This window comes from Pelophylax lessonae, assembly GCF_965119305.1.
Source record: "Pelophylax lessonae genome assembly, chromosome: 7".
In the NCBI taxonomy this organism is placed as follows: Eukaryota; Metazoa; Chordata; class Amphibia; order Anura; family Ranidae; genus Pelophylax; species Pelophylax lessonae.
In genome coordinates, this window is record NC_138774.1 from 124,008,890 (window position 1) to 124,080,978 (window position 72,089).

The 72,089-nt window shown below is 43.7% G+C and overlaps 1 protein-coding gene across 1 annotated transcript; it reads left to right on the top strand.

Moving 5' to 3' along the window:
- The first annotated feature begins 4,690 nt into the window (after positions 1-4,690).
- Positions 4,691-53,831, top strand: HTATSF1 (HIV-1 Tat specific factor 1). Its single transcript, XM_082263558.1, has 9 exons — positions 4,691-4,951; positions 9,553-9,757; positions 16,278-16,325; positions 16,414-16,568; positions 21,653-21,816; positions 27,160-27,256; positions 45,423-45,512; positions 52,356-52,493; positions 53,328-53,831. The coding sequence occupies exons 1-9, from the start codon at positions 4,802-4,804 to the stop codon at positions 53,682-53,684; spliced, it is 1,404 nt and encodes a 467-aa protein (XP_082119684.1). The 5' UTR covers positions 4,691-4,801; the 3' UTR covers positions 53,685-53,831.
- The last annotated feature ends 18,258 nt before the right edge of the window (positions 53,832-72,089 follow it).

The following is a 72,089-nucleotide window of genomic DNA, read 5'->3' on the forward strand; positions in this document are numbered from 1 at the left end:
GACAGGAAATTGTGCTATGATTGCCCAAAGCATACAGGTCAGGTGCATGCTTTGGCCAATCATCAGCAATCAATGAACAGCAACAGCACATTGGGTTTCATGTGCTCTGCCTCCGTGTGCTCTCTCTCTGCACTCCTAGTTCTCTACAGTCCTCGTTCCATGTTTTGTCAGTACAAAATTCTGCGGAGGTTGGCAACACAGCGGTAAAGTAAAGTGAGCAGTCACTTCTAAAGTAAATATCTCAATATTTACCGTACCTACAGGTAAACCTTATTATATGCTTGCCTATAGATAAAAATCAACAATGGGAGTTTACTCCCACTTTAATGGTAGATACATACCTCCCAACTTTTTCAGATGGGATCGAGGGACACCTACTAGCAAAAGTATGTGGGCATAGGACACACTCCCTGATACGCCCCTTGAAGGAGAATTATACAAAAAAAAATTACTTAAAGCCACAAGTGCTTTTTTTTAACCACTATTATTTTTTATATTGGCTTTTGACATTTACAAATGCAGCAATTTAGGAAATGGATAAAAGGTTTAGCACTGGAAAACACTTTTGGAAAAATAAAAAGTGCATTTTCTATACAACTTTTCAAATGAGGAGGAAAGAAGGACAGAGGGACTTTGTTTCAAATCAGGGACATTTGGGAGCTACAGTATCTCACAAAAGTGAGAACACCCCTCACATTTTTGTAAATATTTTATTATATCTTTTCATGTGACAACACTGAGGAAATGACACTTTCCTAAAATGTAAAGTAGTGAGTGTACAGCTTGTATAACAGTTTAAATGTTCTGTCCCCTCAAAATAACTCAACACACAGCCATTAATGTCTAAACCATTGGCAACAAAAGTGAAAATGTCCAAATTGGGCCCAAAGTGTCAATATTTTATGCAGCCATCATTATTTGCCAGTACTGCCTTAACCTTCTTGGGCATGGAGTTCACCAGAGCTTCACAGGTTGCCACTGGAGTCCTCTTCCACTCCTCCATGATGACATCAGGGAGCTGGTGGATGTTAGCCAAGTTAAAACCAGTATTTCTTCCTAGAAAACTACTTAGAACCCCCAAACATTATATATATTTTTTTAGCAAAGACTCTGGAGAATAAAATGGCGGTCATTGCAATATTTTTTGTCACGCGGTATTTGCGCAGCGGTCTTTAAAACGCCATTTTTTGGGAAAAATTACATTTCACTGCATTTAAAAAATACTAAACAGTAAAGTTAGCCATTTTTTTGGTATATTGTGAAAGATGATGTCATGCCGAGTAAATAGATACCCAACATGTTACGGTTTAAAATTGCGCCCCCCCGTGGGATGGCGACAAACTACGGTCAATAGAGATCTCAATAGGCGACACTTTAAATTTATTTAACGGTTACCAGTTTAGAGTTAGAGTGTAGCTCCTTTTTTTAAATTATTGCTCACGCTCTGGCGATCGCGGCGATACCTCACATGTGTGGTTTGAACAGCGATTTCATTCGCGGCTCGACTTCCGTATACGTTTTTTTTTTTGTGCGCGAGCTAACGGTGATCGGGGCTGCTAAATTTATTTATTTTTTTTCCCATTTATTTTATTTATTTTTTTAACTTTATTACAGTTTTTAAAAAAAAAAAAATCTGATCACTTTTATTGCTGTCACAAGCAATGTAAACATCCCTTGTGACAGCAATATGCAGTGACAGGTACACTTTATGGAGGGATCGAGGGTCTAAAAGACCCTAGACCCCTCCACTACACTTCCCTGTATGCAAAACGCTGAAAACGGCGTTTTTGCATACAGCCGTTTTTCAAATTTGGCGCCGTTTTGCAGCACACTAACGTGACGTCATGGACGCCGCCTCCGGGTTAAGTCATCGGAGACCCGATCGATGCCGTTTCCGGCATTCATCGGGACTCCATCCAGCCGGTGGACGTGCCGGCTGGGTGCTCGGGGCTCCCGGTGGGACGGGAGCCCCGGTAAAAGCCGCGGAAGGCGGCGGGAGGGGGGGGGACGTCCCCTCCCGCCCCCCCGGGTAAGGATCGAGCGGCTCCCGAGCCGCATCGATCAGTACCGACGGAAAGCCGACCGCCGGCTTCAAACAACGGTACCGGGATGATGCCTCTAGCTAGAGGCATCATCCCGGTATACCCCCGCAAAGTTTGGACGTCATATGACGTCCACCTAGGGGGAAGTGGTTAGAGACCTTGCGCTTCTGCACCTTCTGTTTGAAGATGCCCCACAGATGCTCAATAGGGTTTAGGTCTGGAGACATGCTTGGCCAGTCCATCACCTTTACCCTCAGCTTCTTAAAGCGGTAGTAAACTCAGTCATTGCATATCTGAAAATGCAATCAATACTAGTAACATGTAATGTTCAATAAAATATAATAAAAGCAATCAATTATAAGTTTTCCTTATCTGATTAATTTCATTTGTTCTGGTCGGTGTTTTGTGATGTTGAGCGCCGCCATCCTTGCTGTGATTTCCGTCTGCTTATCTGTGCGGTATTTCCGCCCACAGTTTGTGTATTCTTCGCAAATTCCACACATGCGCAGTAGACGCCGAAACCAAGCCTCGTTTTGGTTTCAGTAACCATTTGGACAGCCAATAGGAGGCTGTCAACTAACTATCGCCCTCCACACGTCTTCTTCTCTCTCCACTACTCCACTAGCACTCCCCTGTGACGTAGCAAGTCACATGGGGTAGTGGAGAATTTTTTTCATGGGGGAAGGTCAAAGTCTCGCGTGAGCATGGGGCTGACGTCTAGCAGAGGAAATGACTCACCCCGCAAGTAGTGCATTTTATATATAACCGTATTGATCAGACCAAAATGAGGGACAAATGAGAAGTAAAGGGGGACAGAGGGACTTTTTTCCAAATCAGGAACAGTCCCTCAAAATCAAGGAAAGTTGGGAGCTATGTAGGTGGGATACTGAACACGCCTGAGCCCATCTCTATAGATCAGACCAAAATGAGGGACAATTTAGGAGGAAAGAGGGACAGAGGTACTTTGTTCTGAATCAGGGACAGTCCCTCAAAATCAGGGACAGTTGGGAGCTATGGCATCGGGTAGGTGGGATCCTGAACACGCCTGAGCCCATCTCTATAGATCAGACCAAAATGAGGGACAATTTAGGAGGAAAGAGGGACAGAGGTATTTTGTTCTGAATCAGGGACAGTCCCTCAAAATCAGGGACAGTTGGGAGCTATGGCATCGGGTAGCATACTTGCCAACTGTCCCTTTTTTCCTGGGACAGTCCCTGCAAATAGGAGCCTGTCCCAGGTAATTTATATTGTCCCTGGAAGCGCCTGTTAATCAGCCTGCCCGTAAATATTAAGCAGAAGTAGTGCAGCAGAATGGGAGACTTATTCCAACTCTGCTACTGTGGCCTTAAATTTGAAATTCCCTTTTTAATTTCCTGTAATTCTCTCTATATTGAGTAGACTCTATAATCTGATAAGTAGGCGAGATTAATTATGCAGAGTGGGCAGAGCTTCAGGGAAGTGGGTGTGGTAATTGATAGCTGTGCTGCAAAGTGTCCCTGGAATTTTTTTTTAAATGTTGGCAACTATGGGGTAGGTGGGATCCCAAATGGGAACCACGCCCCTGACGACGTCATTCTGACGAAACCGGTCGGGAGGTTCCGGACACCACGTTCGTCACGCCCCCTAGACACCGGCTCATCTTGTTACCGCGGGACGCCGCGAATTTTAAATGTCTGCCTGTGTTTGATCCACACAATGTAAGTAGAACCTTAATAAACTTGTACATACATGTTATACTGGATTACGCTATGGTCTCCTTCCTTCTCTGCATACCGCTACTTATACTGGAGCCATCCACCTATCTGTGACCGGGTGTGACATACTGGGAGATTCAAGGAGTATATGGAGGTGATCCCGTTCTACTAATGTAGAGGAGAGAGTCCGTCCTAAAGGGTTGTTAACTTATGCCTGAGTGGCCTATCCATTAAGTTGGGGGCCCATTTTTTGTGGTAAGCAGCATAATTCATCTGCACGGGTGTTTTTTTCTTCCTGCTCACCGTATCTTGGGATTTCTTCCCTGATTTGGACTTTCTGGTATCTCTCCACATCTGATCCATTATTCAAGATTTTAATGGACTTATGCTTTACCTCTTCTGGTCTAGTTTTTAATTGCACTGCACCAATGTTCTTTTTAAGTTCCTTCTGTGACTCAGTAATTATATGTCCCTAGCGCTGCACTATTTTGATGTATATAGGGATCCCAAATACGCCCGAGCCCATCTATATTAGACCAAAATGAGGGACAAATTAGGGGGAAAAGGGGACAGAGGTACTTTGTTCTGAATCAGGGACAGTCCCTATAAATCAGGGACATTTGGGAGCTATGTAGAAGCCTATGTGAAACATAGGCTTTATTTTTCAAACAGCAAAAAATAATTTGCAGTTAATTCCTCTAATTAACTCTTTCCCAGACGGTTCTGTCTACTTGCACTTCAGTGATATTTCCAAACTTCTATTTCGCGCTACAAGTTAGCAGAAAACCTTTTAAGTCTACAACAAAATGGCCGCTCCGCCGAGCTGTATTATATCTTTCAGACGTCTTTTTTGGTCACAAGGGGTGTGCGTGAGCATTCGAAAACGTAGGGAAATAATGCACATGCGCACTACGGCTCGAGTAGGTCCGCGCTGACTGATTACGTACAGGGGGGGATTTGCGTGCTGCGCATGCGCAGTGTCCATCTGTGCCCTGTGCGGGTGAAGGGGCGGTGTGAAGCTGGGCTTCTGTGACTTGGAGTGTTCCTTTAGGTGATAAGAAGAACATGGATAGCAATGAAGCCTTCTACGAGCAGCTGCGGCTTCAGGAGCTGTATGGGAACCGGGAGGACGGGCAGGATCCGTATACGTTTAAAGACCCCAGTGATGGCACTGAGTATGAATGGGACCATGACAAGAAAGCCTGGTTCCCTAAGGTGAGATCTTTATATGTGCACTCTTCTTTAGTCCCTGTGGGGGTCCTTCCAGGACAATAGCACTGAGGCTGACCTGCTTCTCAACGTTTTCCCTTCAGTTATGCTTTAACCCCTTCCAACCCAGCCCCACTGTCCCTTTAACTGGGCTATTACACCCAGGGGTGGGAAGATCGCCCTGATCATGTGACTGCGGTGAAAGGGGGCAAATTATTTACGTTTTCTGAAGTTTGGCTTTGAAGGATAAGTGCGCTTTAATTGCATTTATCTTTTTTGCCCTCACCTAAATGAGCCCACCTCCACAAACGCATGACGGACGCAGCCTCCGGGGATTGTTTACATCCTGACTACACCATAGACTTCTGTGCTGCTGCCTTCCATTGTCTCCGGCCTTCAGAGAAATCTATTGGGCTGTAATGCATAGGTGCCATCGACTCTCTGTACATGTCCCCTGTCACACTCGCCTGTTACCGCCTCTCCTTTCCTCACCCTGTGACAGCGTGTAAGGTAAAGAATGCTGGTAAACTGCAAGTGTGTGATTGGACACGGCTGATGACATGGTAAAGGTCCACTGTGATTGGCTCTTTATCACGATCTGTGATCACACGGGGGGCGCGGGTGAACTGTGCTGTAACCATCTTTTGGCTATTGCTCGGTTCTGAAGTGGTTAAAGTGTACCTAAATCCAAAACCTTGTTGTTTTTGTAGAAGGATGAGCACCCTTGTCAGGTTTTTATTACTGTCCCCACTGAGGATACATCCACCCTCTCTTTTTGTCCTAAAACCATTGTCACCAGGACTGTAAATCAGAGAATCAAAAGCTCTTAAAGCGGAGTTCCACCCTAAAATGATACTTACCTCCACCTTCATGCCCGGGGTCACCTGAAAAACAAATGGATAATTGAATTTTTTTTTTTTTTTTACTTACCTGGTTTAGAAGAAAATATACTTACCTAACTTCCTCTTCCTCCCCTCGGCGGCCACGGCGATTCGTCACTTCCTGGCTTTGCAATGATTCCTGGGAGCTGAACGTCATCGCTCCCAGGAATCAATGCGCCTGCACTGGCCCCCGACGTCAGTTCTGGTGCAGGCGCCGTCATACCTTGCTAAACAGCTTCTGGGCATGCCCAGAAGCTGTGCAGGGATGACGCTGCGGAACCGGAAGTGACGGCGGGGCCGGTGCAGTGCATCGCGGGACCGAAGAGGACGCAGAAGAGGATCGCGCTGGCTTCAAGCTGCCCACACCTGAGATGGCAGCGCTGGACAATACTTTTTCAAGGTAAGTATTTCTTCTAAAAGGTAAGTGCAACCTGGGACACATCAGAGGCTAGCCATTGTGGAATGTACTAGCCCTGACTGTCCCGGGGGTATTTTTATTAAAAAAATTATTCCCGCTTTAAGTTGTCACTAAAGTCCTGTTTAAAAAAAAAAAAAAAAAAAATGGCCGACATTTGGCCCATGTGTGTATGACACCCTGTCCCATAGTAGTCAAAGCTTCTGTCGGACACGCATGCTGGGAAACCAGCAACTGACTGACTCCTGATCAGTGCTCTCAGCCAATGGCATCCCCCTGTCAAACCCCAAAGATCAGTGAGGGAGACTGCTGTACTAACATCTCATCGTTAGTACAGCAGTTCTGACCGGAGCTGACAGTTTGTTTGAATGGAACAAAAACGAATAGTGTCACAGATGGCAGAGGGATTCCCCACCCCAATAGCTGCATATACATCCCCTGTGCTAAAAAAACAGAAGTATATGGACAGATTCCTCCATTCACACAAACCAGGTGGATGGAGGAATCCTCACCCCTTTCCTACTGGGACACTGTTTCCTGACAGTCACCTGCCACTGTCAGTGGTTGCAGCTGATTAACTGCAGCCTTTATTCAAGAAAAACCTTTCAAAATGCCCGTTTAACACATTATGATCAAACAACTTTAAGAAAGGCAGAATATCATCTTTAACTTTTTTATTGACTTTTATATTTCTGCAAAACAGTGCCTGGGCATTGACAAAGTTGGCAGGTGGCATGAATGAACATATTTTGCTTCCTCTCATGATGGGAAAATGGCAAAAGTGATTAGCTCATGCCTTTCTACACTGGAGTTCCAGGAATGAAATAGTTGGATCTGGCTAGCTGCTTGCCTTATCCCCTGTATTACATTTCCTTGGCTGCAGATTGGTCATACAGAACAGGTCAGGTTGGATCACGGTTGCAGTCTTTGTGACAGCTGTGTGCCTCAGTCATTTGCCGGATCATAATTATATATTCGGTCAGGCCTGCTCTTATTCCTGATTTAGCCAGGGTTACAAAAGTTTTATTTTGGAGAGGATGTTTTACTTTTCTCCAATATGAGGAATAAAGAAACCCAGCTTTAATGATAATTGTCAAAGTCAAATATATTTTTGTAAGCGTAAAGTTAAAAAGTCTTAATGTGGTGCTCCGTGTAAGGTAAAAATATCCTTTTTAGGCCAAGTATATACGGTGTGTACTACACTGCAGATTAAGAGCCCATTCACATTGAGGCGACACGACTTCGGGGGGCGACCTGTGAAGTCGCGTGCACCGCGACTTCGGCGCGACTTGCAGAGACTTCACATAATGGAAGTCTATGCAAATCGCTCCGAGGTCGCCCCAAAGTAGTACAGGACCCTTTTTCTAAGTCAGAGCGACTTGTGTCGCTCCTATTAGAGCGGGTCCTGTACTACTCAAAGGACCGCGACATACCGCGACTTGTCAGCTGACAAGTCGCGCTAATGTGAATGGGCTTTCATGCTTCTGTTTTTAGATACTGAGACCAACCATTGCATTGAACTCCTCAGAAAGTATGCTAAGTGAGAGGTCTGCCTGCTGTAATCACATGACCATCATTGAAAATTGGAGCTGCACCATTTTTTATTTTTTTCTTCAACATGGCACACCACAGTACACGGTAGCATGTTGCCTTGTGTTGTGGTGACCTGCATCACAAGTGTGTTCTTTTAGTGCAGTGGTCTCCAAACTGCGGCTATTTTCCTTTATTCGGCATGTAGGGCACCATCCCTCCCACTGATGCAAGACACTGTTCTGCCAATCAACAATGGGCCACCATTTCTCCCAATAATACCTAATACCAACTGTGATGTTTACGCCCACTGATGCCAGGAACATTTCCACTCCCGCTGGCCACAATTCAGCCCCGCTAAAGTCTGAAGGACATAAAACTGTCCCTTTGTTTTGGAAAGATGACCCCTGTTTTAGGGCATTAGGTTCTACTAGAAATCTGTGTAGGGATTTCTCCCAATGGGACACGCACATAGAATAACCAAGGATCTTAACCCTTCACTACCCCCACCTAAACCTAATCTAAAAAGTTTTGACTTGCATACAATTTAAGATTTCAGTTTTAAATGTAATCTATTGCGCAGTCTGATTGTGTGATGAGAACTGTAGACTGCTGTTCAAATATATTAAGTCTTGGTAATGTTCTGTACATCCCTTCTACTGGAATTAATTACCACCCTTCCTTTTTGTGATGTAAGTTCACTCTAGTATTATTAACCATTCAAGAAAAGTTCCAGTAAGGGCAGTAACCCTTAGGATCCAGTTAGTTTTCAGCCTGCTAGCATTGTAGATTCTGGTTATGGGTTACTGTTGGGGATTTTTTTCTTCAGTGGGAATGCGGGGGAATGTAGTTCCGGCACCTGCAGTGCTGAATGTATGTAATGGCAAGGGGTTCTGGGGTGTCCCGGAAGGTCCATTAATGCTGGCTACTGGATCTATTGTTCCTGGAGGAGATTTAGTTTTGCATGGTGGTCTATTATTGCTGGGGAGGTCTATTACTGTTGCTGGTGGGGGATCTATTGTTGCTGGGAAGGGGCAGGGTTATGTTGCTGAAAGGGATCTACTGTTGAGGGAGGGGGGTTCTATTGTGAGATACCCCCCTCAACAGTAGATCTCTTCCAACAACAATTGACACTCCCCAGCAACATAAGCCCCTCCCCTCTTCCCAGCAACACTGTTGCTGAAGGGGGGAGGCAATTGTTACTGGAAGGGACATACTGTTGAGGGAGGGTTCTATTGTTGCTGGCTACTAGAGAGTCTATTATGCTGGGCTGGCTGCTGGGAAATCCTTTGTTTGCTGGCGGGATCTATTGCTGGTGGGATCTACCTTACTGCTTTTCTTGTTGTTAACACATTCTGCACAAATCACTTATTCCCACACAATGATACTTGGTTCTGTATTCTCTAAAAGGGTGGTACTGGGAGGTGGGTAGGGGGTGGAACCATGGGATGGTGCTCGAAGGTGGGTAGAAGGTAGAGACAAGAAGTGACAGAAAGGAGGGAGTTCCTGCGCCTTTTCTTTGTAGAAAAAAAAAACATAGTTACTGTTCACATCATTGCATTGTGCTGTCTTATTGTTCATCGTCATCTTTCCTTAGCAGGAAGAAGAACATTTAAAAATGTTTTCCCTTTTCCAATTTACCCTGTAAAAGCAAAGGATGCACATCCCTTTTTTGGGAGGAAGAGTCAAATAAAAATGATCGCTCTTTGGGTTTTTGGTAGTGTGCAAATTTTTTTTACCCCCAAAAGGTAACCCTTTATTGTATTCTGTTGTTTTGATAGATAACTGAAGACTTCTTGGCAATGTATCACGCAAACTATGGGTTTTCAGAAGAGAACAAAGATGGTTCTACTCCTTCCGAACCTTCACAAGCTGCTCCAGCTCCCAAGGAAGTGAAAAATAATAAAAAAGCAAAAGAAGAATCTAAACCTCAATCAGAACCAACAGAACCAAAAGGGAAGGGAGAAAAAAGAAAAGCGGACCCAGGTAAGTGTACAGTGCAAAAAAAAAAAAAAAATATATATATATATATATATTATAATATTTCTATTGTTGGCTCCTGTTTAAAGGCTGACGGCACCATGAGTGCAGATCTTTTTAGCTGTGTTAATTTTATAGACTAAATTAACACGATTTTAGTAGACACTAAAACTAAACAATTCAGATGACTAAAATACAACTAAAACGGCATTTTAGTCAAAAGACTATGACTAAAACTAAATTGGCATTAAAATTAACACTACTCTGCTGGCCATTTCTAAATCGGCAACACCATTCTATCCAGAGCCTGTAATAATACCACATTAAAGTTTAAACCTGTATTGCACTACCGCATAAGTAAGGGGCATCTACTGAAGTGCTGAAATGGATAAAATTAAAAAAAAGGCTTTTCTTAAATTTTTAATATTTATTGTTGGTAATCTATTCAGTTAATATGTGCAATGACATTACAGCCAATAGAGTTTACAGTTTTTGGTGTTTTTTGCAATTTTAATAGCACGCATGATCGGAGCGCCGTCCACTTGGGAATCTTTGATATTCTATTCTACCTAAGTACTTGGACAAATTTTCTGTACAAGTGGACAAGGGCGTTTATATTTTTCCATCGAGTGTGGGTCTATTCATTACTACAGAGAGCAGGGACCCAGTGCTGGCCTCCTTCTTGGATCCTTGTGGGATCAAACCAACGCAACCTATATGGGGTACTATCATCAACACCAAAGAAAAAGCACACATATATTTATACTCTCTTGCTCCCCGTCTTTCCCGGTATCTCTTCATGTTCTGATGCATGATTAGTGACGTTTTTTTTTTTCTCACGCCTCTTGGTCAATAGAAAGTGACCTTTGTGATATGAATCAAGCTATTCCACCAGACCACTGAAGAAGAGTTTGCTTGAAATGCATTGGGTCTCTTCGGAATACATGTATTCACGTAGTCACCTTACGTTTTGACCTATTTCTGCTTGTCGTGACCATTTTAACCATGTAATGTCTATTGTATGTATATGTCCTGAAATTACATTGTTTTAATATTTTTTCAAAATAAAACTATATTTTTTTATACTATGTTGTACTGTTATTTAGATGCTCCGGTCGCCCTTATAATCCCACAAACTTAGGTCCGGTTCACACTTATGCGATGCGGGAAGGCTGCGAATTCGCAGCCTGTTCCCGCATCACACACGCACCCCCGGCAGTTCACACTGCCATATGCGATACGCTGGGGGTGTCAATGTAATCTTAACGACACCCCCAGTTTGATCGCATATCGCAGTGCGATCTTGCAGTTCGCACAGGATCGGATCGCACAAGTGTGAACCACTGTGCGATCCGATCCTGATGCGGCTGCAAAAAAGGGTCCTGTGCGAGTTTGCTGCGGGTGCGGTGCGAATTTAGCCATACAAAGTGTATGGCTAAACTCGCACCGCACAGCTGATCGCATGTAATGAAGGAGCAGTGCGCTCCGACATTACATGCGAACCCGGCACTCGCATCAGTGTGAACCGGGGCTTAGGGGGATTTTTCTTGGTATCTAATTCGGGATGATGGCCAACTGCATCTAGACATTCACAGTCAGATCATTTAAAGTTACACTTATGTTTGTCAAAAATAAATATTTTTGTTTATGAAACTTTGGTTTTATTTATAAAGACGTTATATATCACAATGGCTAAGAGCCGGTTCACACTAAGGAGACACGACTCCTTACTACTTCGGGGGCGACTTGTGCATTCCCATGCACCACGACTTCGGAGCGACTTGCAGGGACTTCACATAATGGAAGTCTATGCAAGTCGCTCCGAGGTCGCCCCAAAATAGTACAGGACCCTTTTTCTAAGTCGGAGCGACTTATGTCGCTCCTATTAGAACGGGTTCTGTAGCTGTCAATGGACAAGTCGCGCTAATGTGAACCGCCTCTAAATCTGTGTCTGTCTGTAGTGCATGTTCAAACCTTAATACCATAAATAATAACACATGATTAGATTTTTACTCCAGGAGTCGATAATTAGTTTGGTAATTCTAGGGAAATGTTTAAATAATGCATTACGATTTACCTAAACCCATTTGATTTGTAGTTAACTAAAATGTACGAGATTTTAGTTGACTAAAATATGACTTAAACTAAAACAATTCAGATTACTAAAATACGACTAAAACTAAAATAGCATTTTAGTCAAAATGCTAAGACTAAAACGAAATCGAAATTTGCTTCCAAAATTAACACTGTCCTTTTAGCTATCAGTGTACTCAAAGCTTGTGCCAAGCTTATACAGCTTAACACACACAGCACTGTGTATGGCGGAGCATTGGAGAGATCCGCCCTCTGTGTCCACCCCATCCCCTATGCTTCGCCATATATATATATATATATATATATATATATATATATATATATATATATATATATATATATATATATATATAATGTGTGTGTGTGTGTGTGTATGTATATATATATATATATATATATATGCTCTTTTTTTTAACCACTCACTGCAAAGTAACGTAGATCTAAGTCGGCAAACTTTGCGGTAGTATACCGGGATGATGCCTCTAGCTAGACGGTCGGCTTTCCGTCAGTGACGACCGATGCTCGATCGTTACCCGGGTGAGCGGGAGGGGACGTCCCCCCCCCCCCCCCCCCCCTCCCGCCGCCTTCCGTGACTTTGCTCGGGGCTCCCGTCCCATCGGGAGCCCCGAGCACCCAGCCGGCGCGTCCGCCGGCTGGATGGGAGTCCCGATCTAAGCCGGAAACGGCTTTGATCGGGTCTCTGATGACGTAACCCGGAAGCGGCGTCCATGACGTCACTTCCGGGTTAGTGTGCTGCAAAAGGCGGCAAATTTAAAAAACGGCTGTATGCAAAAACGCAGTTTTCGGCGTTTTGCATACATGGAAGTGTAGTGGAGGGGTCTAGGGTCTTTTAGACCCTCGATCCCTCCATAAAGAGTACCTGTCACTGCATATTGGTGTCACAAGGGATGTTTGCTTGTGACAGCAATAAAAGTGATCAGATTTTATTTATTTATTTTTTTAAAAACCTGTAATAAAATTAAAAAAATAAATAAAATAGGAAAAAATAAATGTAGCCGTCACCGTTAGCTCGCGCCCAAAAAAAACGTATACGGAAGTCGAGCCGCGAATGAAATCGCTGTTCAAACCACACATGTGAGGTATTGCCGCGATCGCCAGAGCATGAGCAATAATTAAAAAAAAGGGCTACACTCTGCCTCTAAACTGGTAACTGTTGCCTATTGAGATCTTTATTGACCGTAGTTTGTCGCCATCCCACGAAGGGGCACAATTTTAAACCGTAACATGTTGGGTATCTATTTACTCGGCGTGACATCATCTTTCCTAATATACAAAAAAAATTGGCTAACTTTACTGTTTAGTATTTTTTAAATGCAGTGAAATGTGATTTTTTCCAAAAAAATGGCGTTTTAAAGACCCCTGCGCAAATACCGCGTGACAAAAAATATTGCAATGACCGACATTTTATTCTCCAGAGTCATTGCTAAAAAAATATATAATGTTTGGGGGTTCTAAGTAGTTTTCTAGGAAAAAATACTGGTTTTAACTTGTAAACAAAAAGTGTCCGAAATAGGGCTGGGGCTTAAGTGGTTAACTGCGGTGGTGAAATCACCTCCTACAGCGCTGCCATGATTGATTTACATATATGCTGAGAGAAAACGCTGTTGCTGTCAGAATAAACAAATCAGTGCGGCAGCTCATGGGCGTACCTGCAAAGCAAACAAGGGTTAACCATAAAACACAGTAACAATAAAACATTACATTATAATAACAGTATAGTAGACTGGTGGTATCTGAAAAGCAAAATATGGTTAACAATGAAAAACAGTAACAATAAAACATTACAGTATAACTATATTATAAAGTACAGTAAAAGTAGAAAAAGAAGAAAAGTAGAGTAAGAACAGAAAATTAACTCAATAAAATGACAACTATATTTGGCTTTTTTATTTTTTTTATAACTTTTTTGTAACTAAAACGTTCCAGGTTCGGGTTTCTCAAAATGCGATCGCCATCTAACATCTTTCGAGACCCTGTGTAAAAGTGTGCCCTAGACTGTGCCCTGCTATACCCTATACCAGGGGTAATGAATTAAAATTTATGAAGGTCCAGTAGGTAAAATTTTCTTCCAACCGAGGTCCGAATTATATGTTTGGCTCTCAATGGCACCTCTGCACAATGCGCAAACATGGCGGGTCTTTACGAGTGCCACATCACATGGTGCCACAGTACCATGCAGTTTGGTACGGGGCAATTAAAAAGAAAGAAAGAAAAAAAAAAAAGGGTCAGGGACTTATTTTTCTACATTTCTGCTTACAAGGCAGCCCACTGAAATAAATGGGCCGCCTACACGCGTTAATCAATAATGTGAACCTAGTCTATGATCCTTCCCATCACAATGCTTTTTATTACATCAGTGTTCTCAGTCCCCCTGCACATCATCCCCCCTTCACATTACAGTCCTCACCCCTTCACAGTTTTGTCTACGGCCCCCCTTTATATCACCCCCTACTTAAAATTGCATTTCTAAGCCCCTTTCATATCACCCACCCTTCACATTCCTGTTCTCGTCCCCTTTATAGTACCCCTCCTTCACATTGCAGTCCCCAGCCCCCCTTCACATAGTTACATAGTAGGTGAGGTTGAATAAAGACAATAGTCCATCCTGTGTAGGTGTGTGTGACTCTGTAATCATCTAACATAGCCCTTAATCTCCTGATCCTTGAGACGTAAGTCTAAGAGTCTTTTGAAAGTCACCGTACTACCCGCAGAAACCACCTCTTGTGGTAGACAATTCCACAATCTTGTAGCCCTAACAGTAAAGAACCCTCCTCGTTGCCTGAGGTTAAAACGCTTCTCCTCTAATCGCATTGTATGTCCTCGAGTCCTCATGCAATTCCTTCGAATGAACAGCTTTTTTTCTAAGCTGAGATCCCCATTAAGATATTTATAAATTGCTATCATGTCCCCTCTCAGACGTCTCTTCTCCAGGGAAAATAAATCAAGCGATTGCAGCCGCTCTTCATAGTTAAGGTCCTCCAACCCCCTAATCAGTTTAGTTGCCCTTCTCTGGACTTTCTCCTGCTCCAACACATCCCTCCTGAGGACTGGCGACCAGAACTGGACAGAATACTCCAGATGCGGTCGGACCAGAGTTTTATAAAGTGGAAGGATTATAGTCTTATCTCTGGAATACATCCCTTTCTTTATGCATGCTAATATTCTGTTGGCTTTGGAAGCTGCCGCTTGACATTGCATGCTGTTGCCTAATCTATCATCAACCAAGACTTCCAGATCTTTCTCCATTTTTGATTCCCCCAAGGGTTCCCCTCCTAACGTGTATTGTGTTTTTATGTTTTTAGTCCCCAAGTGCAGAACCTTACACTTCTCCACGTTAAACCTCATTTGCCATGTCGTTGCCCACTCCGTAATTTTGTCCAGGTCATTCTGTAGGATATCTGCTTCATGCTGTGCAGTTATTGCCCTGGCCAATTTTGTGTCATCTGCAAAAACTGATAACGAACTACTGATCCCGTCCTCAATGCTGTTTATGAATAAATTGAACAAGGTTGGTCCCAGGACTGAGCCCTGGGGCACCCCGCTTACTACCTCAGACCAGTCTGAGTATGCGCTGTTTATTACCACCCTTTGGGCACGTCCTTTTAGCCAGTTCCGTATCCAAGAACAAACCCTGCTGTCGATACCTGCAGACCTTATTTTTATAAACTAAGCGCTTGTGGGGAACTGTATCAAACGCCTTAGCGAAATCCAAGTACACCACATCCACTGGTCTGCCCCTATCTAGCTCACAGCTCACCTCCTCGTAGAATGCTAAGAGATTGGTTTGACAAGAACGCCCATTTGTAAACCCGTGCTGGTTACTGCTGATGATGTTGTTGTCTTTAGCATACTCTCCAGTGATAGATGCTGTGTGCAAGAGAGAACAGACAATGGCTGGGAAATGCTTGGGAAGTGACAACACTATGGGGAGTTACTGTGGGGCTTCCATTGTTGGCTGCCTCTCCTGCACGCTTCCAAACTCTAAAGCTGCCGCTGACAGCTCAGCGTGGGACCGGAGCGGCTGCAGAACAGGTAAGTATAGCGATTTCTCCCCCCCCCCCCCCATCTTTTTAGTGCTAGATATTTTTGTTTTAGAATGTGGCTGCGAGTAGGTTTAGATGAACTTCTACTTTAATAATTTTAGGTTTGGACTGGAGCTCTTAAGAGAGAACGGTCAGTATAGAAATACAGGATCTCCGATGACTTTAAAGGTGCATGCTCCGGGTAGGGTTTTTATCCTTGCTGTGGCAATGATCTTTTTTGGTTATGCACATGTGCATTCCTGGTCAGGGACCTATGCTTGGTGCTCTCATAAAAGCTACATTTAAATATTTAAAAAAATATTTGATTTCTTGAGTGATTTTTTTTTTTTTTTGCTGAATAGCTAAGTTTCTTTGTGGTGTTTTAACAGGCTGGTTCAACGTGGATGATGAAAGAAACACAAACGTATATGTTTCAGGTTAGTGCAAATTACATTTAAAGAAGTTTTCCATTTATCACTTTTTTTTGGGCATAAATGTATCATTCTTTTTATGTTATCTTGGCAGGGCTTCCTTTGGATATGACATATGACGAATTTATCGAAACCATGTCAAAGTGTGGTATCATTATGCGGGATCTGCATACAGAGGACTTTAAAGTAAAACTGTACAAAGACAAGGAAGGGAACCTGAAAGGTGATGGCTTGTGTTGCTATCTCAAGGTTAGTTTAGTTTTGGGTAGCTGTAAGACATTTTGAAGTTGCTGCAGGAGGCTGTGTTAAGATATAACTACTTCACTAGGGGTTACCCTCTTTCCCAACCAGCCCTTCTGTTTTCATTGACTGTGCCCATGCCTACAGATAAGGTTAACCTCTTGCTGGCAACCTATTGCATTTAAAAAGCAGATGGGCTTACAAGCCAAACCTATTCCTCCATAAACGGCTGAGGTTTCTGTGTGCTTCCAGCACTTTGAATGAGCTGTCAGACTCTAGTACTGATGCCATGCAGATCCATGATCAGGAAGTCTTTCTTGACCCCCGCCCAGGAGGGAATCCATATTCCAAAAATAAGTAGACTTTCTGTTTACCAGTACACACTTACACTCTCGCACACACACTTGCAGTTTGCACAGGGATTTCTCCTGACCAAACGACTTGCTGTATGCAGCAAACACTTTTTAGGGAAGGTTTTCAGTTTGTATATCTTTACTAGAGCACTTTTATGATAATTAAGTAATACAAAGTTAGTTTACCTTTACCAACAAACTGCCTAATGCAGATAAAGGGTGACTGAAGATAAAAACAAACTGTGCAGCTCTGAATAAAGTTAAAGCGGTTGTATGTTAAAAAAAAAAAACAAGCGGTGTCAGCTGCTGCATGCAGGGCGAATATCTCCTAAACCGTGCAGGTTTAGGAGATATTAATTTTACCTACAGGTAAGCCTTATTATAGGCTTACCTGTAGGTAAAAGTTAAAAAGCGGAGTATACTACCGCTTTTAAGTAATAAATTCCCCTTGCTATAGGTGCTGGCCATTTAAATACCTTCCAAAGCCTGACTGCAATACTCCCAGGATATTGCTAAATGAGGACTATTTACTGCTCAATTTCTCCATCACAGGAGTGAGCTCAGAGCTAATACTTTGGGGAGGAGAGAGCAGGTGAGGGGGTTTGAATGAGAGAAAAAGTCCACTGCTGTAATGGTGGGGGTGAGCAGTAACAACTAGGCCTCACTTAGCAATGTTCTTAGCAACGATGTAGGAATATTCCAGTCAAGCTTTGGGAGGTATGTAAATGTACTACACCTACAGCAAAGGCATTATTCAGCTTTAGCCATTATTCAACTTTTTTTTAGTATTATGGTATAAAGCATTTTCTGGGTGCAAAGCATTTTCTGGCTGGGTGAGGAGGTGGTGAGGTGTGGGGAGATATGATGTCCATCTTGTCCAGTCAGAGAACACATTGCCTGTGCCGAGCGAGCAAACTCCTCTGTTTAGTAGGCAGTAGGGAAGCTGCTTGACACAGGATCTGGAAGCTACTGCAGTGATTTCTATCTTCCATGGGGTTCCCACAGGTATGGTACATAAATACACGTACCTTGGTACAAGCTGGACCAATGTAACTACATAAAAAGTTGCCACACCTTAACTTAAGCTGTAAAGTTGAACTCTGGGCATGAACATTTTCAAATAAATATACAGTATTTCTCAATTTATAAATAATAATCATTTATAATAAAATATATATCCACATTCTCTGTACCAAATACCTTTGCCAGCCCAGTCATTACCTTGTAAAAGGAGCAGTGTGACCTCATCACTGGCATGCACATAGCCCATGCTCTGCAAAGAGCAGAGCTGTGTGAGTAATCCAGCAGGCCCCACCCACTACAGGCTGTGTGCAGAAAACTACAGGAGGAGGATACAAGACTAGTAACCCTGCGCAAGGAGAGAGAAGCAGTGACTCGTCTTTTACACGAAGCTCCTGCACACCGGATTGCTTCATGGATCTGTAAGAAATACACAAAGCACACCAAGATTACCCCTTGGAGCTGGCGCCTCCTGGCCCTTTATGGGGTTTAGGATGCTGGGAGGTGGGGCGGGGTTTATGATTGTGTGACTGCTGTGATTGGCTGTCACAGCGGTCACATGATCGGAAAGCTTCCTATCACAAGTAGCAATTGTGAACTTTCCGTCATTCGCCGGTAATTGTTTCGGGAGCGTGCAGGGCACGCGCTCTCGACACAGCTGTATTTGCCCTAATTAGCGCAAATATGCGGCTGCTCGCCGCCAAGTCGCACCCACCGAGAGGCCGCATATTTGCTTTTTGTATTTCAGAAATATTTCCTTATCCCAGCTTTCAGGCTCTAGACAGTATAGCGGCACAATGAATAAAATGTGATGGTGTATATTATTCATTAGATCTACATTGTGTAGTACTGAGGTAATAGAAATGGGTTAATAATCAAAATTATTTGAACACTGGCAGGTTTTAGTGAGGTACTTGGATGGGAGAAGGGAATGAGTGGGATACCCCAACTTGTATAACTATACTATGCACAATAGGCTGGGATGACTGAATATTGCTGAGTGCGGCTAGGCCGCTGCTTTACCATGCCATTAGCAGCAAAGTAGTAGTAAATGAACTGTCTGAAATAAACTGTACTGTACTGCAGAACAATCTTTAGGTCCCTTCCTGGCACCCCCTTTGTTTCTGTTCTTCAGGGTTCTCTACACAGCACCCCCTTTACTGTAACACTCCCTGTGTGAGCTAGCTCCTTGATTCCCTGACTTCATTGGAGTAGCCTCCTTTCCTAGGCAGACCCTTTGGCAAATCTCCTTTGGCAAATCTCCTGCTACTCACGGACACTGTTTTTCCCGAGAGACTCCCCCAGCAACTCCACTGTCAGCACTGTGGATCCTCTGCAGCTCAGATCCACACCTGGTTCACTAGGCCGACTGCCTGAACCACCTTCCTCACACCTGCAGGAGGAATGACAGCCGTCTACCTCCTCCTGAGACCTGGCTGCCTGCCCAAAGACGCCCTGTCACATGTCCCCTCAGTATTTATGGTCAATCCCAGGATGCATTTGTGAGAATGTCCTCCCACTGGGACTGCCATAAAACATGATGTCACTGGCTAGGTTTCCTTCACTGTCCAACAAGCTCCCTCATTGGATGCAGCAGGGACACTCCCTCAGACCCAGTGAATCACTCCTGGAAACACATGACAGGCAAACTAATAGATTAAACTCCCATGATAAGCAGCAAGAGCAATACATGCTTTTTCCTAGCACCTACCTAGGAGGGTGCTACACCTATAACATAGCAAATCTTTTACCTCCTGGTCCACTTTAAGATCTCTATCAAGTAGTATGCAAAATACTGACCTTGAAAAAAACAATTGCTAATATACATTAAGTATTCTTGTCGTGTGTCTTTGTCTGTACTAGTGGACAGTTGTGTTGTTAATGGCTTATGTCCAACATGCCTCGGCCTGCTGTGGTGTTATTATTTCTTTGTAAGCTAGTTAGTGGATCCCTTTGATATATTAGCCCAGCCCACAAAATGGCCACCGCTGTTACATTTATATAACAAGTACGCTTCAAAGGGTTAGTCCAGACAAAACTGATATTTCAAGTTTTTGTTAGATGCTGCAGGGTTAATGATTGCCTTGTTGAACCAACACTGTGTCTTCCTTCTCGCTTAAAGTGTTTGTAAATGTACAAGGTTTTTTATTTACCTTCATGCATGCAATGCATGAAGGTAAAAAACCACCTGTGTGCAGGAGCCTCTCTAATACTTACCTGAGCCCCCTCTCGATCCAGTGATGTCCACAAGAGCCTTGCCTCTGCGGGCACTGGCACTCCTGATTAGCTCACTGGCTGTGATTGGCAAAAAGCCAATCAGGAGACCGAGGGGACAGGACCAAACCAATGCTCATTGAGTGAATAGACACACAGAGCCGCGGGTCGGGAGCGCGCCTGCTTAGGTGCCCCCAGAGAAGCTGTTTGCTGTGAGGGCACCGAGCAGGAGGGAGGAGCCAGGAGTGCCCGCGTGGGACCTGAGAAAAGGAGGTTCCTGGGCTGCGCTGTGCAAAACCACTACACAGAGCACGCAAGTATAACATATTTGTTATTTAAAAAAACAAAGACTTGATTATATATTTAAAAGTACATTTTAAAAGATTGCTAGCAAGAAGGTTCTCATGGCAGAAGAGGCTCTGATGCTGATTTACCAAGAGGAGTTGAGAATCTTCACACAATAAATGATGTCAATATTCATTTCAATTATCCAGTCATATGAAAAGCAAATGCCTTTCTACTTTTATGTGCACACAACTGGGTATTCTCCTTCAGAAAATCCGCTCATGTAGAACTGAGATTATTAAGCCTGGTCAAAGTGTCTCCCATGTGGCTGGAGATAGAAGACTGAACCAGGAAAAAAAATGGCTGCGGCAGTAACAAAGTGACAAGAGGGAGCATGGACCTCGCATTTCTGCTCTGGGGGCCCCCATTAAGTTCTGCTTCAAATTAGGAACATGGGAGAACAGAAGGAAATTCTTATTTACATTAAAGGTGGCCATACACCAACTGAAGTTCCCTACAGAACTGGTCACATTTTAATCAGAATGTGGCTTCTCGATCAAATTAAGGGCTCTTTCACACGGTCCGCCTCCGTAGGCGGATCCGTGCTGCTCAGCGGGGATCGATCCGCGATCCCCGCTGAGCCGGCGGATGACAGCTCCGTCTCCGCTTGCAGTGCGGAGAGGGAGGTGTCACAGCCCCCGCTTCTCTCTATGGGGAATCGGATGAGAGCGGACCGCCTGTCCGCTCTCATCCGATCCGATCCCCAGGACGGATGGAAAATAGGGTTTCCATCCGTCCGGATTTCACGGACAGGATCGGATGCAGATGGCAGCGGGTGTCAGCTGACATGTCACCGCTGACATCCGCTGCTCCATAGGGCTGAATGGGGCATCCGATCAGATCCGCCTAAAAAACTGACAGGCGGATCTGATCAGACCGCCCGCGTGAAAGAGCCCTTAGTCGATTAACTTACTCGATGACTTCTGTCAAAGTGGCGTGTTGGAAAATGTTTCTTCATCTGGTCAGAATACAGGGTCCTTTTTAGGGAATGGATGATGGCTTCCTCGTTTGTGTGGATAAAGGAAACTGTTATTTTTTATTTTTTTCCATTCAGCCTCCTGTTTAAACCGCTTTAGCTTAACTGAATTTTAGCACTATGATTAAGTATGTTTGCTGGTTATGATGCGACTTGATGTAAAACACTTCTGTCTTTCATTTTAGAGAGAATCTGTCGAGCTGGCTTTAAAAATTCTTGATGATTATGAAATCAGAGGATACAGACTTCATGTTGAAAGTGCAAAGTTCCAGCTCAAAGGGGAATATGATGCATCAAAAAAGAAGAAGAAAGCAAAGGACTACAGGAAGAAATTGTCACAGCAGCAAAAGTATGCAGAATCTTGTGTATGGTTACAACATTTCGGTACTTATAGCAACACTAACTTGTACACTTTATATGCGCTTTAAAGCTTTGCAGAGAACCCCAGAATATATTACAAATTATTACCCATTGCTATAGGGGAACCTTACAGAAATATGTTGGTCTTCAATCCAAAATGTTAAATTGCAGACCTGCAGGAAGCATACAGCAAGTGTAGAAAATCTAAAGACCGATATAACAATGTGACAAGTGTTAATGTTTCCCCCTGATGGGTATCTTTTTTGATGAAGATTTGGCTCTGTTAGCATTGATTCTGTTAAAATATATTTACAGTATGTATATTTCAGCTCATATTCCTAGAAACATGGCAGTGCAATACATATGCACTGATCTATTTCCTTGCCTGTAGGACTCCATTCATATACTATTACAACCGTGTGTTTGCATGTAGTCAAAAGTTTAATAATGATAAAGTAAGTTGACAAAAAAGGCTATTAAAGTGATTCTAAAGGCTCAATTATCCTTTTTTTTTTTTTTTTCAACACAGAGAAGGCTTAAAGTGGAGTTCCACCCTATTTTTATACTTACCTCCATCTTCTCGCTCCGGGTCACCTGAAAAAGAAATGGATAATCGCATATTTTTTTTTTTTTTACTTACCTCGTAGCGAAGAAAATATACTTACCTTACTTCCTTCTTCCTCCTTCCTCGGCCGCGGCCCGTCGTCACTTCCTGGCTCTGCAATGATTCCTGGGAGCTGGACGTCATAGCTCCCAGGAATCATTGCGCCTGCACCGGCCCCGACGTCAGTTCCGGGTCGCGCGCGTCATCCCCTTCTAAACAGCTTCTGGGCATGCCCAGAAGCTGTGGAGGGGTGACGCGCGCGACCCGGAAGTGACGTCGGGGCCGGCGCAGAGCATCGTGGGACCACAGAAGGCGGAAGAAGACGCCGAAGAGGACGCGCTGGCTTCAAGCTGCCCACATCTGAGATGGCAGCGCTGGACAAGACGTTTGCAAGGTAAGTATTTCGTCTTGCAGGTAAGTGCAACCCGGGACAGATCAGAGGCTAGCCATTGTGGAATGCACTAGCCCTGACTGTCCCGGGGGTATTAAAAAAAAAAAAAAACAAATCCAGGGTGGAACTCCGCTTTAATTAATCATGACCGTCTGGGTTATGCTCCGGTGTTCTAAAATTTAGTCGGACCCATGAAAATTCCGGACCCTCGTCACTTCCGGTTACGCTACGTCATAACCCAGCTGATGCGAGCCCAGGTGCAAGGCATTTTCAAGGTCCGATAAAATTCTAAGACTTACAAACAGCTGACTGAGAGGAGGAGGGGCTGAGGTGGGACGCACACACCGCCGCGTCATCGAGCAAGAAACATGTTGCAGAGCTGACATAGAGGAGGCGGGAAGGAAGTGAATACTCATACTAAATAGTAATGATAAAAAAAAAATACTAAACATTTTTTATGATTACTATTTAGTATGAGTATTCACTTCCTTCCCGCCTCCTCTACGTCCGCTCTGCAACATGTTTCTTGCTCGATGACGCGGCGGTGTTGTAACATTTTCCCGCGGCGGTGTGTGCATCCCACCTCAGCCCCTCCTCCTCTCAGTCAGCTGTTCATAAGTCTTAGAATTTCATCGGACCTTCAAAATGCCTTGTGCGCATGCGCACCGGGGCTTGCAGCCTGGCTAGCAGCAGCTGGTGGTGACGGAGCGTCCCCGGAAGTGACGAGGGTCTGGAATTTTCATGGGTCCGACTAAATTTTAGAACACCACCTTCAGATGAATGGACACTGGCAATCAGAGAGGAAGTCCTTCTCTATATAACTCCACCCCTCCAGGGAAGCCTTTTTTTTTTTGTCTGTGTCAAAGAAGAAAGACTTTACAGGTTGTGATGACTTGCCTCCAGCTCTTTGTTTTGAAGTTGACGTTTTGAAAGCTTCTATTCACCAGATCTCACGCATGGGGCTTCTTGCTATTCACGTGCGTTTTTGGCACCAGAGCAGGTCAGAGGAATTGCCTTGCAAACAGTTGTTAAGCTTTCCATTCTACTGTGAACACTTGTTTAGGACACAATTAGACTCTTATATTCAGAAGATTTCTGGAGGAAAGAGTTCCCTTATTCCCTTGAGGAAGAAATGTAACTATCCAGCTTGTAGGGCATCGACGGCTCAGTTCTCAGAAGCTTCACAGGGGTTTTGTCGATCGCAGGGCTCATCCTCTGAGGTAGGGATAGGTAAACTTTTTGGGCCTCCAGCTTGTAGCAGAACTACAAGTCTTATGAGCCATTGCAGGACTTTGACAGCCACAAGCATGACTCCTGAGGCATAGACACGATGGGGCGTGTAGTTTTGCAACAGCTGAAGGGCCACAGTTTGCCAACCCCTGCTCTAGGGGCAAGCGCAGGGCAAATTTCACAAACCAAATGGAACCCCTAAACCGACTAAGTCAGATTCCAAGTCTACTTCCTTATGAGGAGGTGCCCCTGCTTGTTCGGGTGAGGGGATGTATGCTGGAGTTTGCAGAGGCATGGCTGTGGGAAATATCAGGTAGTTTCTCAGGGTTACAAGTTGTAATTCCAGGAATTCCCACCTCCGTGTTTCATGTGTTCAAATGTCTCTACAAATCCGCAGAAAATACCCCTGATTTTTCAGGCTCTACATCAGTTTCGATTGATGGGGGTAAACAGGCTTGTTCCCGAGGGTGCAAAATTTCGAAGATTTTGTTCAAATCTTTTCACAGTTCCCAAGCCAGATGGCAGTATACGTCCAATTCTGGACTTGAAGGGGCTAAATACGTTTCTTTGCGTGAAGACTTTTAGAATGGAGTCGGTGCAAACAGCGGCTGCCGTTCTACAGTCAGGAGATTTTCTAGCAACCATGGGCATAAAGAATGCCTATCTGTATATCTCGATATTTCCTTATTAGAAATTTCTCAGATTGTTTATAGAAGACTGGCATTATCAGTCTGTGGCACTGCCGTTCGGTCTGGCCACTGCCCTGTGAGTCTTTACAAAGGTTCTGGCTCTTGTCTTGGGTCTTAAGGATCCAGGGCATGCCCATTCTCGATTACTTGGACGACCTGCTGCTCAAAGAACAGTCTGCAACACCATATGGATTTCACAGTTCAGACATTGGGGAGGTTTGTTTGGATTCTCAACCGCGGAAGTTAGTGTTGCTTCCAACCCAGAGAGTGGAATATTTTGACCTGATCTGGGATACAGTTAAGGCAAGGGTTTTTCTTTCCCCAGAAAGATCGGTGTCCTTGAGAGGGCAGAGATAGCCTCACTCAGGAAAATGAGGAATCCCTCAATTCCTTTTTGTTTGATGGCTCTGGGGAAGATGGTGGCCTCATTCAAGGCAGTGCCTTTTGCTCAATTTCACTCCAGACCTCTGCAGCTGAATTTGCTGTTGGCTTGGGACAGGAGATTGCAGTCCTTGGACTTATAAATGTGTCTGCGTCCCAGTGTCCTGCGGTCACTGCATTGGGGACTGTTGCTGTGGACGTTGGAGGCAAGAAAATAATTTCTTTCCATTTCTTGGAAAATAGTGTCGACAGATGCTAGCCTGTCAGGATGGGAAGGTGTGTGAGATTATCTTACAAGGGACTTGGTCCCAACAGGAAAGGTTGTTGTCCATCAATGTACTGGAGCTAATATGGGCTATTTGCTTTGTTCTTCTGCATTGGTAAGATCCATTACATACAGGGTCTTCCAGTGAGAATACAGCTCGACAATGCTACAGTCATGGCTTATGTCAATCATGAAGGAGGCACCAGGAGCTGGAACAGCCATGCAAGGCTGCTACCTGGTCATTTTTCACACATTTACAATTTTTTACATGGCAGCTGTAACTGCTGCAGAAGATGCTGAATTTGGTTGCCGCGTTTTGCGTAACTTTGGGCCTTGCGGTGGTGGCTGTGGTTCCCTCCCCTTGGGAACAGTGCTTTGGGACATCCCTGGTGGTCATGATTAATTAAGCCTGCTCTGCATCCCATGATATACGAAAAAGAAAACTGGATTTTGGTCTTTCCTGTAAAATCCATTTCTTGGATAACATTATGGGACACACAGGTCCCATCCCTTTATTTTTTAGGGGTATTGCTTGCTACAAAACTGAGTCTTCCATGCGGGGGTGGGATTATATAGAGTAGGACTTCCTGTCTTTGATTGCTAGTGTCCATTCATCTGAAGGTGGCACATAACCCAGGTAGTCATGAATAGTTAAGCCTGCTCTGTGTCCCGTGATGTACTCCAAGGAATGGATTTTACAGGTAAGACAAAAATCCATTTATTTTTTTATAACATAAGCATGTTCTACTCACCTGCTCTGTGCAATGGTTTTGCACAGAGCAGCTCTGAGCCTACTCTTCTGGGATCCCCCGCTGGTGCTTCACCGCTAAATGCCCCCATAGTAAGCTATTTGTTCTGGTGGCACTCGTGTGCTCGCTCCCTGGCCGGCTCTGTGTGTCCATAAGACGCACAGAGCCTGGCTTGTTCCCTCTCCCTCCCCACTGGCTGTGTTTGACAGCAGCACGAGTCAATGGCTCCCTCTGCTGTATCTGAGCCAATGAGGAAAGAGAGAGGCTCTTCTCCTGTGCACATCACTGGATCAAAATTGAGCTCAGGTAAGTATTTGAGAAGGGGGGGGGGGGCGTGAAGCTGCTTGCATTAGGTTCTTTACCTTAATGCATAGAATACTTAGTACAGTTGGTGGCTGTTAAGCTCTCACTTACATTTCAGGTCCTCACTATTCATCGGGAACCAATCAGCATGGTTCTCTTTCATGTGATACCTATGGCAGCAATGACGTGATCACATTCAAGCTGAAAAGAACACAAAGCTTTTAGCTTGCAGATGAAACACTGCCCCCTTCAGAATGACAAGTGGCTCACCTACCTGTTTTTACTACCCCCCCCCCCCCCCCAACCATAAGGATCAACTAAGCCTTAATGTGTTAGTAATGCAAGCAAATTGGGCAAGAAATCTTATTTCTACTTATCAGATTACAATGGGCCAACCCGTGAAATACTGCTCTTTGGCTCGCTTGACTCCACTGAGCACTGTACCACAATTTATCTTTTGTTATATTTCAGGCTTTGGGTTTTGAAGACATGATTTGTATTAGCGTACCTAACAATAGCAGTCAACTGTCCTGCCTGGACACATCACCCCACCTCCCTCTGAACCTGAAAAACTTGTTCCTGTTTAGAGTCCCCAGTTTTTGAACAAAATTTTGACCATTTGGGGCCAGTAAAGAAACCTATATTGAAATTGTACCCGCCTATGACTCCTGTTATTTTGCTTTTTTGAGAGTGTCACTTTTGTTTTTCTGTCCCACATAGACAATTAGATTGGAGGCCTGAAAAGAAACTTGATACCAGAAAACGACATGAAAGAGTTATAATTATTAGGAATATGTTTCATCCTAAAGATTTTGAGGTGAGAACAAATCATTTGTCTTCTCTTATCTTGTATTTTGGCTTAACTGCTCTTATCTTGTGTATGTGGTTTTAGCCCTCTAAAAACAGGTGTTCCAGGTATGTGTAAATGGTAGAAAACCGAATGCTAGGAATAATGTCACATAACAGACTTAAGCTGGTCATACATAACTCTTTTTAATAATAAAAAAAACTGATCTGATTTCTCCATCCACACATTTGAGGTGGATGGGGAAATCCCCCCCGCTGTTTTATTTTATTCTGACAGCAGGACCCCCCCTGCCGTTGGAATACACTGATCAGCATAGCAAGTGCTTATTGAGTGGAAATTTTCCAACACGCCCGTTCATGAAAAGTGAATGATAGATCGAATTCTTATGAATGGGAACAGACCTACATGGATCGAAATTTAGCTGGTTAATGTTGAGCCGGATGAATTTCCATTCATGTATAGGCCATCTTTACTGTAGACTGGCTTAGTAAAATCTGATTTTATGCAATTACTGTATGGCTGCTGGAGATGCCACAATCTACTGTAGTGGCATTCGCTACTTGTCTTCTTCCAGAGGGGTAGGGAGTGGCTTCTCTCTGTTGCCAGAAATATGAGAGTTAGGCACTCCTTTACCCCTGCCACCCGGTAACTGCCTATTTTTGTCAATGCACACTGTACGGGCTCTAAATAGGGTCCTTTAATATTATTGCTTTTTCCTGTGGGCTTGGACCAAGAGAAGGGCTTATGTTTCCCATCTTTCCTTGGTTGCTCCTAATCATTTTGTGTACTCTGCCCCATACTAGCCGCCTATTTCATGTTATCTCTGAGGTAGCTGCAACTTTTTTGCTTTTCCGATCTGTACACAATTGCAAGAGAGCCTATTTGTGCCCATCAGCCTTTCATTGAAAAGAAGGATGCAAATTAAATTATGTATTTTTGTTTTGTAAAAAAAAAATGTTGCCATGTTTTGTAGAGTACAAACAACTGCTTTACACAATGCTGGCCAGTAGAGGTTGCTGCTGCTTTTTAAGTTAAAAAGAGCCTTACAAAACAAAGGATTTTGTCATATGTTAGAGTCTGAATTCCTAAATCTATGCTGCTACTGGCCACTAGTGTACTACTGTACTAGTAAAAAGATAGTAAACATAAAAATTGAATTTGATTTGTGACTACATCAATTTTAATTTTCCATTTAGTCTATGGCTAATTATAGCTTAGCAGTGAAGAGGCATTTATGATTTGCATCCTGTGAGTGCTTACCACTTCATGTGTTTTCCTGGGCACAGCAGTGGCCTTTTTCCATAATGCAGCACAGATAACATGCTGATGTACACAGTGCAGTGAACCATAGCAATCCAAATTATGTTTCTTCCTCTGAAAAATGTAAAAAAATTGCTCCTTGTGATCGAAGACTGCGGAAACGTATCTGCAGGCAGCGAGTCCAAACTCCCCAGTCTTCCAGCACTTCAACCTCCGCAGAGTCTTCAACGTTCAACAGTTTGTCAAACGGTTGTGTCCCCCCACCACGCTCCTTAGTCTGATTCCTATATCAGTACAAATTTGGTCCCCTATGTGATAAAAATATAGGTTAGTGGAAAAAATATGGAAAAATGTATAAAAACAAACATGATACGCCCAAGCACTTTAACCCACCACTTCCCGCCGGAGAAACTTTCAGCTCCCTTGCGCACACGTATGTAAACATGCGTTGGCAAACTTGCCTACAAAAAATGATTGCGCTACGTGTTGCATATCGCCATGTATGCCAGCGTGAAAGCAATAATACTAGGGACATTATTTACGATCAACCTTAAACAGATGACCTGTAGGAGCTTTTAGGGCCCATTCACACCAGATACAGTGGGATGCATTTTTGATTGTGCTCCAGCTTCATAGATCATCCAAAATCCAGGTTATCTTATGAGCAAAGTTCACAATATTGTGGTGCAGTGCAGGAAGTACAGCATGCTGCATTTTTCTGCACTGCAAAGCACAGAATTGTACACAAATGCATTTAAACGTACAAAAAATGCCCAAAGAAGACAGACGCGACCTCAAAGTAATTGCAAGCTTAGAAATTCCTGCAAATGTGCACAAAAAAATGTACGTCAAATGTACGCCGCATGCAATAACGTGCAGTAAATGATCAGTTTTTGCTGTGAATGGGCCCTTGAAGCGTCACCTATGAAAACTTTAGGGAATGGAATTTTGACACTTTTTCACAGGCTCACACAGTTTTAAGGCTTAATATGGATGGGATCTCTTTACTAGGCATATTTTTTATTTTACCAATCTATAAAGGAAACTTTACACTTGGTATGGTAATATTAGAGCTGCTGCACCTTAACAAACCTGAATATCCGCTCCAAAATGTCTAACAAATAAATGAGTGTGCTGTGTCCTTAACCAGTTCTGGATAGGAAGGATTTGCCCCCTTTAATGGCCAGGCCATTTTTTTGCCATTCGGCACTGCGTTACTTTAATGGAAAATTGCACGGTCGTACGACGCTATACCCAAATAAAATTGATGTCTTTTTTTTTTTTTCTTTTACCACAAATAGAGCTTTCTTTTGGCGGTATTTGATCACCTGTGAGATTTTTATTTTTTGCGCTATAAACAAAAAGAGCGACAATTCTGAAAAAAAAAACAAAAAACAATATTTTTCACATTTTGCTATATAACATTCCCAAAAAAATTTAAATATCATTTTTTTTCATCCTTGTAGGCCAATTTGTATTCTGCTACATATTTTTGGTGAAAAAATTGCAATGAGCGTATTTTAAATGGTTTGCGCATAAGTTATCGCGTCTACAAACTATGGGAAAGATTCATGTAATTTTTATTTATTTTTTTACTAGTAATGGCGGTGATCTGCGATTTTTAGTGGGACTGTGACATTGCTGCAGACAGATCGCACCCCTAACTGACCTTTTTGACACTTTTGGGGGGACCAGGACATTACTACAGTAATCTGTGCTAAAAATATGCACTGTTACTGTAATAATGGCATTGGCAGGGAAGGGGTTAACCTAGTTGGTAAACAAGGGGTTAAATGTAAGCCTAGGGGCGTGTTTACTAACTGTGGGGGGTTGGGCTTTTGAAATGACCATAGAGACCTGTGATCCTATATAGAAGGATCACAGGCGCTCTGTGATCATTTTAGAGAGAAGAACGGTCAGTTATGTTTACAACAGCTGATCGTTCTCCTCTCTCAGCAGGGAGCGATCGCGGGTGGCCGGCGGCATTCGCAGCATCCCCGCTGCCTAGTGGGGGGCGGGAGCGGGTCGCTGGCGGCGCATGCTCTCCTTCAGCATCAGGCGCGCGACCGACGTAACCCTACACCGGTTCACGCAGGAGGGGCTGCCTGCCGCAGTATAACTTCGGTGGGCGATCCATAACTGGTTAAATAACAAATTTATATGGTGAAGAGACACACATTTTTCCATAATAAAAAAACTGATATGGGAAAAACAAATCAATGAAAAACACAATTCATTAATAACATATCCAAAATGTGAAACTATATAAATTAGGGATAGACCGATTATCGGCAAGGCCGATATGCGCTTTCCCCGATATATCGGTATCGGCTCTGGAACTGGCCGATATTGCCGATATTTTTGTGATGTCATTCTGCTTTCTTAGGCCGCCTAACTCACCTTGGACAGCCTTGTCTGGAGTCGGGATTAGTCTCGCGGGAGTGTATCACAGCCATACATCCACCCACCCACAGCAGTCCGGTGCGAGCCAGCCACTCACAGGCCCTGTACCAGCCAGCCACAGGCACTGTACCAGTGAGCCAGCCACCCACAGCCCCTGTGCCAGCCATCCACCACAGGGTACCAGACAACCAGTCACCCACAGACAGGGTGCCAGCCGCTCACAGGCCCTGTACCAGCACGCCACCCACCACAGGGTGCCAGCCAGCCACCCACCCACCACAGGGTGCCAGCCAGCCACCCACCCACCACAGGGTGCCAGCCAGCCACCCACCCACCACAGGGTGCCAGCCAGCCAGCCACCCACCACAGGGTGCCAGCCAGCCACCCACCACAGGGTGCCAGCCAGCCACCCACCACAGGGTGTCAGCCAACCAGCCACCCACCACAGGGTGCCAGCCAGCCATTAAGCATTAAACAAAAATGAACATGTTCAGTACCAGATTTGTGTCAAAAATTGTCTATTTTTCAAAATACAAAATGTACAAAATATCAGCCGATACCAATACGTTGTGACCAAAATAGCGGTATTGGTATCGGCCCTGAAAAAAACATATTGGTCTATCCCTAATATAAATACATAACTCTAAAAAAAAAAAGCATGAATCACTCATTGTCAAAAGCCAATAATCTTATAAAGTCCATCCACGTAGAAAACAAAGTTCTCTGTGCTCCAATCTAAAAAGTGCTGCAGTGCTCAGGGTGCTTGTAAGACAATGAGACCTCTCAGACTGCAATGATCTCAATTTATAGAGAACATTTGTGCTTAATCTGTGTAGCTTAGAGGAGCCAACGCTCTTACCCTCTGGTCTCCACACAGCTCCGTGACCCCAACTTCAGGAATTGGCATTGAAATCCCCAGCATATATTTAAAACCGCAGACTGCACTCCATTAACCACCTAAGGACAAGGCCTATTTCTGACACTTGCTGTTTGCAAGTTAAAATCAGTATTTTTGCTAGTAACTTATAATATATATATATATATATATATATATATATATATATATATATATATATATATATATATATATATATATATATATATATATATATATATATATATATATATTATATATTTTTTTTTTTTTTTTTTTTTTTTAGCACAGGCCCTAGAGAATGGAGATTGTTGCAATCCTTTGTCACACCGTATTTGTGCAGCGGTCTTTAAAACGCAATTTTTATGGAAAAAATACACTTTTTTAAAATAAGAAAACAGTAAAGTTAGACCAATTTTTTTTCTATAATGTAAAAGAGAATGTTGCGTCAAGTAAATTGATACCTAACGTTTCATGCTTCAAAATTGTGCACGCTGGTGGAATGGCGACAAACATTGATACTTGGTACAAAGCTTTAAAATACATGTTACAGGTTTAGAGTTAGAGACTATCCAGGACTAGAATTATTGCTCCCGTTTTAACGATTGCGGTGATGCCTCACATGTGTGGTTTGAACACTGTTTACATATGTGGGTGCGACTTGCGTATGCGTTCACTTCTGCACGCGAGCTCGGAGTGATTTGGCGCATTACATTTTTTTTTTTTTTTTTTTTATGATTTATTTTACCTTTTATTTTTACTCTGTCCATTTTAAACACATTTTTGATCACTTTTATTCCTATTATAAGGAATGTAAACATCCCTTGTAATAAAAATAAGCAGGACGGTCCTCTTTAAAGTGAGATCTGGGGTCAAAAAGACCTCAGATTAAACAACTACACTTAAAAATAAAACAAACAAAGTTTTTTTCTCCAAGAAAAAAACGGGCCCTTTAACACCGTTAGGAGGAAGCGATGTATGACGTTGCTCCGGTCCTCCAAGGCCATACAGTTGAGTGGAAGCTATCTTGCCCTTACTCGACTTCCTGCCTAGGACCTGAAAAGACTGGATTGTTTTCCCTGCTAAAGAGGGGAAAACGTCTAGGAAGCGGGAGGGCGGTGGGCTCCTCTCCCTCCGCCCATAAAAGTTATTCCGCGGCGAATCCACCGCTGGAACCACTTTTATGTGAAAGAGGACCGCCGGCCGTGCTATCAAATATACATCAATATATATTTAAATGTACATCAAATATAGAAAGGGAGAAGTCTCATAGCGCAGCACAGTTCTGTGACGTCATCGCGCAAAGGCTTGCTGGATGATACTGTGGCCGAGCTGTAGAAGCTTTAGTAAAACACCTGTTTCTGAATCTGTGTAAGTGCAATATTTTATAGAATATACTGAGTATTTTAAAAGTGTTGCGCTATAAGCGCCCATTCAGACTGGCGCGACACGACTTGCTGGGGCGACCATATCATTGAAGTCAATGCAAGTCGCCTCCAGGTCGCCCCAAAGTAGTACAGGACCCTTTTTCTAAGTCGGAGCGACTTGTGTCGCTCCTATTAGATCGGGTCCTGTGCTAATCAATGGCAGGCGATCAACCGCGACTTGTCAGGTGACCAAGTCGCCTGACAAGTCGCGCTAGTGTGAATGGACTCTGAGACTTCTCCCTGTTTATATTTGATGTACACGCATGTCGGAGCTTGTCAATGGGAGTGCAGGCTGAGGTTTTCATTATATGCTGGGGACTTTGCTGCTAATTCTAGTACTTAAGATCGTTGCGGTGTGGTAAGAGGCCTCATTGTCTGACAAGCACCTTGAGCACTGGGGCACTTTTTAGATTGGAGCACACCGCACTTTGTTTTGCATGTGGATGGACTTCATAAGATTATTGACTTTTGGCTATGAGCCATTCATTCGTTTTTAGTTATTTATCAAGTAATACACTGCTCAAAAAAATTAAAGGAACACTTTTTAATCAGAGTATAGCATCAAGTCAGTTAAACTCCTGGGATATTGATCAAGTCAGTTAAGTAGGAGAGGGGGTTGTAAATCAGTTTCATATGCTTTGGTGTTAATTAAATTAACAAGTGCACTCAATAGTGAGACGACCTCCAAAATGGGAATGGTTTTACAGGTGGAGGCCCCTGACCTTTTTTTTCCTACTCTTTTCTGACTGTTTTTCACAAGTTTTGCATTTGACTAGGGTCAGTGTCACTACTGGTAGCATGAGGAGATGCCTGGACCCTGTAGAGGTTGCACAGGCAATCCAACTCCTCTAGGATGGTACATCAATATGTGCCATTGCCAAAAGGTTTGCTGTGTCTCCCAGCACAGTCAAGAGCATGGAGGAGATTCCAGGAGACAGCCAGTTACTCTAGGAGTGCTGGACAGGGCCGTAGAAGGTCCTAAACCCATCAGCAGGACAAGTATCTGTTCCTTTGTGAAAGGAGGAATATGATAAGCACTGCCAGAGCCCTACAAAATTACCTTCAGCACGCCACTGGTGTGAATTTTCCTGACCAAGCAATCCGAAACAGACTTCATGAGGGTGGCCCGAGGGTCTGATGTCCTCTAGTGGTTCCTGTTGTCACTACCTGGCATTGTGGAGCTCGATTGGCATTTGCCATTGAACACCAGAATTGGCAGGTCCGCCACTGGCACCCTGTGTGCTTTTCACAGGTGAGAGCAGGTTCACCCTGAGCACATGTTAGTCGTGAAAGGGTCTGGAGAAGCTGTGGAGAACGTTATGCTGCCTGTAACATCGTTTATTGTGACCAGTTTGGTGGTAGGTCAGTGAGAGTCTGGGGAAGGAATATCCATGGAGGGACACGCAGACCTCTACAGGCTAGACAATGGCACCCTGACTGCCATTCGGTATCGAGATGAAACTCTTGGACCCATTGTCAGACCCTATGCTGGTGCAGTGGGTCCTGGGTTCCTCCTGGTTCACGACAATGCCCGGCCTTATGTGAGGAGAGTATGCAGCCAGTTTCTGGAGGATGAAGGAATTGATACCTTTGAATGGCCCACACGCTCGCCTGACCTAAATCCAATAGAACACCTCTGGGACATTAAGTTCCGGTTTATCCGACCCCGCCAGGTTGCATCTCAGTCTGTTCGGTGTGAAGTGATGCCTTGGTTCGGATCTAGGAGGAAATACCCCAGGACAACATCTGTCATCTCATTAGGAGCATGCCCCGACATTGTCAGGCATGCATACAAGCATGTGGGGCCATACAAACTACTGAGTACATTTTGAGTTGCTGCCATGAACTTTCTGCAAAATGGACTAGCCTGCTGCATAATTTTTTCACTTTGAGTTTTGGGGTGTCTTTGAATTCTGCCCTCTGTAGGTTGATAATTTTAATTTCCATCAAACTATGTGGCATCCTTTCGTCCCTAACGCATTACCCAGTCCATATCAGTATAGATATCCAGCATGATATTTTTCCCCATTCAGATCTGATGTGTTTTCAAAGTGTTCCTTTAATTTTTTTTGAGCAGTGTATATTTTCACATTTTGGATATAATATTAATGAATTGTATTTTTTATTTATTTTTTCATTTTGCCCAATTTGCACAGTTTTGGTGAGCTTTTTTTATTATGAAATAGTGTCTCTTCACCTGCACATGTTTGGGAGCCCATCATATGTATTTCATGTTACTTATGGAGACAGCGCACTCTTTTATTTGGTAGACAATATTTAAAATTTTACAGTTTTTGGGTAACATAAAGCGCTAATCTCATGTGGCATAAAACATTGGAACTGCCAACATTTTATTCCCCAGAGTCTCAGAAAATATATATTTGGTTTTTTAGTAATGTTTGTGTGACTCCGACTTTGCGGTGCTGCACCGAAAGGTTTCTGTACTATTTCTTGCGATTTCAGGTGCGACTTGCATAGACATTTGTGCATGAAGTAGTACAGAATTGAGGCAAGTCGCACCAAAAATCACACTGACCTGTAGCTTTGAAATTGTGCTACATCAAGTTAAGCAGCATGATTTTAACCACTTCCTGCCCAGATTTTGAGTGGGGATATCTGAATGATGCCTGCAGCTACAGGCATCATTCAGATATCTTTTCAGCAGGCAATTCCCTACACTGTAAAAACAATCATAGTGGCTTGATTTGTTTTTAACAGGCAGAGGAAAGGGCACCTCCCGCGAGCCGGAAAAGCAATCCATCGGCTGCCGAAGTTCACATTGAGAGTACCGCAGATCAGATTGTCCCCGGCAGTCTCTTTGACCTTCGGAGGCCGGGCGCAACATTATGACGTCACGTCAGGCCTCGGCAGTTGTAAACAGACCGTTGCGTTAGCTGCAAAGATGAGATCCCATTTTTATTTTAGGCTTTCCAGCCTAGAGGTGAGATCTGGGAACTTATAGACCCCAGATCTCGCTGTAAAGAACGTTTACATTCCTTGTAATAGGAATAAAAGTGATCCAATAAAAAAGGAAAGTGTCAAAATACACTGAACAAAATTATGAATGCAATACTTTCGTTTTTGCCCCCATTTTTCATGAGCTGAACTCAAAGTTCAAAGACTTTTTTTCTATGTACACAAAAGGCCTATTTCTCTTAAACATTGTTCACAAATCTGTCTAAATCTGTGTTAGTGAGCACTTCTCCTTTGCAGAGATAATCCATCCACCTCACAGGTGTGGCATATCAAGATGCTGATTAGACGGTATGATTATTGCACAGGTGTGCCTTAGGCTGGCCACAATAAAAGGCCACTCTAAAATGTGCAGTTTTTATCACAGAGCACAACGCCACAGATGTCGCAAGTTTTGAGGGAGCGTGCAATTGGCATGCTGACTGCAGGAATGTCCACCAGAGCTGTTGCCCTTGAATTGAATGTTCATTTCTCTACCATAAGCCGTCTCCAAAGGTGTTTCAGAGAATGTGGCAGTACATCCAACTGGCCTCACAACCGCAGACCACGTGTAACCGCACCAGTCCAGGACCCCCACATCCAGCATCTTCACCTCCAAGATCGTCTGAGACCAGCCGCCCAGACTGCTGCTGCAACAATCGGTTTGCATAACCAAAGAATTTCTGCACAAACTGTCAGAAACCGTCTCAGGGAAGCTCATCTGCATGCTCATCACCCTCATCGGGGGTCTTAACCTGACTGCAGTTCGTCATCATAACCGTCTTGAGTGGGCAAATGCTCGCATTCGATGGCGTCTGGCACTTTGGAGAGGTGTTCTTTTCACAGATGAATCACGGTTTTCACTGTACAGGGCAGATGGCAGACAGCGTGTATGGCGTCGTGTGGATGAGCGATTTGTTGATGTCAACATTGTGGATTGAGTGGCACATGGTGGGGTTATGGTATAGGCAAGTGTATTTTATGGACAGCGAAAATAAGTGCATTTTATTGATGGCATTTTGAATGCATAGAGATACCGTGATGAGACCCTGAGGCCCATTGTTGTGCTATTCATCCACGACCATCACCTCATGTTGCAGCATGATGATGCATGGCCCCATGTTGCAATAATCTGTACACAATTCCTGGAAGCTGAAACATCCCAGTTCTTGCATGGCCAGCATACTTACTGGACATGTCACCCATTGAGGATTTTTGGAATTTAACCACTTGCCGACCGCTCACATTGGTGCTACTGCGGCAAAGTGGTTCAATTCCGTCCAGCGGCGTAGACCTACGTCGCTGGACTCCTCCCCTTGTGGGCGGCGCGCGCGTGCCGCCAGAGGCTCGCTCCCGCTGTGTTCAGTTACAGCTGGAGTCGGGCCAGGGGAGGAGCGGCGGTGATCACCGCTGCTCTTCCCCGATCATCGGGGGTCGAGTGTGGAGATCCGCCCGCTTGTGTAAACAAAGTGGGCGGATCTCCTAAGTGACAGGCAGGGTCAGATTGCAGGATTCAGCATAGCTGAACCTGCGATCTGTCCCTGTGTCACTCAGTCACCTCCTCCCACACACGTCAGTAAGCACCAGGCATACATTAACCCCTTGATCACCAATAAAAATTAACCCCTTCCCTGCCAGTGTCATTTTTACAGTAACCATGCATATGTATAGCACTGATTACTGTAGTAATGTCACTGGTACCCCCAAAAGTGTCAAAAATGTCAGTCAAGGGTCCGATCTGTCCGCTGCAATGTTGCAGTCCCGCAAAAAAAATCGCAGATCGCCGCCATTACTAGTTAAAAAAAACGAAACAATAAAAATTACATAAATTTCCTGTAGTTAGTAGCTGCGATAACTTTAGCGCAAACCAATCAAAATAGCTTATTGCGATTTTTTTTTTTTGTTTTTGTTTTTTTTTTTACCAAAAATATGTAGCAGAAAACAAATCGGCAAAAAAAGTTAAAAAATTTTGATTTTTACATTTTTTTTGGGGGGGGGGGGGGGGGAGGGAATTTCATATAAAATATTGTTATTTTTTCAAAGTTGTCACTTTTTTTTGTATATAGCGCAAAAAGTAAAAATCGCACAGGTGATCAAATACCACCAAAAGAAAGCTCTATTTGTGGGGGAAAAAGGGACATAAATGTAATTTAGGTACAGCATCGCACGACCGCGCAATTGTCCGTTAAAATAACGCAGTGCCGAATCGCAAAATATGGCCTGGTCAGGAAGGGGGTAAAATCTTCCGGTCTGCAAAGCGGTTAAAAATACGCTCATTGACAATTTTTTTGTCAAAGACATGTAGCTAAATACATTTTGGCCTAAATATGACAAAAATTGAATATATTGGATATTTTTTAACTGTCAAAGTAGAAAAATATTATTTTTTCAAAATTTTCGCATTTTTTTTATTATTATCGCAAAAAATAAAAAGCGCAGAGGTGATCAAATACCACCAAAAGAAAGCTCTGTTTATTGGAAAAAAAGGACGTAAATTTTGTTTGGGTACGGCGTTGCATGACCGCGCAATTGTCAGTTAAAGTCGCACAGTGCCGAATCGCAAAAAGTGGCCTGGACGTAAGACAGCAAAATCCTCCGGTGATAAAGTGGTTAAAATAAGTAAGGGTCCATGTACACGGGACGTTAGAAAAAACGTCGTGCAAAGCTATTTCTAACGCCGGGAAAAAGCAGCTGTTAAACGTGCTTTCAGTAGCTTTTTCCATTTGCGTTATTGCACGTTTGGCCACGTTGCTTTTAGCAGCGTTTTTCTGCCTCCATTCAAAATCAATGGTTCCCTATGGGAGCCTATTGATTTGAATGGAAGTCGCACCGCAAGTCGGATCCGACTTGCGGCGCGACCTGCACTGTGAGAATCTTGAGGGGGAACTCCATGCCAAAAATGGGAAAAAACCTTTGTGGGGTTCCCCCCCAGTTTCCAAACCAGGCCCTTCGGGTCCGGTATGGAATTTGAGGGTAGCCCCACGCCGAAAAAACGGCGTGGGGCCCCCCCCTAAAATCCATACCAGACCCTTATCCGAGCATGCAGCCCGGCAGGCCAGGAAAGGGGAGGGGATGAGCAAGCGGCCCCACCCCCCCTGGACCACACCAGGCCACATGCCCTCAACATGGGGGGGTGTTGGTGCTTTGGGGCAGGGGGAGCTCTGCACCCCCCACCTCAAGCACCTTGCCCCCATGTTGATGAGGACAAGGGCCTCATCCCCACAACCCTGGCCGGTGGTTGTGGGGGTCTGCGGGCAGGGGGCTCTTCGGAATCTGGAAGCCCCCTTTAACAAGGGTCCCCCCGGACCCCCTCCCTAGGGGTATGGGGTACACTGTACCCCTACTCATTCACCACATAAAAGGCAGTGTATGGAAATAACGACAGGAGACGTTTTGGAAAGTTTATTAAAAATCTTCATCCGGCTCTTCTTGTCTTCTCCTCTCCGGGGTCTTCTCCTCTTTTGCTGTCCGCTCTTCTGCTGTCCTCTCTTCTTTTCTTCTCCTCTCCGGTCTTCTGTTCTTTTGCTGTCGGCTCTTCTTCCTCCAGTCCTCCTCCAACGACGTCTCCGGTGATTATGCCGGTCTCCGGTCTCTGCAGCTTATTATATAGCCATTAGGGGCGGGGCCTCCCGATGATGTCATCGGGCCACGCCCCTAATGGCTATATAATAAGCTGCAGAGACCGGAGACCGGCATAATCACCGGAGACGTCGTCGGAGGAGGACCGGAGGAAGAAGAGCCGACAGCAAAAGAGCAGAAGACCGGAGAGGAGAAGAAAAGAAGAGGGGACAGCAAAAGAGCAGAAGACCCCGGAGAGAAGAACACAAGAAGAGCGGACAGCAAAAGAGCAGAAGACCCCGGAGAGGAGAAGACAAGAAGAGCGGACAGCAAAAGAGCAGAAGACCCCGGAGAGAAGAAGACAAGAAGAGCCGGATGAAGATTTTTAATAAACTTTCCAAAACGTCTCCTGTCGTTATTTCCATACACTGCCTTTTATGTGGTGAATGAGTAGGGGTACAGTGTACCCCATACCCATTCACATAGGGAGGGGGTCCGGGGGGACCCTTGTTAAACGGGGCTTCAAGATTCCGATGAGCCCCTTGCCCGCAGACCCCCACAACCACCGGCCAGGGTTGTGGGGATGAGGCCCTTGTCCTCATCAACATGGGGGCAAGATGCTTTGAGGTGGGGGGTGCAGAGCTCCCCCTGCCCCAAAGCACCAACACCCCCCATGTTGAGGGCATGTGGTCCAGGGGGGGTGGGGCCGCTCGCTAGTCCCCTCCCCTTTCCTGGCCTGCCGGGCTGCATGCTCGGATAAGGGTCTGGTATGGATTTTGGGGGGGACACCACGCAGTTTTTTTCCCATTTTTGGCGTGGAGTTCCCCCTCAAGATTCTCACAGTGCAGGTAGCGCCGCAAGTCGGATCCGACTTGCGGTGCGATTTCCATTCAAATCAATAGGCTTCCCATGGAAGAAAAAAAAATTATAACGTGGCTGAACGTAGGTTCGTCGCGTTCGGCCGCGTTTCTGCGTTTGAAACGTCAGGAAACACACGTTCGAACGCAAATAATTGCGTTCTAAAAAAAGTCCCTGAACGCAACTGCCTGCAAATGACTGTAAACGACCATGTGTACATGGACAGATAAGATAACATGGAGCTGCGTTCAGGGGCTTCTGAAAAAAACGCCCAACTGCTCCTAAACGGCCATTTCCAGCGTCCCGTGTACATGAAGCCTAAAACACCCCTGTCCCCGCATGCTCGCTCTCAGAAGCGAACGCATACGTAGGTCATGCCTGCATATGTAAATTGCGTTGAAACCACACATGTGAGGTATTGCCACGCTTGTTAGAACAAGAGCAATAATTCTAGCCCAAGACGTCCTCTGCAACTCTAAACCAGTAACCTGTAACATTTATAAAGCGTCTATGGCGATTTTAAAGTACCAGAGTTTGGCGCCATTCCACAAGTATGTACAATTTAAAGCATGACATGTTAGGTGTCTATTTACTCAGCGTAACGTCATCTTTACCAAAATAAGGGCTAACTTTAATGTTTTGTTTTTAATTCATGAAAGTTTTTTTTTATTTTTTCCCCTCCCAAAAAAACATGTTTGAAAAATTGCTGTGCAAATACCGTGCAAAATATAAAGTTGCAACGATCACAATTTTATTCCCTAGGGACTCTGCTAAAGTAATTTTCTAGAAATAAAATGATTTTTACATGTAGGAGAGAAGTGTCAGAATTAGCCTGGGTGGGAAGTGGTTAAAGTTGCATTTAGTGTGAACCAGGGCTAAGGGAGGTGATCTGAAAAAAATCACTGTAGGCTTTGTTTAGGGAAAGACCAGATCCTTTTTTTTTTTTTTTTTGTCTTTTATGAAGACAACTTGTCTTTTATGAAGAAAACTTGCCGTTATTACAGGTACTTTCTGGCAGGCAGCAGTGTGCTGCTTTTATTGTGATGCCATAAAATCATTGCTATTTATCCCTGTTTTATAGGGAAATCTGCATTATCTGGGGCATTGCTTGTCTTTCATTAAAGAGAAATGCCTTACTTGATGACGAATAAATAGAACTTCTGGACATGCAGGTACCAGTCAGACCAGATTGCTGTATATTTTTACGACCCTGTGGAATGTGGGTTGGGTGACTGGTTTAACCTCCAGTGTTCAGCCTGCTACTACTGTTTGTTCTTTCAGATGATCAGTAACTGTTAAAATATTTGAGAGTTTCTTTATGTAAGCAATGTGTGATTGTTTCTAATTTAATTACAATATATTATGTTCACTGCTGTTAGTTTATTATGTTATTGATTACTTCAGATGATTGGGAATGTGTTTTGTAAAGGGCCCACATTACTAGACCCATTACTTTGAAGCTTTAATGTCAGTAAGGCTTATGGGCATATACAGGGATTTGCACCTCTGCAAGTCTCCCACCTTCCAATAAACTACTCTTTGGATTCTAAAGAGCTGATTTAGACACAGAAAATCTCTAACTGAACAGTATTCCAGAACATCTGGCCCTCCATCGTCCATGGGTTAAAGTGGTATTAAACCCAAAACGAAAAAATGTAATAATATTGCAGCTTACCAATCCTTTGATGTGGTGGCTGCATTACATTTCCCTCTGTTGTCACCTGTGGATCTGGCCACTGATGCACCTACTGTATTAAAGTATTAGAGCAGACCGCATTATTGTCCATCTACTAGCAGATTTAAATACATTAACAATTTGAAGCCAAATTTCACCTAACCATTTATAAGCAGTTTGAGCAAACCGTTTTTTTTTTTTTCCATTTTGGGTTAAAGGTTATAGAAAAATGAATAAAAGCTGATCATTGTCACCCCTATCAGTAGTAAATGGTTTGTCTCATTCCTGTAATTGAACATGAGAGCTTGTTCTTTGAAAAAAAAAACAATCTTACTGACTGCATGAAAATAAAAAGAAAGCAAGCCTAACAAAAAAAAAAAAAACATGCAGTCACCACACCTAAGAATTGGTTAGCTGGAATATAATAAATGTTTTGCTTCTGGGTTTAATATCGCTTTAAGGACGTACCTTGGGAAGATTGTATTTATTCCCAGTGGATTCTGGTTATTGTACCTGCGGGTACTGTGGAGTAATTGATCGTTAACCGCTTGGCGAGCACATACTGTATATATATATATATATATATATATATATATATATAGTGGCAAGGAAGCTCTACCTAGTATGTGATCCTGCACTTCCGGGTCTGGGGGAGCTGAAGCCGATCTGCGGGTACAGCAGACTCAATGTCCTCCGGGACCCGCTGATCATTAGGCCAGAACAGCAATATGTAAACCAGGCAGGTTGCCGTACTGTCAGTAGGTAGGGCATTGATCCTGTGTTACTGCAAAGCAGGAACATGGATCAAAGCCTTTCCATAGTTCAAGCACCTCCCCCACAGTGAGAGAGCACAGGCTAGGCACACAGTTAACCCTTTGATCACCCCTGATGTGAACCCCTTCCCAGCCAGTGTCATTAGTACAGCGACAGTGCATATTTTTAGCACTGATCACTGTATTAGTGTCACTGGCCCCAAAAAGTGTCAATGTCTGATTTGTCTGCCGCATTATCGCAGTCACGCAGATTGCCGCCATTACTAGTTAAAAAATAAATAAATAAAAAATCCATAAATCTATCCCATAGTTTGTAGACACTAAAACTTTTGTGCAAACCAATCAATATACGCTTATTGGGATTTTTTTTACCAAAATTATGTAGCAGAATACATATGACCAAAATTGATGAAGAAATTTGATTTTTGAATTTTTTTTATTATTGGATATGCTTTATAGCAGAAAGTAAAATAATTTTAGTTTTTTTTCAAAATTGTCAATCTTTTTTTTTTTTTTTTTTTTTGTTCTAGCGCAAAAAATAAAAACCACAGAGTTGATCAAATACTACCAGATGAAAGCTCTATTTGTGGGGAAAAAAAGAATTCAAATTGTATTTGGGTACGGCATTGCATGACCGCGTAATTGTCAGTTAGAATAACGCAGTGCTGTATCGCAAAAAATGGCCTGGTCATGAAGGGGGGTAAATCTTCCAGTGGTTAAGGCTGGTAGGCTGCCAAATGCCTGCTTCTCTGAAAATGAAGTGGAGAGGTGTGAGATTTTTGTTCCTCTGCTGTGATCATTAAGGGTAAATTATAGCACAATGGTGCCTGCAGCTCCAGAGGTCAGCAAGAGCTTTCTTAAAGCTCCTTTGCTACTTGTTAAAGATGAAATTGGGTATGGATTTTTACATATTTACATTAGTCCAATCAGAATATAAATATGCATAGTCTAGAGAATGGCTAAGCCACTCCATGACCTTAATCTGCTTCCTCTTGAGCCACTCCTTTGTTGCCATGGTGATATGTTTTGGGTAATTTTTAATACTGAAAGACTCATCCATGACCCATCTTCAGTGTTCTTGCTGAGATAAGAAGGTTCTCATTCAAGATTTTACAATACATGGCCCCATCCATTGGCCCCTCAATGTGGCAAAGTCAGAGTCTGTACCTTTAGCAGAGAAACAGCCTGAAAGCATAATGTTTCCACTACCGTGCTTGACTGTAGGGATGATGTTCTTGGGGTCATAGTTAGTATTTTTCTTCCTCCAAACATGGTGAGTCCCCCTCCTCAAGAAGGTATATGTACAGTCATGCCAATGAACATCTTAATTATTCGAAGAAGGATTGGGAGAAAGTGCTGTGGTCAGATGAGACCAAAATTAAGCTCTTTGGCATTTACTCAGCTAGCTGTGTTTGGAGAAAGAAAAATGCTGACTATGACCCCAAGAACACCATCCCTACAGTTAAGCAAAGAGGTGGAAACATGGTGCTTTGGGGCTGTTTCTCTGCTAATGGGAAGGCTGACTTTGCCGCATTGAGGGCCAATGGATGTGGCTATGTATTGTAAAATCTTGGATTAGAACCTTCTTCCCTCAGCCAGAACACTGAAGATCTGTCTTCTAGCATGACAATGACCCCAAACATTCCTGCCAAGGTAACAATGGAGTGGCCTAGTCAGTCGCCAGACCTTAATTCTATAAAAAAAATGTATGGAGGGAGCTGAAACTTTGAGTTGCCAATAGACAGCCATGAAACCTTATTGGTTTAGAGAAGATCTGTAAAGAAAAGTGGAACAAAATCCCTGCTGAGATGTGTGCAAACCTGGTAACCAATTACAAGAAATATCCTACCTCTGTGCTTGCCAACAGGGGTTTCTCCACCAGTTACTAAGTCATGTTTTGCTTGGGGATCAAATACTTATTTTACTCACTGAACTGCAACTAAATTTATAGCATATTTTCTTTTTTTTTTTTTTTCTGGATTTTTGGTTGATATTCTGTCTCTGTCATTTAAAATACACCTATGATAAAAAAAAATATAGACCCTCTATTTCATTGTAATTGGACAAACTTACAAAATCTGTAGGGAATCAAATAATTATTTTCCCCCACTGATCCAATGCAAAAAAAAAAGTCATACCTAAACTTTAGATTTAGGAAAATGTAAATAATGTTCATAGTCTGGGCACAGGTTCACTTTAAGAATGATATATATTTATACAGTCACATAGGTTATTTACATCTGAAAGAAATATATAAAGCGTTGTTACCTACCATTGTTATGTTGGACTGCTTTAGAAAACTACCATCTAGAAAAAAGTTTTAGAATGCAGGAAATGTTTTCCGATTTTAAATTTTATTTTGATTAATGTATATTTAACTAATTTGCTTATACAGGAGGATCCTCTGGTTCTGAATGAAATTCGAGAAGATCTGCGATCAGAATGTGAAAAGTTTGGACAAGTGAAAAAAGTCCTTATATTTGATGTAAGACTTTTGTACACAATTTAAAGAGACCTAAACCTAGTAGCCAAAACAATTTTGGTTCGGACTTCTCCCACTGAATCCAAAACCGAAAAAAACAAAAACATTTTGGCTGGAGATGGGCTTTAATGGTTATGTAATATGGGTACCTTCATGGATATGAAACCTGGTACATTACATGGAAACAGCTGGTATAGATAGTCATCTGATAAAGATTGTTTTACGTAAACTTTTTAAAAAGGCTGCGCTGAAAATTGCTGTCCTAAAAATGCAAGTTGGCATCTTTTAGTGCATTAACAGTCATTCTTTAATGTTGTGTTGAGTGTAGCTAGGCCAAAAGCACATGGCGTGTTGCCAAGGTGGGTCTCTGTAACCATGCATTTGCAGTGCATGAAAGTGCATGCATTGTGAATCTTTATGCATTTATTTACCTCATGCATTATTGTGCATAGTGCTTCCTGCAGTGTGTTGTTAAAACACATTGCAATGCTTGTTTTTTTCTTTTCTCTTTGAAAACCATGTATTTCTATGCATTGAAGTGCATTGTGATAAGTTACAGTGTGTTGGTATGTGCTGCATCAAATGAAGCATGTTCTATTTCTTTCAGTGCACACCAAAGCATGGCAGCCATTCTAAGTTAATTGTACCTAAAACACATGCGTACCATGCATTAGGATTCATTGTTTTTATACACAGGAAATCACACTTTACCTTAATGCATATGTGTGAAGTCAAACTAAAAGTTCAATTTAGTTGTGATTAAAAGACTAGTAAAAGTAAAGAAACTAAAAGGGCACCCAATTTTTACTAGCATAATTTTTTTTCTTTAATCAAACACTCTTTTTTTTAAATCACTGCTTGAGTTGGTTTCTTTGTTTGCAGCCTGGCTTTTGGAGTGCTGTAGACCTTACTGGACTGAACGTTGTGGGGATAGCCTGGAAGTGACCTTCAGGCACTGGGTTCTGTGTTAGGCTCATTCCAAATTCAGTGCTGATGTCATCTGCAGGGTGCACACGTGCTCTGTGCTCTTTTTCACTATACAACATCAAAGATTTATCTCCCCGCTGCAGCTCCTGCTTTCAAAGAGCCTCATGGAACTCTGATATTCGTTCTGTTCCTGCTGCCCTCTACATTGACTGGTCACCTCTGACCATTTGACCCTCATCTGCTACAAGTTTTTTAGGTTCCATGGCTAACTGCAATGTGGTCACATTCTGTCTGATTCTAGATACAGGGAGATGGTGCCCCCAGCTCACACTCCTATGGTTCAGATATTGCGTGCAGCGTGCCTACTAACGTGCCCAGTGTCTGCAGCCTGAAATCCTTTTGCCCTTTGATCCTAAAGTCTACCTATAAAGCCTTCCATAGCTCTGCCCTCTCAGATGACATTGGCCCAAATTGCACATTTATTTGCTGAATTTGACCAAAGAAGCAACAAGCTTGCTCCTGCACCCTCCTTTAGCAGATTCTGTATCTGATCTGCCCGTGACCTCTGAGTGATCTGCCACAGAGACTGCCAGATTCTGTCAGTCCATTCTTTACGTGACAAGCTTGCCTCTAAGAAGTTGCAGTCTTCTGCCATTTCTTCAACTTAAAAGCTACTGTTACAGCTCTTGTTGATGTGGTTTACACCTGTCTGAAACTAGAGCATCAGCCCCGTTTCTTCTACTAGTGCTGCTCGCAGTCTTGGGTCCTTGAGAGACACTAAGACCTCAAAGGTTTTCTTATTGCATCTGCTGTTCAAGTCTTCTGTTATGAATGTTTGCTTCCCTCAAGCACTTATTAGACTTGTACCCCTTTGGAGAGGACTTTGTTAAAAAGTGGTCTGTCCCCATTGTTGATCCAGCAGTGCCCAGCCTTAAAGGGAAACTCCAGTCAAAAATATTTTTTTTTTTCCTAATAATAGTATGTTAAATATCTTTATCTTTGATATTATTCAGTTTCTGGCTAGCTGCTTGTCTAGCTTAGAAAGTCTTATCTAATAAATCGGCTTCTTCCTGTTCTTCACCGACAACGCTATCTCCCTTTATCTGAATTTGCTAAGCTGTGTTTCACTTTCTGAAAAGTTGTCGTTCTTTCTTAGACAGGCATGCCTAGACCTGCCCAGCTCCACCCCCATCCCTCCTATCCTTCACAGAACATAATCTCCTCCTGTCTTTATAGCCTTGTTTAGGCTACCAAAGCAGCTTCTCCTGAGAGAGAGAGAGAGTGTGGTCATGTGACTGGCACAATGTATGAAAGAAATAAGGTACAAAGGAACATTTTTGAAAGTTTAGAAGGATACAGATCGATTTTCTATTGCTCATTACATGCGAGTAATGAATTTTAGGCTCTGTTTCCACTAGTGTGACTTGGCATGCAAATTTGGACACATAAAGTTGCATGACAAGTCACAGCCCATTGATTTTAATGGCACCCGTTTCCATCTATGCAACTTTGAAAATCAGCAACTTCGAAAAGGTGCCTGCACTACTTTAATGCAACTTTGATCCAGAGAGTGTAACGTGGCTCAAATCTGCACTCAGTCGCACTCTAAATTGCACAAATTAGGAGTCCCACTAGTGAAAATGTGGCTAGAGTGGAACTTTGATGCGATTTTGAGTGCAGCTTTGATCCAACTTTACACTCTCTGGATCAAAGTTGCATAAAAGTATTGCAGGTACTTTTTCAAAGTCGCATAGATGGGAACAGGTGCCATTGAAATCAATAGGCTGGGACTTGTCATGCGACTTTGTGTGTCCAAAGTTGCATGACAAGTCACACTAGTGGAAACTGAGCTTTAGTCTACGTTTCTACTATTGCGATTTAGAGTGCAGCTTTGATCCAACTTTACACTCTCTGGATCGAAGTTGCTTTAAAGTAGTGCCGATACCTTTTCAAAGTCATGTTGCTGGGAATGGGTGCCATTAAAATTATTCGGCTGTGACAAGTCACACTAATGGAAACTGAGCTTTAGTCTACATTTCCACTATTGCGATTTAGAGTGAGACTTTGATGCGACTTTGATCCAACTTTACACTCTCTTGATCAAAGTCGCATCAAAAGTTGCATCAAAGTAGTGCAGGTACTACTACTATAGCAAACAGCTATACTGTATATGTGCACTGCAAAAAAGGCTTTAAAAGGATCTTGTCACTACTGCGGTTGATCCCCTGCTTGTAGAACACTTGGAGCAAATGATTGAAAATGCAAAGTATTCTCCCTCTTTATCTTTTATGAAACTGCCTTTTTTTTTTTTTTTCATGTCCATCCAGACGCCCCCCCAAAGCTTTGCTTGCAGTCAACTGACAAGGTCCAGGATTTATAGTCCACCAAATCCTTAGACAAAACTTCAGCATAAAGGTGTGCATACATTTTTCAAAATGGCAGGACATTTGTTAAGCTTTTGCTGGCATTTGGACAACTTGCATCTCAGACACCTAGGTGAAGGAATGGTCTCCAAAGGCTGCAAGGTGGAGAATTGATCACTGCTCCCTCCTTTGTTTTTCACATCCAATCTTGCTGTGTCCTGCACAGATTAGCAGTTCTTCATCAAGCCCTTGTGGGTCCTCTGCATTTAAGGTGTCATTGCCCTAATTCTTGTGGCAGAATGATTCCAAGGATGGCAGTTGTCCCCTTGTTCCCTTTTTAAACTCTGAATCTCTTCGAGCTCAGACATTTTGCATTGAATCCAGCTATCCTCTCATCGCCTTCCTTCACCAGGGAGACTTTTTGGCATCTAAGGCTATTAAATAGGCCTTGAACATTTGCACATACCCATTTTGTTTCAGTGTTTCCTTTGCTTTGGGACCCCAGTACTACCAATTTGTGGCCCTGTCCTTCAACCTCTAATCTGCATCTCGAGTGTTCACCATGGTGCTGACTCCAGTGACAGCCCTGCTGTGCTCTCGTTGCATCCTCATTGTGGGATGCTTAGATGACCTCCTGGTAAGGTAACAGTTGGTGCAGGCTATGTATGACTTCATGGCTTTGACAGTCCAGACCTTACAGCAATTTTTATGAATCCTGAACCTTCCAAAATCATTGCTGGAACCAACTCCTCATTTAAAGTATTTGAGTTAAGTCCGCAACACAGCTCTGGCCAGGGTGCTTTTTTTTTTTTTTTTTTTCCACCTGAGAAACTTCAAACTCTACAATATCAGATTTGAGCTCCCCAGTCCAGGAGTTGTCCCAACTCTCTACTTTTGCATGAAACCTTGGGTCTGATGGTGACCTCCTTCAAGGGAGTCCCATTTTGGCCAGTTCTACTGCAGACCTCTGCAACACAACATCCTGTCCTGGGACAGGTAGTTCACTCCATGAAAAATGATTTGTTTGGCACTGAAGACTAGGTTGTTCCAGTAATCTGACTTATGAAAAATCCTCATATATAGCCTTGGTGGGAAGTTTGTATAGACCTAGCTAGAAAAAAAAAAAAACAACAGAGATGTCCCAGACTCATAAATAATACCAATTTGCAGACAAAACAACAGGGACTTATCTATTTCTGTGGAGGTAGTTCACAAAAATCATATTAAAATATTTTTTATTCAAGAAATCCTTTATAAAAGATTGACCAACGTCAGTATAAAAACATCAACTGAAAAATGGCCAAAAAGAGAGGGAATAAATGGGAAAGAGAAAAAATAATAAACAGAAAGGGTCGTGGGAGAAGGAAGAGGTTTGGGGAAGGGAATGTAAGAAATGTTGGGCCAAAAGTAGTAATTTCCACACACTTACCTACCATGTAATCAAATAAGTTGCCTAATATACTAGGGACTCCAATAAACAGTGTCTAAAAGATAAATACATATACATAAATAGCCCTTATTTAGTATCAATAGAATTTGATCATTAACCAAAAATACACAGGAAAAGGGGCCCTGGGAAAAAAGATGGATGTGCATAGTCCTACTAGTAATATTGGTTCAATTGTGACTACCCAGAAGGTACCAACATAGCCCACCCAAACTTAAAGCTTTTATTAACCCAATACTTCATATTCCTGATATGTGCCTGCTTGCATCATGTATTTGTATGAGAAAGTATCCTTTTCACTTTGTATGCTTCCTTTGTGTGAAATCCCCCATTTTTCCTGCCAGTCCCACTACTTTCCTATTAAAAACTGACCACACAGGCAGGAGAGCACACTGTGGTCAGTTCTCTAGCTGTGCTGGGAACTCGGTATGCTCTCCTCCAATGATCACACTTGCCCTGACATGCCCCTGCTGCACAGCCATTCATTGGGAAGGTCAGTGTGCTGCTGCTTCTCCTCCTCCCCCCAGCTTTTATGCAGCTGAGAACAGAGGGAACGGTATTGCCTATAAAAAAAAGGGGAGAAAAAAGTTTTTTTTAATGTGTTCTATACAAACATTTTCTTGCATTTCATTTTAGACTGAATGGGTTGTTTTACAAGGTGATCATTTACAATCACTTTAAGTGATCTAGATAGTAGATAGAAAAGAGCGCCTGGTATCCAGTAAATGTGAGTTTTTAAAAGTGGGTTTAAAGATGCTTGTTGAAGGTAACAAGTAAAAGCAAGGTAACGTGTTTCGGGGAAACAGAGACCCCCCCCCCCCCCCCAGCACAAGGATCAGGTGGATGAATGTCTGAGTTCCGGCTATGACTATTGAGGCAACATTGACTGTATTCACAGCTGGCACTCAGACATCTATCTGTCTGATCCTTGTGCTACAGGCACACCTGATTGGGATCCCTCCCCATCCATTAGCATGCAGCAACAGTCCTGAAAAGGGGGGAGACTCTGTTCCCCAAAACACGTTGGCTTGATTTGAGTTGTTGCTACCTTTAGAAAACTTGTTTAAACCCACTTTCAACTTTTTAACTTGATACCGGGCACTCTGCTCTAGCTACTTTACAAGGTTACATGCCGAATCGACCGTAAGGCTGTTCCCTGAGGCAGCAGCCCAGGCCCCAATAGGGCTCACTACCACCTCCTTTCCAAGTTGGGCACAAATCTTTGGAAGGGAATTCTTCCTACTCACCGATGTCATCACCTACCCACAATCAGTTACTGATCCTAGTCAGTCCAGTGTAATCTCCAACCCTAAAGAGAAACTTAACTGATGTAATTTAAAATGTAGTCCGTAGTAGTAACCAATCACCAAACCATCTTTAAAACAGAGTTCCACAACCTTCATACATGGTGGTTCCAAAGTACAGCAATTTCCCCAATGGATGAATATGCCTTGCCTGGCGTGCTCCCCTTATAAATACGTAGTGATTAGGTCCCCCGGATCCTGCCCCCCTCCCCGTGGGTGGGAAAAATTAGAGACACCTGCTCTCAATAACCACCGCGGTGGGAAGGGTCCCTCCACAACAACCTCCCTAGTATTAAGATCGCTGAAGCAGGAAGAGACCCCCAGGGCTGGATACAGCCCAGCTTAGTCCGGTAACTAACCAACAAAATGGCTGAGCTCCGCTAATATAAGGTGTGGCCATGTTGGACACTGGTCTCTCCCAGGTCCTAAAAAGGCACTGGGAGACCTGGAGGACCAGAGGGTAAAAAATATATATTTTTTTTGTCCTCTGATCCTGTTTACAACCAGGCTGTTTTACAAAAATCCTGTCTGGGAATTCATAACAATGGTGGACAGTAATGCCTTAATTATAAACAAGGCAAAGGGTCACAAGTCTGCTCTTTAGCCCCCTCCCCCTCCCTTTGTCTACTACTGGGAACCTAAATAAAGAAGCTGACATTCTGTGGACACTTTGACCTTTTGCAAATGTTTTACTTTTCCTTTTAAACTAGCTTTTAATAGGGTCTCTATATTTCATTTAAATGTATTTTTACATTGCCAGCTATTTCTCTATGATTGCAAAGTGGCTTTTTTTTATTATCTTTAGAGGCATCCTGATGGAGTAGCATCAGTTTCATTTAAAGAAGCAGAAGAAGGTGATGCCTGCACTCTGGCATTCAATGGAAGATGGTTTGGTGGTCGCCAGCTCATTGTGGAAACGTGGGATGGTGTTACAGATTATCAGGTAATCTGGGACTTAATGTGTATAAATTCCTATTTAAAAAGAGAGCTTATTTGTTCCCTATTTCACCTGTTGATTAGGAAATTAGAAGTATTTTTAATCTATTTAATAGGTATACAAAAACCTTGCTGACCTTGTAAAAAAAAGAGCAATTCTGAGCACTCTGTATACTTCCTGTGTTATTTCACAGATGCTTTTTGGCCTTTTCTAGTTCTTATCATAGACGACATAATGATTAGCCTTTGTGTTGTAGGAATCAGAGAATAGGAGTGGGTGATTAGTTTAGCAAATGTTACTGGACAGGGCTGACACCATTCAGTCCACAGTATGTTGTTCTCCCACAACAGGGAATGTATTGCTGGATTCCAGATTTCATATTTTTTTCAATCCAGTAAGGGACACTGGAAGTCTTTGACCTTTTTGGATTATATTTCTGCCTACAGCAGGATTCCACAATGGCAAGCAAAAACTGTAGGCTGGCACAGGATAACCTCTCCCACTCCCAGTATGCATATCTTCTGCCTGAAAAGGGCAATTTTTTATTTTTTGCTAGTGCATTTTTTTTTCTTCTAAAATTTTCTCTGTAATCCAGACTCTTCATCACTGCTAGAGCTGGTCTCTTCAATTGTAGCTTGTAAGTAGGACAAATAATAAAACTACTGGCATTATCAACTGGTAATAAAAAAAAATAAAGCAAAAGCAAATAGGATGTGTGACAGATTGCAACATATATATTTCATTTTTATTTTGCCCATGGTCCTGTTTTAATTACCATCAGATACTACTATCCACCCATGCAAAGTTTTGAAGTAGTGTACTGAATGTTTTCTTCTACAGATTGAAGAGACATCTCGAGAAAGAGAAGAGAGGCTCAAGGGATGGGAGAAATTTCTCGATGACGAGCAGAAAAAATCCAAGGCTGCTGGTAATGACAGCGCAACATTACCCGCTAGTAACGGACAATTGGAAAAGAAGCAGGACATTGTCTCAGAGCCTACACATAGCAAAGACAGCAGTGTCCACCTGCCAGGAAACACAGAGGCGGAACAGGCTGGTGATGACGCAGCATCTACAGACAGCGGTGTCCATCTGCCAGGAAATGCAAAGGCTACACAGGCTGGTGATGTTGACGCAGCATCTACAGACAGCAGCATTGGTGGCAGTGATGAAGAAGATGAGAAAGTGCAGCTGTAGGGAAACATTCATGCTTGTTATCTTACCCTGTGTATTTGTCAGTCATTTGCTGTGTGGATAAGGGCTCATGCACACAAACACGTTCAGGCTTACATCGCAAAAAAATTGGCATATTCCGCACCTAAATGTCACAAGTGTTGGCATACAGCCATGATCACAAGCCCATACCCCAACACTTGTGACTCCTGGTCATGGAAATATGCCAAATTCTTGCAGTGTATGCCTAAATGTGTCCATGTGCATGAGCACTCGCTCATTACACTTAAAAATGTGTCAGGATTCTACTGGAAGAGCTGATCTCCACAGGGGCTTTCATGAAAATCAAACAATAGAGGTGATGTTTATGACAAGCAATCCTATTCCATGTCCCTTTTTTCCATTTACTTCAGATTAGAGGCAAAATGTTATCTGTTATGTTTTACCTTGCACCAATTTCCATAAGTCTGGAGTGCTTAGATTAAAGTGAACCTGCTGTAGTAGCAGTATATAACCTAGTGTGTTTTTTTTTTTTCTTTTTTTTTTTAACTTTAACCGTTTACCTAGTACAATGCAACAAATAATGACAGGGCTCCTAATTTGTCCTTGGCTGCTGACTCTCAAGTATTATAGCCAGAGGAAGAGAATAATGGTCTTGCAGCGAACCATTTTATAAGGTGGTCAGCAATAGCAGGCCAAGTATTTAACAGCTTTCTGTTAAAGATAAACTGAAGGTGTGCTCAATAAAAGGCAAGCTGTTTGCAAATGACCAGTTACCATTATTACTTGTGGTCTCCCTAAAAGTAGTAGTTTGTTTCCTTATGGCAGAGCCTCCAGCAAGAACCATGAGCAGTAAATTAATGACATGACCAAATCTCATGCTGAAACTCCTGGGACCTGTAGACAGACGCAGCAGTGCCTTAGATCTTGCACTGCAGATATACAACTATGAGAATGTAGCGTCACGAGAAGCCAGGACAGGCCAGGAAAAGACAAGTTCTATTATTCAGGACAGTACTTGAGTACAATTAACAATTTTAAAATATTTTCAATAACATGGCAAAGCTTCACTTTTCATGTTCATTTTTATATAAAATAAAGGCTTTACAGTGTAATTAAGGAAATGGTGAACGTTTTTAACTTGAATGTTGCGCACTATGGGCCTTAAATAACGAGAACTCAGTGACAACCAAGCAGAATCAATTTTGTATTGATCTTACCAAGGATATAATGTTTAAATTTTTTTAGGAGTTTTGACCACCTAGCCCCTGGTATTTGTCTAAACTTGCCATAACTCAAAAGTAAATTTAAACCGCAGGACTTTGCAACAAGTTTCTCACGCAATTGTGAGTATTTTACAAAAGCCCAAAAATCTGGTTGAGCTTGTTAGTGTTTTTTTTTTTTTCTATGGCACTAGTTTTTTTTTGTTTTTATTTGAGAGCGCTGTTTTTCATCAAGTGCTGGAATTGGCAGTTAAAGGCATTGTGTTTATGTGTTTTAGTTATGTAAAGTGTATAAAATGTTTTAATTCAAACTACAAAAAAAGCTTGTTTCATAACAAATTTTCAACAATTGTTTTTTTTTTTTACTTTTTTTTTTTTTTTTTAATGGTAAATGTTTTAATGATAAAATGTATTTTGTATGCTCATCCTTCAGCAACTGCAACACGCTTTTCAGAAAACTTTTTTTTTTTTTACTTATCTAGCCCAAAACACTGAAAATAGTACCGCCCGAATGCCCCTCTAAGTCTCCATTCACACTGGTACGACTTGTCAGATGACTTGGTCAGCCTGACAAGTCACGCACCGCCGCGTCCCATAGTGTAGTACAGGACCGGTTCTAATAGGAGCGACCGACTTAGAAAAAGGATCCTGTACTTCTTCGGGGCGACCTGGAGCGACTTGCATAGAAATTCATTTTATGAAGTCCGTGCAAGTCGTGCCGAAGTCACGGTGCACGCGACTTCACAGGTCGCCCCCTAAGTCGGATCGCCGTAGTGTGAACCGACGCTAAACGTGTCAGCATGTGAATAGAATGGTGCAAGACAGACAGAATTGGCCTGTCAGGCTCCAGTAGACTTCAACAAAATGGTGGCCCTCTGCACACAGACACTGACTCCCTGTTGCATAAATGTAATGAGCTGGGTAAAAGATGGCTTCGGCTCCTGTTTTCCACCTGTCGAGAACTACTCAGACATGTTTCTCCCTTTTTCGGGGCTTATTTATAGAAGTCTCTATAATTAAGTCCTGAAATGCTACTTGGAAATCGTGCTACTTTAAGTGAAGTAGCCCGATTTCAATGTCGCAGTTGGTGTGACCAAAGTGTTTAAGCTTTGACAATAAAACCCGGAAGCTTTTTGGTTACCATGCACAGCTACACTAGATTTTGTACTCTCCAGTTTTAGTAAATCAACCCCTTTGTATAGCCTGTGTGTATGTAATAGGCAAGTTCGGCTGCCCACATATAGTTATACAATTACAGACTTTACGTAGAAACACGTTTTTTTTTTTTTTTAAAAACCTAACAAACATTGATAGGATTATTTAAATCAAGCTAATCTCTTCTTTTACATGTATGATTAAAATAGCAAATATCTTCCCTTTTTAAAGTAAAGGGGGTAAAATGTCTGCCCTATTTTTTCCATGATATGGTAGATACAAAAGAATTTTGATTAAAACCAGCAGAGCAGTAAAAAAAAAAATGGTAATTTACTAAACAGACTGTTCATGTAGCAAAGTGAGCGCTTACTGATCTTAGCGAAAAGGTAAAACTGTTCACTTTAGACATCCAGTCATGGGCATAAAAACTGGGTAATTTTTTAGCCAGGAGAAGATTAACTTTGCAAAATGAACACTCTCCTGTTTCCTCTCATTTAAAGTTATCCCTTATGCATTGTACTACAGCAGGAACTAAAACCATTCTGTTACAGTTTTTTCCATTGTGTAGAATGCAGTTTAATCCAAAAGTGACTCGCCCTCAGCCAAGCCTATGCTTTAGGGTGCATCCACACTTGCTAATGCACCCACATGACTATTACATGCAAGAACCCCAGCAGGCAGTCTGCTCATGCACCGACCATATGCAAGTGATCGGTCCTGGATGCAATTACATGTAAGTGGGTGTGCGCACGTCCTCTAGAGCCGATTGAAACAATCACGTACAGGTACATGATTTTGCACTTAAGGGCCACCCTGCCGCAGTAAATGTACATAGGGCTGTCCTTAAGTGGTTAAGATTAAATAAAACCTGTGTGCAGCGCCCCCCTAATACTTACCTGAACCCCATCTCGATCCAGTGATGTTGCACAAGATCCTCGACTATCCGGGACTCTCCCTCATTGGCTGAGACAGCAGCGGGTGCCATTGTCTCCCGCTGCTGTCAATCAAAGTCACTGAGCCAGTGAGGAGAGAGGGGCTAGGCCAAGTTTCAGCTCCATGTCTGAAAGGACACACAGAACGGCGGCTCGGTTTGAGTGCCCCTATAGCATGCTGCTTGCAATGGGGGCACCTTGCAGGAGGGAGGGACCAGGAGCACCGGTGAGGGACCCGAGAACTGGAGGATCTGGGCTACTCTGTGCGAAACTACTGCACAAAGCATGTAAGTATAACATGTTTGTTATTTTTAAACTAAAAAAAAAAACAAAAGACTTTAATGTCACTTTAAATGGTTACTGATCAAAAGATGGATATACTTACTTACCCTTTCTTTTCCACTGTAACTGCATTGCTATGAGTAACCAAACCTTACACTATAGCTTTGCTCTTTTTTCCCCATTTTATTTGATAAATTGCAAGATAAAGCATTTTTCGGTATTCCACCTAAAACAGTAGTGACCGTTTGCTGCATCCATTGTGTGTTTGCAACATGTATGTTTTCATAGAGCAGAAATATTTTTATACTCTATAAAATACCCTAGCGTGTAAGAAATCTTGATGAATAATAAGTAGAAGTAAATCCGACATTGTAAATACCTACAGAGTGATATCCACATGTATTTATTGTAAGTTGTGTTATGAGAATTGGAATTTGTAACTTTTACAGATGCTTAGTATAGGGATTTTGTTTTTGCTGAAGAAAAAAAAAAAAATAAAATAAAATGGATGGTTTCTATTACACTTCAGAAAGAGGTTTCATTGTTGAGTGTTAATGTGATTCTGCGCCTAGACTGTGCTAAAGTATTTACATTTTGTGAACAAGCAGTAAAGCAAGCCCTCATTCACCACTCCCTCCTCATAGGGCAGATTGGGGAGGGAGCTGGGGGTGGGGCTAAGCCCAGTCGGAGGGGGTGGTGGTACTTGAAGGGGGGGGGGGGGAGCTAGGAACGCTGGCAGGGGACTGGAGAAGAGGGGGATCAGGGATAAATCATTGCACAGGGCAGGTAAGTATTACATTTTTGTTGTGCGAAATTAAACTTTAATATCACTTTAACCACTTGCCGCCAAATCCCGTACCTGTATGTCATTTGAATTCAAGTGGTTGTATCGGGGTGATGCCTGCAGCAGGCGACCCATGTTGGTTGGCCGGCGACTCGAACAAAGCTGAAATCGGCTTTAATCGGGTCTTGGATATGGTAGCCAGGAAGCGACGTCATGACATCACTTTCTGTTTACTGGCATCCTAAAGGCACCAGTTTTTGAAAATCGAAAGTATTAAAAAAAGCCACAAAATAGTAATAAAATGTAATCTCTCCTGCACAAAATAGCAGCATTGAATCACACTCAGCAGCGCTTATATTTAGTCCATATATCAATATGTGTCCTTAAATACAATTGTCCATATAGGGTTAAACGGAGGTTTCAAATAGTTTTCACAACTGCAGTGAATCACCCTGGTGTTCCTTTAGGCCAGGGGTGGGGAACCTCCGGCCCGTGGGCCGCATGCGGCCCGCACGATCGTTCTGACACTGTCAATCTCCGAAAAGGGTGGACCCGAGGCGCAGAGCAGTGCGCCTCGAGCCCGCCCATTTGTGTGACAATAGCGAATGAAAATTCGCTACTGTCTCACGGATCCTCCTCCTCCTTGGCCAATGCCATTGGCCGAGGAGGAGGCGGGACGCGGGAGGACTCGAAGAGACGCGGGGACTGAAGAGAGGAAGCCGCCGCTACAACAGGCAAGTCAAGTGCACTGGGGCTTGGCACGCTGTTCACTCTGCATTGTGGTCAATCAGTCTGCATTGAAAGGGGGCACGCTGTGGTCACTCCACATTGAAAGTGGGCACGCTGTGGTCACTCTGCATTGAAAGGGGGCACGCTGTGGTCACTCCGCATTGAAAGGGGGCACACTGTGGTCACTCTGCATTGAAAGGGGGCACCCTGTGGTCACTCTGCATTGAAAGGGGACACACTATACCTTGATTACTGAAGGCCCCTTTCACACTTTTGTGACCTCAACCTCTGTTTAACCCTATATGGACACTTGTATTTATGGACACATATTTATATATGGACTAAATGGAAGCGCTGCTGAGTGTGATTCAATGCTGCTATTTTGTGCAGGAGAGATTACATTTTATTACTCTTTTGTGACTTTTATAAAGCAGCTGCTAATGCACTATTGAAGTGCTGACTGTCTGCGGTTTTGCATATTTGAACTGTATATATTTATTATATTTAATTTTAAACATATATCATTTCTGTGGCCACCAGCGCTGGGCGGGTGTTTTGAGGTTTTATCTCCAGACACTTTGTTATACTATTAAAAAAAGCGGATCTTGGCGTTTTGAATGCTTTCAAGGGCAATGGAAGGTTTTAGGGTCTTGTGGACCCCAGATCCCTGCATAGAGTACCCATCGTGCCTATTGCTGTCACAGGGATGTTTGCGTTCCTTGTGACAGTAATAAAAGTGATTAAAAAAATAAATGTATAAATTAATAATTAAAAAAAAAATAGTTTAAGTGCCCTCCATGTTGGCGCACAAAGGCGAATGTGTACGTTGGTTCTGAATGCAGGCAAACTGCGATTGTCCCACTTATGTGAGGTATCATCAGATCATGGGCAGTAAGATCCCATTCACACTAGCGCGACTTGTCAGGCGACAAGTTGCGCTCGGTCGTTCGCCATTGATTAGCACAGGACCCGTTCTAATAGGAGCGACACAAGTCGCTCCGACTTAGAAAAAGGGTCCTGTACTACTTTGGGGCGACCTGGGAGCGACTTGCATAGACTTCCATTATGTGAAGTCCCTGCAAGTCGCGCCGAAGTCGCGGTGCACTCTGACTTCACAGGTCGCCTCTCGAAGTTGGATCGTGCCAGTCTGAATGGGCTGTAATTCTAGCACTAGTCCACTTCTGTACTTCTAAAGCAGTAACCTGTAAAGACTTTTAAAGCGTTGTCTATGAATAGTAGAATTTTCTGCGTTTGTCGCTGTTGTGTGGGCGTGCGCAATTTTAAAACGTGACATGTTTAGTATCTATTTATTCAGCGTGACATCATCTTTTATATCTTATAAAACAATTGGGTTAAGTATTGTGTTTTTCTGCATTAAAAGTTAAAGTAATTATTTTTCCCATAAATTGGGTTTGAAAAAACGCAGAGCAAATACTGTGTGACATAAAAAATTGCAAAACCCCCCAATTTATTCTCTAAAGGCCTCTGTTTAAAAAAAAAATATATATATATATATATATATATATATATATATATATATATATATATATATATATATATATATATATAATGTTTGGGGGTTCTAACTAATTTTTCTAGCAAAAAAAAAAAAAAAATGATTTTCTTGTGCAAACAAAAAGTGCCAGAAAGTGGAACTGGTCAAGAACCGTCAGTTTGACATGAAGCACAGACACAACCTCTTGGGTCCCCATGAAGGATTTCCTTAAAAAATCACACACATCATTTCATTGCTCTATTTACATGTGGTATTAATGTAACCTATAATAGATCCTCAGGTTTTAATCGCCAAGCTCGTGCATTAACATGTGGAGGCTTTTCCTTGCAGTATAACCTTTTCACTCTTTAGAAGCTGACTCTGCAAACTTTACATATGAATGATCTCTGTTGTGTTCAAAGCTGACAGGTGTTTGAAGGACTTGTTACCATGGAACATCACAATGCATTGATAAGACAGGAAAAGCCAGTGAGATCTATACTTTACAGCATAAAAATACTGAAAGCATGAAAGAGTTTTTACCTGTTTTAAAAAAACATTCTCCAATTAAAAATCACCGTAGCATTTTAATCTCCTATTGTACAAAAATAAGAGAAACTGGTCTACAAGCTTCTTATAGAGAGAAGCAAAGATGGGTTCTTCTATAATGACCCTAATGCGTTGACATAGGTGTTATTTTTCTCATTGGACATTTATGCATGAATTCTTACTTGAAATACAGCTTTAAATACAAAGGTAGCACAACATCCCCTGTGTGCATAAATTTACCTGCGTTCTGTCTGTTTAAATCTTGCTGCTAAATCTAACCATTTCAGATGATGCATAGCTGGAAACTTTCCTTCATTTATAGTTATTTAAACAACTTCAGCCCTGGAAGGTTTTACCCCCTTTCTGACCAGGCCATTTTTTTGTTATACGGCACTGCGTTCCTTTAACTGACAGTTGGGCAGTCATGCGACGCTGTACCCAAATAAAATTGATGTTCTTTTTCCACAAATAGTTTTTTATTTGGTGGTATTTGATCACCTCTGCGGTTTTTATTTTTTGCGCTATAAACAAAAAAAGACCGACAATTTTGAAAAGAAAAAAAAAAAATGAAATAAATAAAATGTACAAAATCAAATTTCTTCATCAATTTAGGCCAATCTGTATTTTTGCTACATGTTTTCGGTAAAAAAAATCCCAATAAGCGTATATTGATTGGTTTGCCCAAAAGTTGTTGTGTCTACAAACTACAAAAACTTTTTTGTATTGTTTTTACTAGTAATGGCGTCGATCAGTTTTAGTGGGACTTTGGCATTGCGGCGGACAAATCTTACACTAAGTGACACTTTTTGTAGTGACACCAATACAGTGATCCGTGCTAAAAAAAATGCACCAATATAGTTATCCGTGCTAAAAAAAAATGCACTGTCACCATATAAATGACACTGGCAGGGAAGGGGTTAACAGGGGCGATGAAAGGGTTAAATGTGTTTCCTGGGAGTGTTTTCTTACTGTATGGGGTCTTTCTTACTAGCAGAACGGCGATCTTCCTTGTTTACATATGCAGACGGCCGTTCTGCAATTTTTTTTTTCCCTTTTTAAATGGAACTTTTTCCTATCTTTGTTATTTTGTTCCTGTGAGAATCTTCAATCAACTGCCAGACTGGGCGACGGACTGGATAATCTAGATCCAGAGGGTCCCCCCAGTCCTGGCTGACAGCCCCCATTCTGATGGAGCGGTGCCCACCGTGTTCCCGGTATGGTAAGTAGCTGTCCCCCTCTACCTCTGGAGGGTTTTGGGGTGGGCGTTGGCCCCTCCTTGGGACGGTCGGACCCCCGGGTTCCTCTCCTTCCCATGCAGTGTTTCTCCCCCTTTTCTATGTGGTCCTCTGTGGACTTGTTGTCACCCCTGGCCCCCCCAGGAGCTGTGTGGTGCCGCCATTTTCTTGTAGCCTTTTGTGCTGTAGATCGGCGTCCATGTTTGTGTAGCCTCGGCGATCATTTTCTTGTGGTTTTCTCAAAAATAGCGTCTGCCATGTTTTTGAAGCTATATGGGCAGTGATTTCGGCAGTGGGAGCCCCTCCTCATCCCCTAGTTCTGACTCCTGGATCTTCCTCTTCCTGATTAGTGATGCAGTTAGCTTGGTGCTGTAAGTACCTGATCGGTGGTGGTGAGCCTTTTTGTGGGGTTCTCTCTCCCTCTGTCTGCTATAACAACGGTAGTGCTCTGTGCTGGGCCCTGTGGTGCCGCAAGCGCGGTGGGGGTGTCCCTTGCAATGTTAAACACTTTTTGTGTGGGTCCCCCCTTCACTAATAGAGTCCCTGGAGCACATTTCCCCACCTGATCTCCTCTCAGAGGCTGCCGGGTCCCAACAATACCTTACTGCACTGACGGCGGTCCTGGAGTCCTTAGTGTCCAAGGTGGATTTGGCCCTGGGAAAACAGGCTAGACCCGCCTTCACCTGCTTCATCTGTCTTATTAGATCCTGAATCTGATTCAGCCACCGCAGATGCGGGTTATCCTTCTGGGTCTGTGTCCACGCATCCTGCATGCTCAGATAGTGAGGATGATTCCTCTTCTCCTCCAGCCGTGAATGAAAAGTCACTGGTGGATGCACTGATTGTGTCAGTGCGTGAAACTTTAAAAATGGAGGATGTGGCTGATGCTACGTCGGAGGCGCCGGTCCCTTTTGGCACCCAGAGGCCCTCCAAGGCGGCGAGGGCGTTCCCCTTTCCTGCTTATTTTGATAATATTGTCACAAAACAGTGGGGTTGTCCAAAACACACTTTCTCTATCGCTCATTGACAGACGTAGTCCTCGGTGATACAGCACCTTCGGGTTATGTTGCCTCCACAGGAGCAGGACTAGACAGGAAATTAAAATGCTCTGGCCACACCCTAGGGGCAGTCCCAGAGGGTATATCCTCTCTCTCTCTGCCTCAGCAAATCAGTTTTTTTTCTGTCTAGTCAGGAGTAAGGACCTAGATACCTTGCTGGGATCTTCGGTCCTGGCAAGATTTTTTTCTTAAAAAGATTTTTTAGAAATTCTAGGCTGGCCTCGCCAAGCCGGCCTGGCCGACTTGGACAGGCTAGTCGCAGACGTTCCGTGGAAACTTCGTCTCAAGGAATGTCTGTGGTCTCAAGGACCAATTTACCATTGTGCTTTACAGTCGCTGGTTTTAATGGCCTGGCCATTGAGACCCAAGTACTGAAGGACAGAGGTTTGTCAGCTTCAGTCATTCCTACCCTTATTAAAGCAAGGAAAGCGACTTCCAGCAAGGTCTATTATCACACATGGAAGACTTATATTGCGTGGTGCGAATCTTTAGGATTTCCTCCACGTACCTATTCGGTGACTCGAATATTGGCTTTTTTGCAAAAAGGGGTTGAGCAGAAACTAGCCTTGAGCACTATCAAGGGTCAAGTTTCAGCATTAGCAATCTTCTTTCAGAAACCTTTAGCTACCAGGTCCTTGGTGCGGAATTTCATCCAGGGGGTGCGGCACCTGCCTCCACCAGTCCGCGCGCCCTTACCGCCCTGGGATCTTAATTTAGTTTTGTCGGTTCTACAGAAACCTCCCTTTGAAAACATCAGGGAGATTCCCTTGCTTACTTTATCCCAGAAGGTGGCCTTCTTGGTGGCTATCACTTCTGCTCGCAGGGTGTCAGAACTGGCTGCATTATCATGCCAGTCCCCATACCTAGTGATTCATAGGGATAAGGTAGTACTTCATCCTAAGCCATCCTTTCTTCCTAAGGTGGTTTCAGATTTTCATCTGAATGAAGATATTGTACTACCTTCCTTGTGTCCTCAGCCCAATCATCATCGGGAACATGCGTTGCATTCCTTGGATGTGGTTCGGGCAATCACAGTATACCTGAAAGCTACGGAATCATTCCGTAAGACGGATTCACTTTTTGTGATCACGGATGGCCCCAGAAAGGGTTTGCCTGCATCTGCCGCGACCATTGCCAGATGGATCAGACAGACGGTGGTACAGGCTTATTCTATTAAGGGTCAGAGCCCTCCGTTCCCTGTTAGGGCGCACTCCACTCGAGCGCTCAGTACTTCCTGGGCCTTTCGCCATCAGGCGTCAGTGGTCCAGGTATGTAAGGCGGCCACCTGGTCGTCGGTACATACCTTTACAAAATTCTATAAAATTGATGTGATGGCATCGGCGGATGCCTCATTTGGCCGCAAGGTTTTGCAGGCCGCAATTTGAGGAGACCGGTGGTCTACCTCGAGGGTTTTTTTCTGTTTGAAAAATTTCTTTTTGTTGAGTCTCATCATTAAGGATGAGCATTGTAAACTTCTAGTTGGCACCGGTTGGGCCTTCTAGATTGGGATTTGATTTCCATTTTCCCACCCCTCATTTGTGATACTGCTCTGGGACGTCCCGAAGGTGCTGTATCACCGAGGACTACGTCTGTCAATGAGCGATAGAGAAAAATGGATTTTTGTAAAATCTTACCGTAAAATCCTTTTCTCTTAGCTCATTGACAGACGTAGTCCCCGCCCCTCTGTTTTTGAGTTGGGTTGGGTTAAAATCTCTAAAGACTGCTTTTGTGACATAACTGATTTGCTGAGGCAGAGAGAGAGAGGATATACCCTCTGGGACTGCCCCTAGGGTGTGGCCAGAGCATTTTAATTTCCTGTCTAGTCCTGCTCCTGTGGAGGCAACATAACCCGAAGGTGCTGTATCACCGAGGACTACGTCTGTCAATGAGCTAAGAGAAAAGGATTTTACGGTAAGATTTTACAAAAATCCATTTTTTGCGGTCCCTAAGCACTTTGCGATGCGGTATTCTTATGAGTATTCCCTGCTTAAAAAGTGGACAGTCCCACCTGTAGTGGACTCGCCAGTTTCCAGGTAAATAAAGCCACCTTCATTCCGGTTGAGGAGTCCCGGTCTTTAAAGATCTGGCTGATAGGAGGTCGGAGGCTCTGGCCCACCATATGTTCACTGTGGCTGGTTCGGCACAGGCTGGTATTTACTATTATTGCCCTGTCACAAATTCTGACCCAGTGAGCTAAACTTTTACGCTGGGACCTGGAGGGGGAACAGCTTCCCCCTGCCTTTGCGAAGCAAGCGGATCAGTTGGTCCAGGGGCTACAGTTTGCCTGTGATGCCTCTTTGGATGCGGCTCCTTTGATTTCTACACTGTGTCAGCAGTGGTCCTTCGGCGTATTATCTGGCTGAAATGCTGGTCTGTGGACCAGACTTCTAAGAAGGCCTTATCTGATCTCCCATTTGTGGGGGGTCGCCTTGGAGCTTCCTTGGATGACATCATTAAGGGCCTCACAGGGGGGGAAGAGTACTCTCCTTCTGCAGGCTTCCAAGGGCAAGGAGCCCTGTCGTAGATGTGGGCCATTCTTCTCGGCTCATAAGAGGCCTTTTCGTCCCTCAGGGTCTCAAGACAAAGGATCTAAGCTCTTCAGGGCCTCGACCAGAGGTTTCAAGAGGAGCTTGTCTGGCAAGCCACAAGCGGGTTCTGCCAGACCAACGGACAAGGCTTCCTCTGCATGAAGAGCCCTCACCCGTATCTGGTTTCCGGATCGGTGGACCTCCCTGGTACAGGACAAGAGGGTCCACATGTCATTTGGTCCGGCTACGAGTTCGAGTTTTGGTCTTATTCCCTGGAAAGGTTCTTCCCTTCCAACCTGCTCTTTTTCCCAGATCGCTTACGGGATCTCTATAGGGCAGCGCAATACTTTGTTACTTCAGGGGTTGATTGTCCCTGTTCTGACTTCGGAAAGTTTTCAGAGGTTTTATTCAAACCTGTTTACAGTTCACAGGCAGAAAGGCAAGATATGTTCACTTCTGGACCTCAAGGCGCTAAAGTGCTTTGTGCAGGTACAGAAGTTTTGAATGGAGTCCATTCGCACAGTATTAGCGTCCCTACATCTATCGACATCAAGGACACCTACCTTCCCTTTCCAATATGTTCTAGTCAACAGTGCTTCCTCCGCTTTGCTGTGGGCCTTCTCCAAAGTATTGTTGCGTCAGCGGGGGATCGCGCTACTGGGATACCTGTATGATCTTCTTCTGCGAGCCGAGTCTCCGACTGCTCTGATGGACAACTTAGAGACTACTCTGCGAACTCTGAGGGAGATCGGTTGGATTCTGAACCTTCAGAAGTCTGCTCTGGTTCCGTCCACAAGACTGGACTATCTGGGTCTGACTCTGGACTCGGCCTCAGCCAGAGTTTTTCTTCCTCTGGAAAAACTCCAGAAATTGCAGGAGGCAATTCAGCCTCTGTTGTTCAGCAGACATTTATCCCTCTGGGTTTGCATGTGGTTGCTGGACCTGACGGTGTCTTCCTTCGAGGCGGTTCCGTTTGACAGTTCCACACGAGTTCTCTGCAAAAACAGATCCTGGTGAAATGGGGCAAGAATCCTCAGTCTCTAGACAATCTGATCCATTTGAGCCAGGGTACGAGAGGGTCCCTGATCTGGTGGCTTCGTTCTCTCTTCGACAGGGAAATAGAGGTTTGCCTGAATCGGTCATTCCAACACTGTTAAAGGCTAGAAAAGGCTAGAAAATCTACCTCTAGGAAGATCTACCATAGTTCTTGGAAGACGTACATTGTGTGGTGTGAGTCTTGGGGTTCACCCTCACTCCTTTTCAGTGGCTCGGATATTGGCTTTCCTCCAATGTGGGGTTTAGCAGCGCCTGGCCTTGAGTACCATCAAGGGCCAGGTTTTGGCCTTAGCGGTTTTCTTTCAACGTCTATTGGCCACGCATTCCTTGGTGCTTACCTTTATCCAGGGGGTTCGATACTTGGCTCCTCCAGTGCAGTCTCCATTGCCGTAGTGGGACCTCAATTTGGTGCTGCCGGTTCTTCAGAAACCTCCTTTCGAAAGTCCCAGAAGGTGGCCTTTTTGGTGGCTATTAATTCTGCTCTGACGCAAGGTGTCAGAGCTGGCGGCGTTGTCTTTTCTTGGTGGTTATTCGTCCCTGTCCATGGTTCCTTCCAAAGGTCGTCTCTGATTTCCATTTGAATAAAGACATTGTTTTGTTCTCTATGTCCCAGGCCTAATAATTCTAAGGAAATTGCCTTCCATTCCCTGGATGTGGTTCGGGCAATCGGGGTGTACCTGGCAGCTGTGGAGTCTTTTAGGAAGGATGGATCTGACCATTTCCAGATGACCCAGACAGACAGTGATTCAAGCCTATTCAATTAAGGGTCAGATTCCTCCTTTCCCTGTTAAGGCACACTCTATACTCGGGCGATTAGTGCCTCCTGGGCCTTCTGTCATCAGGCGTCAGTGATGCAGGTTTGTAAGGCAGCCACCTGGTCGTCTGTGCACACTTTCACAAAGTTTTGTAAGGTGGATGTATTGGCATCTGCCAAGGTTTTGCAGGCTGCTGTTTAGAGGACCTAGTCCTCTTTGAGGGTGTATTGTTTTTTAGGTGAGCGCCAGTTGTTTATGGTTGAGCTCCATGTTACCTGGTTGGCTACAGTTTAGCCATAGGAATTTTTTCTTGCTGTTTCCACCCTCATGTTTGACACTGCTTTGGGATGTTCGAATGGTCAAGAAGATAAATCCGTCAGTGAATGAAAGAGAAAATGGGATTTTTGACTTACCATAAAATCCATTTCTTTGTGGTTTGACGGACACAGCACCCACCCTCCTGTGGAGTTGGCTTTCTTCTGACACTGCTTATAACAAAACCTGCGCCTATAGCTGAGAGTGGGAGTATACCCGCTGGGACTGCCCCATAAGCATAGTCAAGCTTTTTCCTGCCTAGTGTCCTACTCCTGTAGGGGGCAGTATAACCCAATGGTCAAGAAGATTTGGAGCTGTGTCTATCAATGAAGATCAGAGAAACGGATTTTACGGTAAGTCAAAAATACAATTTTTTAAAAAAATAAGAGGTTATACTTACTTTGTATTGCACAGAGTGGTCCCTCGCTACCTCTTCTGAAGTCCCCCCCTCCGGTGCGGAGAAGAGCTGCAGCCAGGACAGAGTTTTTATTTTTTGCTATATAAATAATAAAAAAAACTTTTTCTTAGTTTCTCTCATATTTTGCAAATTAAAAGCAAAGTACGGGAATTGTTAAAATAAATCATACTTACCCAGGAGGATGCAGCATCGGTCCCCCACCGGCTCTAACACTGAGAACTGAGTGATCAAACACCGCCGATCCCTCGGTTCTTACAGCTACCTGATCTAAAAGCTAGTGACTGTCTGTCAGCAGCTCTCTGCTCTGAGCCCCCCCCCCCCAACGCTCACTGGAGCGCTAAGCTGTGGAGAGGGCAGGAGCGGCCTGCTCTGGCTCTCAGCAGCTTGCTTAGAGGCAGTGCCGGTCCAGGTAGGTGGGTGGATCCCAGCCATATGGTTGCAATTTTGCCCGAGCCAAGACCGACTCTGTGACGGGCCCACTGTCTGCTGAAAACAGGTCACAGGAGTGCAGAACAAACTGCACTTCTGTGATCCATAGGAGAAGTACAGCCAAAGAAGTTTTCGGGGGTTCTTTCTAGAGCGGTGCTCGCCTGGTTCCTGGTATAGTGAGTACCTGTCCCCCCTCTCCCCCTGGGCGGTTTTTGGGTGGACGTGGGCTCCTCCTTGGGATGGTCGGACACCCTGGTTCCCTCCTTTCCCATCAGGACCCCCCCTTTTTATCTGTCCCCCATCCTACCCCCCTCTACTTATGCTGTGGCTGCGTGGGTGGTCTGGTCCACCTCCTGCGGTGGGGGTAGGGTGCTGTGGTGGTGATGGGGGCCAGGGGGGGTGTGCCGCTGGCGACCGGACGATCGGCTGTGTACCTGATGGGGGCTCCTGCCAGGGCCCCCCCCCTGTCCTGCCTGAGTCTGTCCTTGAGGCCTAGGGATCCCTCCTGGGTCCCTGGGAGCCTCGTGGGGCCACCCTTTTGCTGTAGCCTGGGTATTCCTATGTACAGCAGCCATGTTTGTGTAGTCCAACAGCCATTTTGCAGTGATTTGCCATTGAAAATAGCGGCGGTTATGACAGTGGTGCCCTGTGGGCAGCGATTTCGGTGGTGGGAGCCCCTCATCTCCTAGTGCTGACCCCTGGATCTTTTCACTTCCTGATCGCTGCACGTGGAGTGCAGATTATCCTGCTGGCTGCAAGTGCCTTTTTCTGCTTGGTGGTAAGTCTGGTTGGGTTCTCTCCCTCTCTGCTGAGGATCGCTTAGTGCTTGTGCCTGGTGACTGGGTGATGCTGCCAGTGCGGTGGGGGTTGTCGCGTGCAGTGTTTTACACTTTTTGTGGGGTCCCCCTGGTGACTCATGAAGTCTTTGGAGCACATCTCCCCACCTGACCCCCTCTCAGAGGCTTCGGGCCCTCTGGGTCCCAACCATCCATCGATGCACTGACGGCGGTCCTGGAGTCCTTTGTGCCCCTCACCTTCCCCTGCCTCATTTGTCCCATCAGATCCTGAATCTGATTCGGCTGCTGCAAACGTGGGTCACCCTGCTGGGTCTGCGACCACGTGCTTGAAATCCTCAGATAGTGAGGGTGATTCCTCCACATCTGCAACCTAGCACGAAAAGGAGCTGGTGGAAGCACTGATTGTATCTGTGCATGAGGACGCAGCTGGGATGAAGGCGCAAGTTACCTTTTGGCACTCGCAAGCCATCCAGAGAGGCGAAGGTGTTTCCTTTCTCTGCCTATTTTGACAGAATTGTCGCTAAAGAGTTGGAACGACCAAAGCGTCCCCTTGGGGTCCCTAAGCGATTTACTAGGGGTTACCCCTATGAGGAGTCCCTTATTAGGAAGTGGACTGTTCCACCGGTGGTGGACCCTCCCGTTTCCAGATTGAACAAGGCAACCATGATTCCGGTTGAAGAGTCCCCGGTCTTTAAGGATCCGGCTGACAGGAAGGCTGAGGCTGAGGCTGTGGCCCGCAATATGTACAGTGCCTTGTGAAAGTATTCGGCCCCCTTGAACTTTTCAACCTTTTGCCACATTTCAGGCTTCAAACATAAAGATATAAAACTGTAATTTTTTGTGAAGAATCAACAAGTGGGACACAATCATGAAGTGGAACGAAATTTATTGGATATTTCAAACTTTAACATATAAAAAACTGAAAAATTGGGCGTGCAAAATTATTCAGCCTCTTAAGTTAATACTTTGTAGTGCAAACTTTTGCTGCGATTACAGCTGTAAGTCGCTTGGGGTATGTCTCTATCAGTTTTGCACATCGAGAGACTGAATTTTTTGCCCATTCCTCCTTGCAAAACAGCTCGAGCTCAGTGAGGTTGGATGGAGAGCATTTGTGAACAGCAGTTTTCAGTTCGTTCCACATATTCTCGATTAGATTCAGGTCTGGACTTTGACTTGGCCATTCTAACACCTGGATATGTTTATTAGTGAACCATTCCATTGTAGATTTTGCTTTATGTTTTGGATCATTGTCTTGTTTGAAGACAAATCTCTGTCCCAGTCTCAGGTCTTTTGCAGACTCCATCAGGTTTTCTTCCAGAATGGTCCTGTATTTGGCTCCATCCATCTTCCCATCAATTTTAACCATCTACCCTGTCCCTGCTGAAGAAAAGCAGGCCCAAGCCATGATTCTGCCACCACCATGTTTGACAGTGGGGATGGTGTACTCAGGGTGATGAGCTGTGTTGCTTTTACGCCAAACATAACGTTTTGCATTGTTGCCAAAAAGTTTGATTTTGGTTTCATCTGACCAGAGCACCTTCTTCCACATGTTTGGTGTGTCTCCCAGGTGGCTTGTGGCAAACTTTAAACTACACTTTTTATGGATATCTTTAAGAAATGGCTTTCTTCTTGCACTCTTGCATAAAGGCCAGATTTGTGCAGTATACGACTGATTGTTGTCCTATGGACAGAGTCTCCCCACCTTAGCTGTAAATCTCTGCAGTTCATCCAGAGTGATCATGGGCCTCTTGGCTGCATCTCTGATCAGTCTTCTCCTTGTATGAGCTGAAAGTTTAGAAGGACGGCCAGGTCTTCGTAGATTTGCAGTGGTCTGATACTCCTTCCATTTCAATATTATCGCTTGCACAGTGCTCCTTGCAATGTTTAAAGCTTGGGAAATCTTTTTGTATCCAAATCCGGCTTTAAACTTCTCCACAACAGTATCTCGGACCTGCCTGGTGTGTTCCTTGTTCTTCATGAAGCTCTCTGCGCTTTAAACGGACCTCTGAGACTATCACAGTGCAGGTGCATTTATACAGAGACTTGATTACACACAGGTGGATTCTATTTATCATCATTAGTCATTTAGGTCAGTGTTTCTCAACTCCGGTCCTCAGGGCACACTAACAGGCCAGGTTTGCAAGAAAACTGAAATACATCACAGGTGATCTAATTTGCTGATCAGTGATTGCAGTACTCGAGTCTGCATCTCCCCAAGATAATACTTAAAATCTGGCCTGTTAGTGTGCCCTGAGGACCGGAGTTGAGAAACACTGATTTAGGTCAACATTGGATCATTCAGAGATCCTCACTGAACTTCTGGAGAGAGTTTGCTGCACTGAAAGTAAAGGGGCTGAATAATTTTGCACGCCCAATTTTTCAGTTTATTTGTTAAAGTTTTAAATATCCAATACATTTTTTTCCACTTCATGATTGTGTCCCACTTGTTGATTCTTCACAAAAATTTACAGTTTTATATCTTTGTTTGAAGCCTGAAATGTGGCAAAAGGTTGCAAAGTTCAAGGGGGCTGAATACTTTCGCAAGGCACTGTACACTCTGGCTGGTTCACCACTGAGGCTGGTATTCACCATTGCCCTGGTGTTGCAAACTCTGACCGAGTGGGCTAAGCTTTTACACTGTGATCTGGAGGGAGAACAGCTCCTCCCTGCCTTTGCCGAGCTGGCGGAC

Bases quoted from the DNA above. Each gene is read 5' to 3' on its own strand.
- HTATSF1 (XM_082263558.1), top strand. From the start codon at position 4,802: ATGGATAGCAATGAAGCCTTCTACGAGCAGCTGCGGCTTCAGGAGCTG. The intron at 16,569-21,652 runs GTTAGTTTAGTT...CTTTCATTTTAG, and splicing joins GCTTGTGTTGCTATCTCAAG to AGAGAATCTGTCGAGCTGGC. The intron at 52,494-53,327 runs GTAATCTGGGAC...TTTCTTCTACAG, and splicing joins ATGGTGTTACAGATTATCAG to ATTGAAGAGACATCTCGAGA.